At 39.9% G+C, this 72,089-nt stretch overlaps 2 protein-coding genes across 3 annotated transcripts in view; both read left to right on the top strand.

Annotated features, from left to right (window-relative positions):
* actr2b (actin related protein 2b) overlaps window positions 1–12,548 on the top strand; it is a 16,900-nt gene extending 4,352 nt beyond the window's left edge. The window contains exons 3-9 of the mRNA XM_077247022.1: window positions 3,131–3,346; window positions 3,835–3,907; window positions 4,044–4,180; window positions 5,708–5,857; window positions 8,797–8,942; window positions 9,164–9,296; window positions 10,828–12,548. Coding sequence (XP_077103137.1) covers window positions 3,131–3,346; window positions 3,835–3,907; window positions 4,044–4,180; window positions 5,708–5,857; window positions 8,797–8,942; window positions 9,164–9,296; window positions 10,828–10,998 — 1,026 coding nt within the window. The 3' untranslated portion in view covers window positions 10,999–12,548. The remainder of the gene's footprint in view (window positions 1–3,130; window positions 3,347–3,834; window positions 3,908–4,043; window positions 4,181–5,707; window positions 5,858–8,796; window positions 8,943–9,163; window positions 9,297–10,827) is intronic.
* A 7,544-nt stretch (window positions 12,549–20,092) lies between these two features.
* spred2b (sprouty related EVH1 domain containing 2b) lies at window positions 20,093–63,740 on the top strand. 2 transcript variants are annotated; one of them, XM_077247021.1, is made up of 6 exons: window positions 20,093–20,252; window positions 47,003–47,180; window positions 47,417–47,585; window positions 48,743–48,807; window positions 61,065–61,205; window positions 61,808–62,581. In XM_077247021.1, exons 1-6 carry the CDS (start codon window positions 20,227–20,229, stop codon window positions 62,462–62,464), a joined length of 1,236 nt encoding a protein of 411 aa, XP_077103136.1. In that variant the 5' UTR covers window positions 20,093–20,226; the 3' UTR covers window positions 62,465–62,581. The 2 variants fall into 2 exon arrangements, with proteins under 2 accessions (XP_077103136.1, XP_077103135.1); XM_077247020.1 differs by lacking the exon at window positions 20,093–20,252 and adding an exon at window positions 21,959–22,381 and having other exon boundaries at window positions 61,808–63,740.
* Window positions 63,741–72,089: the final 8,349 nt, after the last annotated feature.

Below are 72,089 nucleotides of genomic sequence, written 5' to 3'. Positions count from 1 at the left end.
ATTAATGATATGCTAAAGCTCACCGACACGTTGATGTGATTGATTTCAAGGTAGTTTGTGATGTCAGAAACACCAGCGATTTCAAATGTGTTCTTGATTTTGTGTTTGGTTCACTGGCAGTTTTAAAGAGAAAATACTCAGCAATGGTGTTGACTTATGAGTTACACATGGTTTGTCTTAAAGCATATTAAAAACACCACATAGACATATAAACAATATTAAAAACTTGATTTTCACCACAGGGGGACTTAAATAAAGCCTTCATTCTGTCCTGTTTGACCTTCTTTTAATACTTACACTTTTTCCTTCTTGTTCTTCACATGGTAAAGTAGAATAACAAAAAAATGGTAAGTGCAGCCTGACGTTTGCTCTGTTTAACACTTATCGCCTGCTGAGGAGAGTGTGATGCGCCATGCAGTATTACAGTGGTGTTGCAGATTATTGTTCTTCTATTTACTCTTGATTCATTTTGTACAGTATCTCATTCCTTATAGATAATTGCAGTTTCTTTTACTGAAGTTTATATCATTGCAAAATATATTGTGAGTATTCGATGTATCGCCCAGCCCTTTATTTTTTGTGTTGTATTATCTAAATTTCCACAGTGCAAGTGCTCTTACACTGCAGTTTGTCTTCTGTTTCAAAGCTGCAAATGTCTTTCACAGAACTTGGCAACTATTCATATCCCCATCAGACATTATAGCTTAATTTCCTTCTCCGGTCTGAAATAGATTTAGCAGAAGTCGGCCTCAAGATGGAGGGAAATGTTGATGTCTCTGCACTTTGTGTAGCTGCCCATCATCCTGTCTGTCTGTTCAATGTCCTCTGGCCTCTAGAATAATGTTTGAGGAACTAGGAGAAAACCAAAAAGCTCTAAATAGATTCTGACGTGTCACAAACGATGCATTGGTAGCAGTGTTCACAAGATATTGTACACGCAGAGCTCCTTTTTTCAAAACACTTCCAGACAACCCTGAATATGCCTTTTCAGGTAAACAAAATGTTGCTGAAGGTGTGCTGTACCCAGGAAGTTAGTCAGACAGATGAAATTTAAGGACAGCGGGGCTCCATTGAAAACACATGGCACGACCAGACACATCCTGTGCCGGTGCCAAAGTACACACTGTACCCGTGCACAACGTGATAATCCATACAATTAACATTCAGTGATTCATTCAATACTCAAAGCCTTCCTAGTTATTAGAGATGTTCTCTCAGACAAGCATCTATTACCAAAGTGTATGTATAAAAAAAGTCCCTCTTTGGATTTAAATAGGCAAATGCGTAAGAGTCTATGACTGGATCGTTCTTGCAGTGATTATTATGTTTCTAGCATGTTATGTATTTGACAACAGTTCTTTTAACCCTAACTGATGGAGTGTGTAGCTTTTCAATTCTTAAACAACCATGAATGAAGAAACATCATGGCCATATTGCAGGAGGATAATGTCAAGATTCATCAGGCTCAAATTGTGAAAGAATGGTTGTGAGGAGCAGGAAGAATCATTTTCACACATGAATCGTCTCCTCTGAGTCCAGACATTGAAGTGTTTGGGATGTGCTGGAGGAGACTTTACAGAGTGCTGGACTCTTGCATTGTCAATACAAGATCTTGACCAAAAATTGATGCACCTCTTAATAAATGCTGTGATGTTGTTATTTCCATCAAGACGTGCATCAGTTTTTGCAACAGTCAAGCTCTCTGTAAAGTCTGCTGGAATATGGCCATGGTTGTTTAAGAAATGAAAAGCTACACACTCCATCAATTAGGGTTAAAAGAACAGTCGTTATAGTTATGTTTTGGACTTCCCTAATAATAAAACTTATCTTTGGTGTGAACCGGTATTAAAGGGGTCATGAACTGAGAATTAAAATTTCCTTTTTTTTGGTGTTACAGTTACGAGATCGTTATACTATAAAAATATCATGTACGTTTCAAAACTCAAGACTTCCTTGTTATTCCAAAAACAGCTTTTATTGAAACAAAGGCCAGAAAACGATATGATCTGAAAAGTGTGGAATTATGACATCATAGGGCAGCGAAAGACCATCTTTGCATAAGAATATCAACGTCTACATCACAGCGTCTTTGGTGCCGCCCACTGGAGCGTTAGTGAATGGTGACATGAGAACGAGAAAAGATCGACACAGGATAAATGCCATTACCTTCCAAACGATCCTGATGCTAGGAATGTGTGTTTCACTATGTCAATGTCTCAGCAGGGCATTATTTGTTTGTATTCGGTACATTTCACTGTGGATTATTTGGTAATTCAATCGCAAATTCAGCGCAGACTTTGCAAACAGACTTATGGATCCGTCGGCAACATCACAAACATGATTTCTGATGTGTAATAATTCAAGTTCAGACAGATTTTCTTTCTCAAAATCGCTCAATGCTGTTTATGCATCAGTAAATCAAGCCAATGACTAAACAATCAACTTCACTTTGTTTCGCTTTAGTAGCATGAAAATAATCTGTTTAAATTGTGATTAAATTGTATACAGATAGCGATTTAAAAAAATAACACTCCCCTTTTCACAATTCATTATTCTCGACAGCTGTAATAGTAAAAACGTGCTAAAAGTTTTCGAGAGAGCCAATCACAGCAGTCTCACACAGACACGCCCTTCAAACAGCGTTCAAATCAGAGGCTAGGAAAAATGCCTTTTATTTCTAATTTATGACAATTTTTTTGATTTGATTAACATTAAAAGTGCACCTCAGGAAGCATTATAAAATAGAAAAAAATTCAGTTCATGACGCCTTCAAAGCCAATGCTAAACGTGAGGGTTTATCTGGGGTAAAGGGTGGTCAATGCAAATTACTAACATGTTGTTGTGCATGGAGATCTGCTGTTCAGTGCATGTTGGTTCTAGTGAACGAGTGCAACATCTGTCCGTATGCCCATCTCATCTCAGCGGCCGTGTTTACTGTGCTTGAGGCGTCCTCGTGACCCAAACCCTAACTGCACCAAAGTGGATCCGCTGTGAGACATGAGACTAATGCTGATGCTGTGCTGCCACATTTGAAATGTTTTTGACGGATCCTATATCACTGACCTCTGGTTTCATCATCAGAGCTATGAGCCGAGATGTTTTTTCTAACCTCTGTCTTATGATTACTCAGGATCTGATGGTGGGAGATGAAGCGAGTGAACTGCGCTCAATGCTGGAGGTGAACTATCCAATGGAGAACGGCATCGTCAGGAACTGGGATGATATGAAGCACTTATGGGATTACACCTTCGGCCCGGAGAAGCTCAATGTCGAATCGCGCAACTGCAAGATCCTCCTCACAGAACCTCCCATGAACCCGACCAAGAACCGCGAGAAGATCATAGAGGTGTGTAGTCGGACCATTCGTGTGAAGTCACATTTCACGCCGTAATCCAAAGAAAAAAATTAAGAAATTATTCTTTCCATCAAGACAAATGAAGCCTACCCACACCCCTAATCTGAGTGATTATGTTGCTATAATTATTTATTCGTAATGGTAATTTTCTTATGTTTCTTGTTACTGCTGAATTTCATGAATTACTTTTAGTGTTAAATATATCCTAAAATTTTGTGAGAAAACATGCACAGAAAAATGCCTATCAAAACATCACTAAGATGCTGAAAAGGTCGTTCAAGTATTTGGCCTTGCCTCCCAGTAGTTTGGAGAGTTTTTATGCCCTAAATTATCTATATACACTCCTGTTCAAAAGTTTAAATTTTAAGTCAAGTAAAAGTCAACATTTACATTTCTACTTCAAATAAATGCCGTTAAGATGAATAAATATATCACAGACACGGTGTCATTTTTCTTTGTTTTGTCCCACTGCCCTTCAGGTCATGTTTGAGACGTACCAGTTTGCGGGTGTTTACATCGCCATCCAGGCTGTGCTGACACTTTATGCTCAAGGTGAGTTATCCGATGCACTGTATTAACCTTGTACATAACATTATTGCTCAATGTTGAATTGGTAAACATTTTATTGCAATCGGTGCGTCGCTGATTCAGACTTTGTATCAATATTTATCTGTTGTGCTACACCAAGGCCTTTTGACGGGGGTGGTGGTGGATTCGGGAGATGGAGTAACCCACATTTGCCCCGTGTACGAGGGCTTCTCTCTGCCCCATCTTACCAGGAGACTGGACATTGCGGGACGAGACATTACACGCTATCTCATTAAGGTATTGAATATTTAACTTTACATGCTTCAGCATCTTGGTTAAAATAATGTGAAGTATGTCATTTCACTTCCTCATTTAAAACGAAAGAGCTTAGATGTCCCACGATTCCCTAAATTGCCCTAATAACCTTTTATGTTATTCAGTCAAAGGGGCCGTTCAAACGGTGCATGTTTTTGTGTTTAAAAGTATAGTTTCCATCACTTCTCGAAAAATCCTTTAAATTTACCAGTATTTTGAAGGAATGAGAAATATAAGTATAAAACAAACATAATTTATAGTGGCATTCATTATAAACCCCAATCCTAAATAATTTTTTAAGCAAAACTAAAAGAACAGCGTGTGTGAAATGAATGTAGAAACTAATAAACGTAGGCTACCTCTCTCATTCGGCATTAATCCAAATGTGTGCTCTTTGTGCATGTTTTGCGTGCTTGACGTTAATTAAGGCTTAAACACTGGGGGAAAAATCAATCGGTTCATCAGAGTCAGTATTTGACTCAGTATTTTACAATACATTTTTTACATTACCGTTCTGAAAAGGGTTTGATCAGAAAAAATACCAGTTAATAATGTTTTTTTTTAACTTTTTTCGCCTATACTTTAAACAAGAGCATAGAACTTTATACTACAAAGAGCTTGTGACTAAACCTCGTAACTCCAGCGGATCCTCAAACTGTCAGCAAAACCAGAAGCTCCACCCGCCTCAGTCGTGAATGAAGTCCTGCACACATTTTGGTCTCTGCTTGTTTATGTATATGAAGAGTGGCCATCTAGTCATAGCCAATACAGCCTATGCATAGCACTTCATCTTTATAACACAAGATTTTGGCCAAATGTACAGGAAAAACTGTGCGCCCACATACATAGCTACAATAACCTTTGTAAGCTGATGAAAACAAAATGGGATGCACTTACTGCCTGTTGTAATGACTGACAAAACACACATCTCAGACATTCGCTGGTGAAAAACCTTGTAACTCAATTTAAGCTTGATTTTGGTCAAATGTTAATAATCTAATGACGCATGCAAGTGTCTGACCATACTTAAAGTCACAATACTACCTTTAAAAACATGGTTTGCTTATTTAAAGCAGCGGTTCTACAATAACCTGCAATTTTCGCCGGTTTAAAAAGACACACCAGGCTGGATATTACATGCCATTCATTTTCGCTTAAATGTAATGCTTTAACGGTTAGTGTCATAGATGTATCCTCGGAAAAAAACTCCTGAGATCCAAAAGCTGTGAAATGAGCTTGAACAATGATTAAACTGAAGCAAAATATTTAAACCAAAAGATAAAATAACTTTATTAACCAGTTAAAGGTAATTTCAAATATGCATTTCTGTTCAGAATGATTCAACTTGATTTTGTTTGTTCCTGTTAAGATTTTGTTTGTTTCCATTTTTGTTTTCGTTCCTTGAACATGTTCAGAGCGCCGCTCTGGAAAACGTCGCAAGTCGGGTCAGATTATAAAAAAACGTGACTTGCATTCCGACATGTTTGTTTGTTTTTTGGCATTACACAGTTGCTCTTGCTGCGAGGTTACGCCTTCAACCATTCGGCAGACTTCGAGACGGTGCGCATGATGAAGGAGAATCTCTGCTACGTGGGATACAACATCGAGCAGGAACAGAAGCTCGCCCTGGAGACCACCGTATTGGTGGAGACCTACACGGTCAGTTTTATGCGACTCAGAATTTCATGAACCATTTTAACACAAGGTTGCTTTCTAAAAAGGTGTTAACAGCCTGCAGTGTGAAAGTATCCTTCTTGCTGAGATGTTCGAAAGTTACGGTTTGTGAGGCAGAAGTTTTTCTGGCTGGAGTTTTTAGTATGTGGTTTCACAGATTTCCCACTGGGAGACGCAAGTGTTCTGCGTTTCCATGGTAACATGCTCTTTGGATTGGATTTTCAGCAGGGAAATTCTTCAGTCTATACTTTGACATCCTGTCTGTGAGACGCCACACACTGCTGGATTCTGATTGGCTGCTGGATGTGTAATTAAGCAGAGTGGCCTCAAGGGGGCAACAGTTGGTCAGAGTTTTACTTGTCACATAAACTGGGCTAAGCTCCTTCTTTTCTTTGAGTTTGTAGGTATGGGTGTGTTTTTTTTAATTTTTTAAATTTAATTTCTGAACTTTTTCTTTTAGAGGACATTCAAAAAAGAGAATCAAAAGAACAAGTTTTGAAACAAGCAAGGCTGTTTGGTGTTGAAGTTGCTTAACCAGCATGTAACATCGTTTCCTGCGTGGCCACAATCCTTCCCCAGCTGGGAAGCTCTGCATTTCCGACCTCTGGACAGTCCTCAATGGGCTCTTTATATACTCCCACACACCCTGTCGCCATTTTCTCATTAGTCATCACGGTTGGGCTCGGCTGTGGGTTATCCTTCAGACCTGAGACTTTGCTCAGTCTAACAGGAACATCTTATTATCAAGGCCAATTTGGAGTAGTGGGGCATGTGATAAGAAAGCAGCCAAATGTTGACACGGGGAGTGGTTATATACCACAGTATTTATCAGCCAGGTTACTTATCATAACACATACACTTGCAGTCCTGTTGCCACTGGAGACCGTTTAATAGCGTTTGACTTTTAATAAAGTTAGGGCTCTGTAAGCTTTTTTTCCCCCTACTCTAAGATGCAAAAACAGGAAGGATCACACATTTTGTCTAATTACATCTTTAGGGAAGTAGTCATTATATATCAGCAGCAAAAGCATCACAAATATATTGTGATTTTAATATATATATATATATATATATAAAATATATGTGCTGTATGTATGTATGTATATGTAAATGTTTTATGTTTTTAAAAGAAGTCTCTTCTGCTCACCAAGGCTGCATTTATTTGATTAAAATTATAAAACAAACCAAGTAATATTGTGAAATATTATTTCAATGTAAAACAGGGGGAATTAAATAATAGTATTGGGGGAAATAAATAAGATAAATCAATACTTTTATTCATCAAGGAGGAATTCAATTAATCAAAAGTGAGAGTAAAGACATTTATAATGTTACAAAAGATTCTATTTCAAATAAATGCTGTTGTTTTTAACTTTCTGTTCATCAAAGAATCCTAAAAAAAATGGTACACAACTGTTTTAAACATTGATAATAATAAGAAATGTTTCTTGAGCATCAAATAATCATATTAGAATGATTTCTGAAGGATCATGTGACACTGAAGACTGGAGTAATGATGCTGAAAATTCAGCTTTGATCACAGGAATAAATTACATTTTACTATATATTCACATAGAAAACAGCTGTTTTACATGGAAATAATATTTCACAATATTACTGGGTTTGTTTTGTATTTTTAATCAAATAAATGCAGCTTTGGTGAGCAGTAGAGACTTCTTTTAAAAACATTAAAAATCGTACCGACCCAAAACTTTTGAACGGCAGTGTGTGTGTGTGTGTATTAAAATCACAATATATTTGTGATGCTTTTGCTGCTGATATCCAATGACTACCATCCATCCATCCATCCATCCATCCATCCATCCATCCATCCATCCATCCATCCATCCATCCATCCATCCATCCATCCATCCATCCATCCATCCATCCATCCATCCATCCATCCATCCATCCATCCATCCATCCATCCATCCATCCATCCATCCATCCATCCATCCATCCATCCATCCATCCATCCATCCATCCATCCATCCATCCATCCATCCATCCATCCTGCCATCCATCCTGCCATCCATCCTGCCATCTTGATCCTGATATTCTCCTGTCTTGAGGCAGAATCACACAGACCCATGTTTTCATGTTCAGCACATGGCCATTTGTTTGGGCCATGTGCTTGTGTTGTCTCATTTCTAACCCCGCCCCCTTGTTATCCTCGTTTTGTAATTATTACCATATTAGTTTCACCTGTTAATTTTTAGCCTCCTTTTATAACCCCCTTGTGTTTCTCTGTCGGTTCATTTTTCAAACTCTGTCTATCTTTATAGTACACTTCTGTGAGTACTTTGCTTAGTATCCAGTTTAATGTATTGTGAGTTTTTATTATTAGTTCCTGCCTAGTCAAGTCTTTATTTATCATCTAGTCTTAGTCTTGCTTGTTGCCTCTAGTCTTGTTTTGCCCCCTCGTGGGTTTTGTTTTCTCTGTTTTGTCTTCAATAAATTGTTTGTAGAGCATTCAGTCTGCTTTTGGGTTTGTCTATCTATCTTATCTATCTTATCTATCTATCTTAAAGATATTATACCTTGTTTTTTTGAAGGAGTTTTTGATTAAAACAAGCAAAATTACCTGCTTGTTTCTTACCCCATTGGAAGATAATTTAGCTTGTTTTAAGCAAAAACTCTCTTTATTTTTATTTCAGAAAACAAGATATAATATCTTGTGTCATTTTACCTTCTTGATGAAAAAGCAAACAAGACAAAAATGCTAAGAAAAGCATTTTTTTGCTGTGTAGGTTCAGTATCTTTAGGTTCGGTGTTAAAAATGCCAATGTGAACACGAAGCGGACCAGGACTTTTTTTTTTTCTTTTTTTTTTCGCTTCAAGCAAACCGAACTACAAGTGTGAACCACCTCTTTATATTGACTTATTTAAAACCCTAAACGGTTGCATGTTCTCTGTGCCTGCAGCTCCCGGATGGCCGGGTGATTAAGGTTGGAGGAGAGAGGTTCGAGGCCCCGGAGGCTCTGTTTCAGCCGCATCTCATTAATGTGGAAGGAGTCGGAGTTGCCGAACTGCTCTTCAACACCATTCAAGCGGCAGACATTGACACAAGGTGAGCTCTTATTCCACACCACCAGCACTTCCTATAGTTACTGATCGGATCCTCCCTCCAACATACAATAAGTTATGTCTCATTATGTGACACTAAAATAAACAAACCAAGCAATAACATGATAACCTAAAGATGAACACTTGGTTTTGTCTTCCCGTCATTTTAGTAACATCACCCAATGGAGCTCACTGTATGTTTTTATCATGCTCTCTCTTCCTCAGGGCTGAGTTCTATAAACACATTGTTCTGTCGGGAGGATCCACCATGTACCCTGGTCTGCCCTCTCGACTAGAGAGGGAACTCAAGCAGCTTTATCTAGAGCGGGTACTTAAGGGGGATGTTGACAAGCTCTCGGTAAGTTTGCCCAATCAGTGCATGTGTAAATGTGTCATCCGTCAAACAGGAGTTCAACAGTAGCCCATTTGCATCTGAGTTTTAACAATTTTGACAGTTTTATGTAACGTAACGTTTTATGCTGGACGATATACTGAATGATTTACCAACTTTGTGATCGTGCCACAGAGTCGGTGTTTAAATCAAGTGGAGCTGCACTGTAAAGCCATACTTACAAATAATAGTCAGAAACTACAAACTTTAGACTTTTTTTTGTGTGTGTGTGTGTAGTATTATATTTGATATATCAAGCTTTTATGGCACATAAAGTGTGATATAGTGAGAATACAGAGCTCATAGTTGAGGAGGAAAAAACACCAAAGACTCAAACTGAGCAAAAATATGCAATTATTGGTCCATTTGCTGATATTTTTGTGAATTTCTTAAATTCTGATAGCTTTTAATGTAAATGTGATTTTTATAACAGTATGGCAGACTACTTGCATGTGAATATCAGTTGTCATTCGATATCTCCCGATAATATTTCTTTGTAAGGTTATATTTAAATGTTTAGTTTTATGATAGTTTTTATTGTGGGGCGAAATATAATAATGCAGTGCAATACAATAATGATTGAGAGGTGAACAAATAAATGTTGTTCAAAAGCCTGATGGATGAAAACTGATGTGGATAATCAAGTAAACCTTATTGCTTCTGTAAATGTTCATATTGAAATATTACTAATATCAAAGAAGGTATTCTCATGTTTACTTTATACAAATCAGTACAGAATTCACAGCAAAAACTCAAATGCATCACAACCTGAAAATACATTTTTACAATTATACTAAAAGCCAAGTCAGTCAGACAGCAGAAGCAATGAACTAGATTGTGTACAACAGAATTTTCAGCAGTTTTAATCATGCTGATTATTTAAGATGTTAGAAATGTACGTATCAAATATGATACAGTAGACTTTATAGGGTTAAGCTTGGATAAAATAAAGTATTTGGACTTTAATGCACACAGATGTGTGGTAATGCCTCCTGTGCACCAGCAGGTGGCGCTGTCCCGCTAAACAGACTGAGAACGCCACAGTTACACACACACTGCTGAGCTCCATCACATTTAAATCCTGGCCATTGGCCTGGAAAAGCATTTTGGGGAGCCTCAGACTGGGCCGCATGTCAGGCCACTATATATAGATGATCAATTTCAGATGGCATGCCGATACGCCCGAGCGACGTGTCTGTCTGCTTATCCCGAAACTGTGTTTAAGGCAAATTAAAAAGCAATCGACTTTACATGAAGGCCTCCATGAGACCCTTTCAGCCACCTGTTTATAGCCGGATGAACACAGAACGGCTCCACATACACTGTACACCTCATTATTCTCCCATTTGGGTTGGCCGCTCGATTCCCAACCGGACAGTGTGCTTTTTATATGCATTAAAGAGATCCATTCAAACCGTTTTCTTGTATGTGGGTCAGTGTCCATGCTATTCCACTCCCCTGAAATTCTCGTCACGCTGTCTATTTAATACCCCCATAGAAATTCAAGATCCGGATCGAGGACCCTCCCCGCCGCAAGCACATGGTGTTCCTGGGTGGAGCGGTGCTGGCTGACATCATGAAAGACAAGGACAACTTCTGGCTGACGCGGGAAGAGTATCAGGAAAAGGGCGTGCGCGTTCTGGAGAAGCTCGGCGTCACTGTCAGATAAACACGGATAAACGCCCCTCGACCCCTGCATCTATTTTACATCACCAATCTCCTTTGTTCAGCGAATAATGTCACCAGGTGTGGATTTATGGGTTTGAATTATCAATGGTACTCAGGAGGTTTTGTATTATTTTATTTGGTCTTCTGTCACGGCACTGACGTACGAGCGGCGATCGCTTCATTCCTACTTTGCAGTGCATTTTCTTGTCCCTTTCACATAATATAGAATATATTAATTATATAATAATAATAATCTACTACTGTTCAAAAGTTTGGGGCCGGTAAGATCTTTTTATGTTTTTGAAAGAAGTACTTTATGCACAAGGCGGCATTTATGTGATTTTAAAAATGATTGTTCTTAAAGTTAATATTGTGAAATATTATTACAGTTTAACATAACTGTTTTCTATTTGAATATCTTTTAAAATGTAATTTATTCCTGTGATCAAAGCTGAATTTTCAGCATCATTACTCCAGTCTTCAGTGTCACATGAACATTCAGAAATCATTCTAATATGTGGATTTACTGCTCAAGAAACATTTCTGATTATGATCAATGTTGAAAACGGTTGTGCTGCTTCATATTTTTTTCAGGATTTGTTGATGAACTGAAAGTTCAAACAGCTTTTTTTTTATTGAATTTTCTTCATGTACTGGACTGTGCATCATTGCTTTAAAAAAATGTAAAAAATTAACCATTCATACTGACCCCAAACCTTTGAACGATAGTGTATACTTCAAATTACAAATTATAAATTTGTCTTAATATATTGAATGAAATATGAAACTTTTAAATAATTTCATCACTTTTTAGCTACCTGAGTGCTGCACTTCTAACATGAAAAAGTGGCAATTTATTAAGATTTTTTTTCTGTAACTTGAAATGTTTTGAACCAAACATGATTTTTGGGAATGATTTTTTCTTATTAAATATTTTATAGTTTATTGTTCCTGTATTATCAATATTATTCATTACTGCCACCCTCCTCCAGGAAGTGACGTTATTTTGGGTGGGAAAAACGAGCACAAGCATCTTTAAGTATTAGCAATGAAATCTGTGATGTTTTGTGCTATTCGTTGGTTTGTGTTACTCTAAAACACTTCTGATAAATTTGATAAAATTACAGATATTCTAATATTATCCTTATTATGAAAAAATAACAATTACTCTGAAGCGTCAGTTCCTCGCTGAGTAATGGCCCACTTTAAATTTTAGTTTCCATCCAATTAGGCATCTCCATCAAATGTTTTAATTTTAAATTCATGAAGTCTAAGTGTCTGATCTTAGCTAGAATGTGTTTCTAAAAACTCTTACAGAAACTACAACACAAACATATGAATTTCAGTGACTTACTTCAGTGAGTAAGAGTAGTGTGTGACAGGAATGACCCAATCAGTGATGAGTAATAGCAATATGTAACACCAAAGCTTACAAATGGTGATGACAGGAACAATCATCACTTCTGTATTACTGCAAAGACTAATATAAGCTGTAATGAGCCCCGTTCACGACTGGATGTTGTTCTGTATGTCAGTCCGGTGACAGAGAGACAAAGGCATTATCGTCTGCCTGCCTGTAATGTAAGGCCAGAAATAAAATGAATTTTTTTCCAGGGGAAATTACTTCTTTGCCAGAGTTACGATTAAAGAAACCGAGCAACCAAAACGTATCGCGGTCATTTTAATTCCAGTGTGGTCGTGAAGCTTTAGCCGTGTGGCTGTAGCGAAGCCTTTCTGCTGTTTCTGTCTGTCCATTCTGTGCTGTTTCTCTGTTATTGTGTCGTGCTTGTCCAGAATAATAAGAGGGACTCGAGTTACTGCGAAGTGTGGTGTTTTTTGCGTTTTGAGAAATTGAACTGAGAGTCTGTGGCATTTTTTTGCTAATGTATTTATCAGGCGGGCCAGTCTTCTGCTTTGTCTGCCTTTAAAAATAGTGTAAGCACACTTCAACATCAGTTTGACAGTTGCAACTGAAGTTTTATGTTGCATATATATATATATATATATATATATATATAATATTAAAATAAATATATATATATAAAGAAAAGGTTTTTGTTTTTATTCTCTTGGCTGTCCTTTTGTTTTTTGTTTTCGAGTTTGTTTTTTTCACATGCAGTGCTGTGTATAATAAAAAAAAAAATATTCTGAAATCTCAATCAGACAGTTGCTTCAAGTTATTCCCTGAATTGATAATGCCGGGATGCTATTTTTAAGAAAGGTAACTTAGAGAATAAATCTGACATGGATAATATTGTTTCAGACTGATTGTTTATGGACATTTAAACAGTACATAACAAAAACATTGGTAGTTGTTCTGCCTCATATTGTCTCTTGCAAATATTAGAGACACCACATATTTGTCCAATATTATTTTAAAAATATCCTTGTCCAGTGCCAATCACAATTTATGTAGCTGGATCTTATTTTCCTCTCTTTTTTTTATTTGTATCGTAATGTAACTGCCTAATTCTGATTTAAATAAAGAATATGATTTATATTTGTTCTGTTGCTACTTGTTCTTTTTTACCACTTTATCCTAAAGACAATTTAAAGGTAGGCTATACTATGTGCTTTTTTGTTTAAGATTAATAGTCAATCATAAATCCTTCATTCAATTGTCCTACCCAGATTCACTATGGTACGCAGCATAATATAAGTTTAAATCTTTAAGATCTGTCGGGATGGTTTTCCTGGGAAATTACATGCGTCACTCGCGTGCGTGTGTCGTCATATCCGTAAATAGAGAAAAGTTGCTCCGGCTGCGAGTAATGTTAGCAGAGGTTAGTTCTCTTACGAGAGTATCTCTCGTACTGTGTAATATCTTACGCTACGGGGAAAACCTCTTTTCCACGAGATATTGAAGCCAAAAATTATCCTTAATTTTAAATTAATGTAAAACGCTGGGCAGCAGCATGCAGACATAGGCAAGACGGCTTGCGCGCCTATTGCTGCAACAGCAGCAGCCTATCGAGAGAGGCTCTGCGTGACACATATCCAATGGGGGCATTTCGCGCCCATTTCGTCACGTCCCGCCAGAAAGGGCGTGGTCTCGCCCTATAAACATAGCTCGATTAGGCTGGTACAACTGATTTTCATCTCTTCAGCGAAGCATCACCGCATCGCTGGATCCGGAGTGAGAAGCCACCCCGTCTGAGAAAAAGCACACAGCGGGATGAGCCTTTGAGTCTGAAGTCGCTGGCATCACTGCCTTTAGCAGCCGTACCTGCTACGCTTTCCGGCGTTATATCCTTTTCTACAAGTGTGTGTGTGTGTTCGCCGCTGCGACACACATTTTTTCACTGTCTCTCTCCCTCTCCTAAAAGAGCTGTGTCTTTTTCAAGATGCATTGGTCCTGCGGCTCGTGCCGAGCCACACTCAGTGAAGAGGATCGCCATGTCATCTGCGTTTCCTGCCTGGGTGAGGATCATGCGGCTCTCGCTCTCGTCAACGGCGGATGCCCTCACTGTGAGCTACTGCCGATGATGACTCTGAGGACTTGCCTGGCATCATTCTCAGAGCCTGCACTTCAGCCCGCTGTAGCGCCGCGCCATAAAAGCGCCGTGCCCAGCGCGTCCCCGAGCCTTCTCTTGCCCGCCAAAGCTCGCCGGTTCGCCCGCCAGCTTCACCGGCATCACTCGAGTCCCTCACCGAGGGACAGCGGCCGCAGTCTGCCGCCGCTTCCGCCATTGAGGTTGACGAAACAGCCCCGAGCCTTCTCCAGCCCGTGATAGCTCGCCGGTTCACCCGCCAGCTTCACCAGCTTCACTCGAGTCGCTCGCTGACGGACAACGGCTGCCGTGCGCCGCCGCTTCCGCCGTTAATGACGACGAGATAGCTGCATCTGTAGAGAAGGCCAGCTGCTCTATCCTGGCGTCGGACAGTGAGGACTGGGCGAGCTCTGTGGACCTCCCCCCCCTCTGTCCGCGAGTTGTCAGGGAAATGGGCCAGCATCAAAACCGCTGCGCGGCTAGCTTTCTTTACGTTACAAGAAAGCTACCCCGCCCCCCGTGGACATGCGTCACCGGCGAAATGAGGAAAGAGTGTGTTTCCATTTCTCAAACAATCTCCATTTCTCAAACATTTCTCAGCTCCTCTTAGTTTGAGCGGCTGAAAATGTCAATATTGCAGCAATGAGCCTGTTGTATAACACGCACGCCTGCAAACAAACGCCAACACACACAAACTGTGATGACGCTCTCTTATCTGCTCGAGCTATTTTAAGCTTTTGTCGTTTCCCCCTGTGGCTCAGTGGCGAAACCCAAAGCCTTCGCACGGGAGACCCGTGTTCGATCCCAGGTCTAGCAGCAGATAAATTAGTCTTGCCGCGGCCAGACTTGCACCGAAACTTTTCGCTCGTTCAGTTCCAAGAAAATGCGACTGTTCCAGTGTATTTTGCAGTAAACAAGCCGGTACCATGGCCCGCTTGCTTGCCAAAAAGTGCCGTTTCCACGGCGACACAGAAAAATCATATAAGCAGTGTATTTTCTGGGATTCCGGCCACAGCCGATGGTGTTATGAGTGTAATAAAAATGCCCACAGCCCAGTGTTCATTTCTACACACAAACACAGCCCGCCACAGTGCAGGGCTCGCACAAATGAGATCGACTCATGTCATTGTACATTAAATGTATTGAATGTGCCCACAACCCAGTGCCCACAAACACTACACACTCCATGTGCAGAGCTTTCTGTAAAACGAAACCAAAACACATACAGTCAGCTAAGACCCACGGTGTTTACGTCTCGCCACGGCCAGACTCCACCGAAACTTCTCGCTCGTTCAGTTCCAAACAATGTAACTGTTCCAGTGTATTTCGCAGTAAACAAGCTAGCACCACAGCCTGCTTGACTGCACACAAATGCCATTTTTACGGCGACCCAGATTCATTCCAAAAGAGTGTATTTTCTGGTATTCCAGCCACGGCCGATGGTGTTATGAGTGTTGTAAGAATGCCCATGTCTCAGTGCCCATTCCCACACACAGAAACAGCCCGCCACAGTTCAGGGCTAGCACAAATAAAATCGACTCATGTCGATTGTGCAAAAATGTAGTAAATGTGCCCACGACACAGTACCCACAAACACTACACGATGCGTGTCACTCGTTTTTTGTAAAAACGAAACCGACAAACATTCGGTCAGCACAAGCCGACGGTGTTCTCAGTGCAGTGAATGTGCCCGCCGTCCCGCGCCCACATTCCTTCACAGACACGCTCAACCCCACTGGGTTTGTCCCGCTCGCTCTCTCTCCACAACCTGTCATAGAGAATTCGAGCGCGACCAGGCTGCCCGCCGTGATTGGCGCGCCTCCCGCCTCGCACTTCATAAACACAGTGTTTATGTCTCAGCACACCGAAGCTCTGCAGCCGCCGCTATGCCGCGGCCAGAGTCCGGTTTTCATTCTACCCCTAGCTATTCATGCAGATGCGTGGGCAAAGCTTCCCGGGGTATCAGAATGGGTGTTGAACACTATAAAAAGAGGCTATTCGCTACAGTTCGCTCGACGTCCCTGCCGTTACACGGCGCGAGTCGAAACCACGGTAAACATGAAGTATCTCATCTACTTCGAGCCGAAATAGTGAAACTGCTGAGCAAAGGGGCCATAGAACCTTTATCTCAGGCTCAGAGCGAAGGGCGGCTATACAGCAGATATTTTCTGGTACCGAAAAAAGACGGGGGTCTCAGACCCATTCTAGATCTGCGACAGCTGAACAGAGTCCTTATGAAGCGCCAGTTCAGAATGCTGACAACCAGGAAAATCCTTGCGCAAGTGCGCCAGTGAGACTGGTTTATGTCAATAGATCTGAAAAACGCCTATTTCCAAATACAAATAGCGTCACGTCACAGGCGATTCTTGAGATTCGCCTTCGAGGGCCAGGCATATCAATACACAGTCCTACCGTTCGGCCTATCCCTAGCACCCCGTACATTTACGAAGTGCATGGACACGGCCCTCGCACCCCTGAGACTTCAGGGCATGAGAGTTTTGAACTACTTGGACGATTGGCTGATTCTAGCTCGATCACATTCAGAGCTCATAGAACACAGAACCACATTACTCGAGCATCTCGAGAATCTGGGTCTCACAGTCAATTGGGCGAAGAGTTCGCTGTTTCCCAGCCAGAAAATCTCTTTTCTGGGAACAGTGCGGGACTCGCTGTCTATGACAGCACGTCTGTCGCCAGAGTGAGAACTGGACATTCAGCGCGCCGCAAAATCCTTTCACCGCGGCTCTATAGTCCCGCTCAAAAGGTTTCAGAAAAGGCTGGGCCTCATGGCCTCGGCATCTTCAGTACTCCAGCTGGGCCTGCTTCGCATACGCCCACTGCAGTTGTGGCTGAAAGTGCGAGTTCCACCCCGGGCATGGACCTCTGGTCTGTTTCACCTCAGGGTCGACATGAAATGCGTTTCGGCTCTGGAACCTTGGAAAATAGCCGACTGGTATCAGTCAAGCGTGAGTCTGGGGACTCCCTTGAGTGTGACGGTGGTGTCCACAGACGCCTCCACCTCGGGATGGGGAGCGCTGCTCGAGGGCTGACCGTTCTTCGGCCAGTGGTCAGAACGGGAAAAGCTCCTACGCATAAACTGTCTAGAAATGCTGGCAGTCGACAACGCGCTATGGCGCTTTTGTCCCCAGATAAAAGGCCGCCACGTCTTAGTCCGGTTGGACAACATGTCAGTGGTAGCATACATAAATCACCAGGGTGGCGTCAGGTCCCGAAACCTTTACAGGCTGACGGAACGCCTCCTGGTCTGGGCTCAGCACAACCTGCTTTCACTGACAGCAGCGCATGTGCCTGGTCGCCTGAATCTGGGACCAGACCGTCTGTCCAGAAACAATGTCCCAGCAGGGGAATGGTCGCTGCACCTGCAGACGATCCAACTGCTGTGGGAGACATTCGGCAGAGCGCAGGTGGACCTGTTCACGTCCCAAGAATGCGCTCACTTTCCGAACTTTTTCTTTAAGAGCAGGGATTCGCTGGCCCACGTATGGCCCCGCTGCCCCCTCTATGCTTTCCCCCCCGTCTCGCTCCAGCCTCAAGTGCTGGAACGAATCAGGGAAAACGGATGCCCAGTGCTACTCGTGGCTCCGCTCTGGACAAACCAGAATTAGTTCCCAGTCCTATTGCGGTGGACCAGCACTGCACGTGGCCGATACCGGTGAGGAGAGACCTCCTCTCTCAGGCAAAGGGCTCGATTTGGCATCCTCGCCCCGAATTATGGTCCCTACATGCATGGGCCATCAACGGGTACCCGCTAACCTCCCAGAGGGAGTGTTAAATACAATCACGCAGGCTAGAGCCCCATCTACTAGACGGCTCAATTCCTCAAAGTGGTCAGTGTTATCTGCCTGGTGTCAAGCTCAGGGCTTTTCACCCGCAGACTGCGGGGTTACGGAAGTGCTCTCCTTCCTTCAGGAGCTGCTGGATAAGGGCAGAACCCCATCCACGCTCAAAGTATACGTGGCGGCCATAGCGGCGTTTGCAAAACCGACGTCTGGCCAGTCACTGGGGAAAAACGACATGGTCGTGCGATTCCTCAGGGGAGCTCGGAGGCTGAATCCTCCCAGACCCCCCTCAGTCCCTGTGTGGGACCTTTCTACGGTTTTGGAAGCCATGAAAGGTGCCCCATTCGAGCCAATCCATTTGTCAGACATGAAACATCTGTCTCTCAAAACGGTATTCCTTATGGCTCTCGACTTCAGTGAAGCGCGTAGGGGACTTTCAAGCGCTTTCGGTAAGCGCGTCATGCATGGAGTTTGGGCCTAATGGCTCAAAAGTCATACTCAAACCAAGCCACGTGTACGTGCCCACATCCCTCAACACACCGTTCAGGGGCCAGGTTATTTCCCTGTGCGCCCTCCCGGTTCGTGATGAGGAGAAGGATGCGAGTCTCCTCTGTCCTGTCAGGGCACTGAGAGCTTATGTGTCCCGCTCGTCGGTCTTCATACAGACTGAACAGCTCTTCGTTTTGTTTGGCGGACGCTCCAAGGGACTGGCCGCATCCAAACAGAGCCTATCCAGATGGATAGTCGACGCCATAGCACTGGCTTGCACTTCTAAGGGCCTGCAGTGTCCTTTGGGTGTCAGAGCGCACTCCACGAGAGGCGTGGCCTCATCGTGGGCGTGGTATAGTGGGGTTACCGATATCTGTACGGCCGCGGGCTGGGCCTCGCAGTCTACATTTATAAGGTTTTACAACCTAGAGGTTCCCGCCTTACAAGCCAAGCTTCTGTCGGTATAGAATTCAGTGCTATCTGCCCCGCTGTGCCGGCCCAGATGCTGAGTTTCGCTTGTGCATCGCTCACTGAGCGATAAAACAGCTCCATGGCTGTTGAATAACCCATACTATTACCCAGTTCAGGCTGAACACGTTCACCCTGTCTGCGTGAAACACTGTTAAAATAACTAGCTCCTGTAGGATGCTATTTCATGGGGAATGATGCTTGCAGCCTCTCTTCTCCGACTCTCTGTGAGTCTATGGTGATTATGTACTATATGAGCCCCGGGCTACTGCCCTTGGGACTTTGGTGTCGGATCCCAGTACGCACGGCGTTTTGCATTGTGTTCCCCATAGCGTAAGATATTACGCAGTACGAGAGATACTCTCGTAAGAGAACGTACTCGGTTACTAACGTAACCTCGGTTCTCTCTAGAGAGGGAACGAGTACTGCGTATCTTGCCGTGCATACACAGCTCTGGTTCGCTTCGGCGATGAAAACCAGTTGTACCAGCCTAATCGAGCATTGTTTATAGGGCGAGACCACGCCCTTTCTGGCGGGACGTGACGAAATGGGCGCGAAATGCCCCCATTGGATATGTGTCACGCAGAGCCTCTCTTGATAGGCTGCTGCTGTTGCCACAGGGCAGCCAATAGCCGTCTTGCCTTTGTCTGCATGCTGCCACATAGCGTTTTACATTAATCCAAAATTAAGGATAATTTTTGGCTTCAATACCTCGTGGAAAAGAGGTTTTCCCCGTAGCGTAAGACATTACGCAGTACTCGTTCCCTCTCTAGAGAGAACCGAGGTTACGTTAGTAATCGAGTACGTTGTCACAACGAGCGAGAAAGGTTGAAATGGAGCAGCTAAATCTCCCAACTACGGGAATCACCCGTTTTAAACAAACGCCGAACAGAAAACTAGAATCAACATTGGCCTGGCTTTTCAGAGATATGTAAGTTATATGAACTGAGGGATTTGAAATGTTGTCAAAACGACGTGGGGATGATGGTGGTTTTATTACTCAACAGGTGAGTAAGGTATTTTATTAAACCCATAAATTACCATATATAGTCATATGTCATTGTAAAGCATCAGTCCTACCTATTGTGAAGGATCATATTCCACACCCAAACAATATTTTCTTACGCAAAATGCGTACAGTTTTTTTAAAAACCGCTAGAGGGCCACAAGTTACAAGTTACAGTTTCTGTAAATGTTTTCCCATTTTTCCTATGATCAAACAATTCCCCTAGCAATCACAATGGTGTTCTCATCTTGAAGTAGGTCTAAAATCACTAGTTGTTGATTGTGATAGCCAGGGTAGTTAACTATTGTCAAGTGTTGGAAGCTTTCTTGAGTGTGTATAGCCTGAAAAAGCAGCTTCCTGATTACTTTATGGCATCTGAGATACTATGATGAGATTTGCAAATGGTGGTTATAGACCAACACTGCCAGCTCTCACTAGAACTCATTGTGTAGTAAACAGATTTAATGAGGAATGCTTCTGAGGGCATCCTGATTTGAAGTGATCAATAAGGAATTTGGACTGTCACTGGTGAACGTCCCCCTCAGTTCTCAAAATACCTCTCTGGTCCCTTGATCAAAGCGAGTGTAATCCTCAGCTTTCCCTCCGAGTCAGAAGTTACACAGATAAGGAGTCTGTGCTGTCCACCTTTGACCCTGATTACACTTTTTGGAGGAAGTGGTTCTCTAAAGTAGCACTTAAAAAGCCTTTGTTGTTGTGTAATGTTATACATCACCACTCACATAAGAAAAAAAAAACATGAAGAAAGATAGGTTTTTCCACAGGCGAATTCATAAACCCTTCAAAACATGCAATCAGCTCGAAGTCATAAATAACCTGTTTTTGTAAGTTTTGTTATAACTTCCTACATGGCTTATTTGAAGATAAGTTTCAACAGTTAAGTGATATTTATATGAGTTCACTAAGAGAAACACCAAAATACATGTTTTTTTTTTAATTTTATTTTGTGTTATCTGATTTTTTTATTAATTTTACTGAAGATCAGGGCATCCATATCAAATGACAATTTATTGGAGTTCCAATTCCAGTTAAATAATAATAAAAAAGACTGAAATTAGTATTTTCGAATTCATAACATGAATTTTTAGATTTGCCAAATATCACAGCATGGACGTAACAAATATATTCAAAAGATCTAAAAGCATGAATGCATGAAAGATACATACAGTACATTTAAAAAATATATCAGGAGGAGTAGGGCAATATTGTTTTGTTTTTTCAGAGAAGGTTAGAGATTAAATAAAGCCATAAGCATAACATTTCTTTAAAGGGATAGTTCGCCAAAAAAATGAAAAATCTGTAATTTACTCACCTTCGATTTTGTCCAACCCTGTATGAGTTTCATTCTTCTGTTGAACACAAACGAAGATATTTTGAAGAATGTTGATGGTAGCCATTGAAAATATCTTTGAAATATCTTATTTTGTGTTCGACAGAAGAATGAAACTCATACAGGCTTGGAACAAATATAAGGTGAGTAAATGATGACAGGATTTTTTTTTTTTTTTGTGGTAACTATCCCTTTAAGTTATTTGCTATCGTGATCCCGACTCCAGCCAGACGTTCTTCGATCCGTAAAACGAATCCCACTGATTTGAAAGGCGCTCGGCCTGCAATGTGACGTCATCGCTTCCGGTCTCTCCCCCCTCCCCCTCGCGCTGCTGCTGGTGCTCGCGCTGGGCTCGCGCTGTTGCTGCACAATAATCCAACATGGAGTAATCAGAGATGGGGCTCGTCGGGGCCACCCTCAGCAACATCAACGCATTTTCATCTAAGGGATTTTCGGGAATACACTCAAGCACTCAAAACTCTGGGAAATTATTCGGGGAGATCTGATTTAGGTCTCTTTAGCCCAAGATCCTGCAAGGTTTTCATCAGCAACTGGTTAGATCCAGTGAAAAGAGCGAGAGAGAAAGAAAAAAAGAAAAAACCAATCAAGACGGAGACGAGGAGAGGAGAGAGAGCAAATAGAAGACACTTTAGACGAACGAAATGTGAGGGATTATTTGGAAAAGAGTGGGATAAAAAATGACGAACGAACAGAGTGCACCCATTGTGGGATTTTTTTGTAGGTGAAACAAGAAAAATGATTGAAGAAACACACCCAAACGAGTAAGTACCTGGAAAGAAATGTCTTTTTTGGGGGGTAGGGTTTGTCTTTGTTCTGGACGTTTGTTCTCATGTCACATATTTAATGGTTAAAGTAAGTCAGCGAGCATCTGAGGATGGTGCTGGAAAAGTTTGGTTAACTATTTTACGTTGAAATGTTGAGTGGTATTGTCAGTGGAAAGGGGGATCGGGCCCTCTCCCACTGATAGTCTGAAGGAGGGAGGGGGAGATGGAGTACGTTAGGGGTGGATCGGAAATATTTGGTAAAGGGATTTGATGTTTTAAAGGCCCTTCCTTAAACATTCCTATGTGTATTTGCACGCCACACGTTGCTTAGCGCAGCAGAGCCATTTTGTTTGTTTGTTTTTTAAACAATTGAGCACGTTTAAATATTGACTATAGTCATAAATACCGAAGTGGTTTTATGTTCTGGAAAGTCAGTTGCAGTGGTCGGATAACTTATATCCGCCATTTGTTTTCTTCTTAGGCGCTTTGCATCGTTCTCATTTGCATACAGTGCTTCATTCATAAAAACACCATTTGACTTTGTTGGCTCGGTGACAATGCGTTATGTGTGAGGCAGGATTGCTGCTCGGGCTGTTTAATTAAATCTCTTAAATCTCAATAATGTTAATTTACCTCGTTTAACCCCTTAATGATATGACAGGCCGGAGCTTTTTAATGTAATGGTTGGCCGACTTATTTCTTCGCCTGCACACGCTATTTGTTTGTTTTTCACCGACTCGACGGTTGGCTCTAATAGGCCTTGTATTATATGTCATATATTCAGCTGTATTTCTTAATATTCTGCCCTTCCGTGACAGAATTGCTGTCACACGTTAACAATAGTGGCCTCACGGATGAATTGGAGTCAGTCTGCCAGCGCTTGTCAAACGGAAGGGCGAAGGGCAGAGGAGTTGTTGTTTGCACTCATTCATAAAAGCTGTAACCTTCAGCCGCTCCATTCATGACTGCAGAGATCGCTCCAGCGATAAGCGCGATCGGCGTGCGTCGAAAACACACGATCAAGGCAACACACCCCAGCCAGGAGGATAGAATAGGGTTAAAAAAATACTAATAGATAAAAAGAACACTTCTCAGGTGATTGCTTACATTAAGAATTGCACACAAAAAAAAACAAGTATCAAGTTTTCTGAAATGTTTGAATATGCAAATGAGGCATTGTCTAATTAAATATGCACTCATTTGCTTACATTTCTAGAAAACAAATCTGAACATTGGAGGAAGTCAAGTTCAGAATTCTTATTTTTCTGACATATTAGAGTCGGGTTTTTACAGAGGGGATTTAATTTGGATAAATCAGTCCATAAATCAGTAAACATTGTCAACAGCCAGAACAAACAAAAAAATCACCAATTTCAGAACCTTCAGAATATAGATAGGAATAAAACTGTAAAGTTTGGAGAATGTTAGTGCTGCTGAAGTGAGAAAAAATACAGTAAAAAAATCTGATACTGTAAATGAAATCTACAGACGCAAATAAATAAAGATACATTTAAAAGTGGGGTTTTTTTTCAGACTAGTGAAAAGAATACATCCAAAATACACTTTGGGCCAAAAAGCCAAAAAAAAAAAAAATCTCCAAATTGACTGATGCATGAAAAAACTGTATTTTTGCCTGTAGTGTCTCGCCTTAAAATGACTTTGTGCAAATAGTGTACATAATACATAAACGGGCAGGTGCAGCTAAAAGGTGAGTTACCAAATGAAAACTAAGCTTACTTACTCATTAATTACTGTCCATGAAGTTATGACACATTACGCTGGACATTAATGAGAGGTTACAACAGTAACCATAGTTCCTCCAAAATACCATAGTTATTTCAGGGCTTGTTACTATGATAAATGTTTATTAACATTCATCAATATTAAGTATGCAGGTGGTTTAAACTAACTGAGGTTGCTACATTGGTAGTTAAGGTCGGGTTATATAAGTATACCCTTACCAAAGTTACTGTGGTAATCATAGTGGAATCACTTTAAATGTCTTATAAAGTATACTTTAAAAGTAGTTTGTTCTAACTTGTAAACCAATAAAGTGATACAATGCACTTATTGTGTACATGTTTTAGGTTGTACTTATCTATTACTAAACCCCATAACTTAACCAATTAACCAGACCTCAAAACCCGTCCCTGACCTCACTCGCATCCCACCTTAATAGCAGCAAAAGATTTCTGCAATACACTGTGCACACAATAAGTTTCATTAGACCAAACCATTTTTCGTTACACTTTATTTGGTAACACTTTATAGTGTCCTTGTTACATGTAGCTACTTACCTTAGTAATAACAGTAAGTTATGCGTAGTTAATTACATGCAACTAACCCTAAACCAAACCCTAGCCTAACCCTAAGCACATGTTGTTAATTCATATCACTCAGTACTTAAATATATAATTACACCGTAACTATGACACCTCAAAATAAAGTGTAACCCTTGTCACAGTATAATTATATATTTATGGTCATATTAATTAAAATGATTTGGTTTAAGGTAAGTTGCATGCGGTTATATGCATCATTTATGGTTATTATTGCAGTAATTACATGTAACATATGTAACACGGAAACTGTAAAATAAAGTGTTACGCGATTATTTTTAAAATTTGATTGTAAGTTTGCACATTATATACTCATCTACCATGTTATTTAGGGACTAGCTGGTTGAGGAGCTTTTTACCCAATAGGATGAATGTGACCCAGCACTCAAACACAGGCAGACCAGTCATACCAATCGTATTGATCTCTGTAAAAATGTTCCCAAACTAACATTTGACTCTGCCTGTAAATAGTATAGAAGACAACAGTGCAAAATGACTTTGGAAAGGTCACCCGGTCCCCAACCATTCCCAATCCCCTGCCCTGTGCAGGAAAAATCGATTTCAGATCCTCATTTTCACTCTGACTCATACGAACAGCCTCGGCACAGACTGTGTGTGCCGTAAACAAAAGTATTACTTTGTGTATGTCAGTGTATGATTATCCTCAACGCCACGCTTCAATGCATATTCTTTCTTACATGGTCTAGATTACAATATTGTTCGATAAAAATCGTTACGACAGCACTTAGCTGCTCCTTCTTTTCCCAACCTGTCTGATATTTTTGACATGCTCGCTTGATCTGCAGCAATAATTAACCGTAATAATGTCTTAAAATGATGAGAGTTCAATGTTACACTATAGCAAGCTCAGCGGTTTTAGAGCCTTGTGTCTCTCTTTCTTTTAATTTGATTCAATATTGGTTATGTTAGCCATTTAATTCCCTTTAAGAGGATGTTGGACTGTATTGCTTTCCCTGGATTTGTCTGGGAAAAAAGAGCTTTACTTAAATCTGCTTATATTCTGATCGGGTTGAGTTTATTGAAGTGTAATAAACCGAGGATTGACTGTTATGCCACTATGACCTCAAGTGTATTTATATATTTATTTATCGTAAACGGGATGCTTATGTACTTGGGGTGAGTTTTTGCATTCATATTCTGTGAGTAAATAGGCAAACATGTTTTGTTTGAATGCAACAAAAGCCCTTGTATGTTTGAAACCTGCGATGATCTCATTCACACTCACATGTTTCACATCTTGCACTACATTACAAGATAATAATAATAATAATAAAGAGACAAGTTAACACAAGTCAAGGTCCACGAAATGCACTATACTTTAGTTTTGGTCCTTCCTTAGGAGTCATGCTCAGGTTATGTAACCAATAAATGAATATTGAAGCTGGCAAGGATGTGCTTCACATATCTGCATAAGTTAAGTGAGTTTTTGTCCTCTTTAAGACTCTAAATATATGATTGAGCAACAATACAGTAATAATAATGGTTCTTTTAGTAAATATTAGGGCTGCGAGATATCGAAATTATCGGAATATTGCAAAAGAACTGCAATTAATTATTTTAATACTTCAAAAACTTCTGAAAAGTCAATGTTTTTAGGTCGATACAGATAGCAGCGTTTGTCCGATGGCATATGTGAGACAATCAACAAGCCCAACACAAGAATGTGAAACATATGTATATTAAAATATATTTAAATTGTTTTTACACTCAAAGCATATTGTATTGCATATCACATTATTTAAAAAGTTATTAAATATCACGTTTTTTCTTCAATAATATGCAGCCTTATGCTTGTTTAAATACAATTGTCAAAATATCATGGAAAAGTGGTGAATTAGAGATTTACAGTTGGCGTTTATCTCCATTTTAGATTTCAAGAAGTGCTTTTCTTATTTCCCATTATTAGACGTACTGCGCTCCTTATGAATGCGTTTTAAATCCTGTGGAAAAGACGCGAGGGCCAAATGCTCCTGCCCAATCTTCCAGGCTGTTAATTTTTTATTTGATTGTTTCCTTAAAGGTTTTCTTGGTCAAGCCAAGTAGTAAAATGTGATGGTTTATTTGTGAAGGCCACTCTGCTGTTGTCCAAACATAGCTCCCAGTCCTTCGGAGAACGAAAGCGGTGTCAACTTCTCACCCCTCTGTGGTCCTGCTGAGAAGAGAACACAGAAAGCTCTTCTGTCACGGCCCAGACAGGAAGCCATTATCTGCGCTTTATTGAACCTGTTGTTCTTTTTCATTCAATCAGCCCATCCCTTCCCCCTCCCGAAAAGCATCGCAGAGCCAAATGAGGTCTTGTGAAATTCAGTGGCTCTCATATGGAAATGCGCATGTGTCCACTGGAAGTCCAGTCGACTGCACAAGTTCATTTATTCAGTGTGCTTCCACAGCCCAGTGACTGGTCATTCAATAGTAAAGCATGATAACGCGGAGACTTTTGCCAACACGTTCCCGAGCCAGCAGAAGCGGCCAAACGTCCGAGCCCCGATCTTAGCCCCACCACTCCAAGTTTGTTAACTCGAAATCAGGATTCAGACTGAATTGAATATAGTGCTGGGCGGTTTGACCAAAAATATATATCACGTTTTTTTTTCAAGATTATGCCGGTTTTCCGGTTTATGGCATTTTTTTTTTTCATGCATAATCATGTGTTCAAAGCATTTTCTACTGGTTGAGAGAGGAATTACTGCAGTAAATTGACTTAGGATGGTCTATTTTACTGTCATTAGTGAATATTGTAGAATAGAATAGCGCCCAGAATAACCTAAAATTGTTATTTCTTAACGTTCTAATAACGTTCTTATAACCAGGAAATAACGTTAATACAACGTTTATATAACGGGAGAATTGAACGTTCTAATGACGTTTGAATGATGGTCTTATAACCAAGCAAGAACATTAATTCAACATTTATATAACGGGAGAGTTGAACGTTCATATAACGTTTTGAATAAAGTTCTTATTTATAACCAATAATAATAAAATAGACCAGCGTGTATCTGAGAGCGCGGCACATTATGTTCCCCGCGTGAGCAGAGAGATTCGTGCTTGCTCATTATATTAATGTACTTTCGCGCTACAATAATGCGCTCTCGACATTTGACAGGAAAATGACGCCACAGTTCTGCAGCATCCATCTTCCCTGTAACGTAACACCAGAGCACTGCTGTTTACCATAGACAGTAAAAGTAAACTGCTGTTTATCCTAGCCTCGCAGTCGCTGCTTAGAAGTGCAACATTATAAAGGGTCCGTCTGAAACAGTGTCGCGCGCGCAGCGTAACGTTCGTTCCGAACTTTGTGTAATTAAATACATCGGTATGGCGGTATATTAAAAATTTATATCATAACAAAAATATACACCGGTTTTCGGTATGAACCGGTATACCGCCCAGCACTAATTGAATATCAAATGCAACGGGACACCTGGACTTGAACAATAGCTTTGGTATTACTTGCCAGCATTATTTAGCTCTCTTTGTGTCCTTTCTGGCCTTAAGGGTTGGTTTTCCCCCTTCTCAGGTTAAGGATGTAGTTGATATATGACACAGGTCTATGGTTGAATAGCACTTTATTCTGCTTGTAACCATATGTTTTTGGTGTCAAGTTTAGATATTTGTCAAGCAGTTTTTACTTGAACATTATGATATAAACAATTCAAATGTGCACACTCATTAAATGTGTAGGGGTAAGATAATCCTATTTTACTTGGTTTATACCACATACTTGACATTTATACCACTTGGCATTGATAATCAAAACCTTTGTCCAAAATTAAATGGTGCAAAGGTGTTTCAAATGAAGGTTTAAAAGATTTTTCCTTTTTATCTTCTCCTCGCCACATTAACACAGACACTACCGTTGGAAAGTTTGGACTCTGACTGTAAATCAGTAAATGTAATGTATTCCTGTGATCATTACTCCAGTCTTCAGTGTCACATGATCCTTCAGAAATCATTCTAATATGTTAATCTGCTGCTCAAGAAACAATTTTTTTTTTTTTTTTTTTTTTACATGTACAATGTACATTTCTACATTTCTTATCAATGTGGACAACAGTTAGGCCTGATACGTTTGTGGAAACATCATGATTTTTTTTATTTCAGGATTTAAAAGACAAGCATTTATTGGAAATGTCTTTACTGTTACTTTTGATAGATTTAATATGTCCTTGCTGAATAAAAGTATTAACTTAATAAGAAAATGTACTGACCCCAAATCTTTACAGTATAGTATAAATATGTGTCACATGGCCATCTTTGGCTACGGTTTGATGTCTGTCTTGCTCCATGAGCTTTGTGTTTTTTGTCAAATTGATAATAGTTCTGCTTTTGACACATGGATCGATATCAGTGCATGACAATGGAGCAGTCATGAATCTAATGGTGGGATAACCATTTTGAGCTTATTAGAAATTTAAATTACTAATAATATACTTGAGCCTGTAGTGTCTGTGCCCCGAGCACAGAACTTACACATAACTGTGTCATTTAATATAATGCCTTTTCAACATTACAGTTCATTCATTGTAATGCATGATAAAATAGACTTGCTTTTAAAAGGAGAGTCTTGTGTTTCCTCTTTTCTGTCTCTTGTAGAGTAGGGCCGGGCAGGGTTACACAGACCTTATCTAAGGAAGTAACACTCTCTGCCCTTATCAGGTTTGGTGCAACTGTTTAACCCACATGCCAAAAGGGGCAGAAACCACTCTGCCCCACATTTATATATTGGTTTTTCATTACTTGCTCAGGTTTTTTTTATTTTTTATATGTGTGCCCTGTGCCAGATTTCTCTTTCGGGGTGGGGGCGGTTAAACGCAATCATTCTGAGCTCTTTGTGTGAGGAACGCACTTAAATTTAAAGGGGCCATATGATAGTATTTTAAAAGGTCAATATTTTGTTTATTGGCTGTACTATAATAGATTAACATGCTTTAATGTTTAAAAAACGTATTATTTTCACACACTGCACATTATTGCAGCACCTGTTTTCCCAGTCTGTCTGAAACGCTCTGATGAGCTCAGGTTTCTACAAAGCCCCTCGTTCTGATTGGCCAGCTGGTTCAGTGCATTGTGATTGGCCAAACACCTCAAGTGTGTGTCACAAACGGTTAATAATATTGTTGGTTTTATCGTATTGTTTGGGGGGGGGGGGGGGTGTAAAAAAATTCTTGCGTCACAATAAGTGTATTTGGATTGTAAAAACATTTTAGTAACTAAACAGAATTTTATTAGGTTTAGTGACGGACAACATGTTACAATGTGTGCAATTTCTGGTAAGCTACTGTTTATTTATTATTGCCTGAGACAAATTTCACAAATTCAATTCAATTATTGTGATTTGATTCAACATTGACTGATCCGGATAAATATTAGGTACACAAGATAGGCGTTAATTTTTCTCAAGAAAAAAAATCTTACCTAATGCTGTAAACATACAGACCAGCTGGTAGTATTATTTAAGGTTAAAAAATAACTCTGTTTAAATATAATGTGTTTTTTATTATAATAACAACTTTATTTAATGTTATAAGTAAAAATATAATAAATATGTAATATACTACACATATTTAGCAAAATACTCCCTATGGCTCTTTTTTCTAGCCAACTAACGTGCTATATATTATGGTCATTAAATTGCTTTCCTGAGGTAAATGTTATGATTTTTAAGCTACACATAACACATAAGCTGTTTTATTGACCTCTTTTCTGTGTTTTTTTCTGACATGGCGACAACACTACAATTCACTCCAGCCTCACCATCTTTCTGTGCGTACATGCCTTTGGTGGGCATCATGCTAACGATATTCACTATATTTCACTTTGTGATGTGGATGGCAGGTCTGGATCAGTGTTCTCTGTTAGACAGAATAAATCCCTCTCGTGGGAGACTATGAGCTTTGTAACTTTCTGATCTTATACATGCACAGATACATTACACACTTAAGGAAATGGAAAACATTAATGACTCAAAGGGGCCATGATGCTTTTTAATCACCGAAAAGCTTTCCCTCTTTTTAAAAAAAATCTCATTCACGCTCACACATATTCAATGTCAAATCAGACGCCTCTTTTTCAATAAAGTGTCATATCCTGTCAGAGATGTGAAAAGTCCTATCTTTAGAGTTTTGCTTTGGAAAAATAAGCTCGCAAACATGTATTTATCTAGTAACTAGGGTCAATTTTAATTTCATGGTCTCTAAAAAAAAATGAAACTAATGTCTTTTATCACAATTTTATAAAAGCAATAAGCATCCCTCACACCTGATTAAAATCACTTTAATGCATAGAGAGAGAGAGAGAGAGAGAGAGAGAGAGAGAGAGAGAGAGAGAGACTCCTGACTGAGCTTGAAACTCTCGTGTGTTAAATGTCATGTGTTCACATGTCTACTGAATGTCCGCTGCACCACTGGACTCAATAGCGGGGGTGTCCTGTATTCCTGTCCAAATTCTGCTCTTGTAAAGAACTATGATGCAATTTGGTGCCTGCAAGGTTTTGTTTTTCCTCTGTACATCAGCAAAGATGCAAAGGGGAAAAATCAGACAAATAGACAAAGTCTATGACTCTTAAAGGGTTAGTTCACCCAAAATTCAAATTACTGTCATCATTTACTCTCCCTCATGTTGTTCCAAACCCGTAAGACTTTTGTTCAGCTTCGGAACATAAATGAAGATCTTTTTGATGAAATCTGAGAGCTTTCTTTCCCTCCATTGACAGCTACGCAACTACCACTTTGATGCTTCAAAAAGTTCATAAAGAGATCGTAAAACTTGTCCATATGAATTGAGCGGTTTAGTCCAGATTTTCTGAAGAGACTCAATCGCTTTATATGATGAACAGATTGAATTTATGCTTTTATTCACATATAAATATTAATCAGTGAACATAAAACGAATCTAAACTGTACCTAACAAAGCTCATTGGTTCTTGCAGAAGCTCAAATGTGCTGCGTATGCCTTTAAAAAAATATAAATGTTGATAAAATAGCAACAGTACCTGGCCAAACTGGTTGGTGTGCATTTCATATGTGAGATTCCACATGTATCTATTATCATATTTTCATTAAATTACTTGTATTCATAATCATTTCAGCAAAAAATATTGCTTTATAGAAAGATGTGGTGACTGGTATCCGGCCTTTGTTTTCCTCCACTGTATCTATGCTTTCATAGATATTTTCCATAATAAAAAAATAAAAAAACACCTCTTTACAACTTAAATTAACTTTACAACTTGTGCTTCATGTATACCAACAGTTTGGGGTCAGTAATATACAGTATATGTGTATGTATATGTGTATACAATTATTATTATTTTTTTTGCTGTTTCCACAGAAGTATTGATTAGCACAACTGATTTCAACTATGATAATAATAATAATAATGTTTCTTGAGCAGCAAATCAGCATATTGTAATGATTTCTGAAAGATCATGTGACAATGAAGACTGGAGTAATGATGATGAAAATTCAGCTTTGTGTCACAAGAATAAATTACATTTGAACCTACATTTCAAAAAGTAAAGTTATTTTAAAATGTAATAATATGTCATACTATTACGTTTTTTGCTGTATTTTATATAAATCCAGCCATGGAGAGATGTTAGTGTGGAACTAAAATAGCATAATGCAATGCCTAAAGGGACCGTTCATTCAAAACAAAACATATTCTGTCATTATTTACTTACCCTCATGTCTTTGGCATTTCTGAAGAATATTGGTAACCAAACAGTTTTGGTGACCATTGGTGATTAAATGATGACAGAACTTTCGTTTTTTGGTGAAACATCCCATTTATTTAAATAGTAGGTGCTATTGGAAGTAAAAGACATATTTTCGGTGTACAAGTTGCTTGCAAAAACATTTTTAGTCATAAAACATTGCTACTTCTGAAAGCCCTCCAATGGATAAACCAATGGGTCAAGGTTTAGCCTTTGCTAGGTGATGCCAAAACTACACCATCTGCCTTCAGAAAGCATCTTTCTCTATTAACAGCCATCATCGTACTCGCTCTTTTCTTAAACGCTCAAACGACCAGGACCAGCTCTCCTGTTCGCACCAGTGATTGATGGTTAAGATGTAGGTGTTTACACAGCGTATGGGCTCCGAGTCAGCTCTCGTGTGCATTGCGTTGCGTGCGTGTGGTGTTTGATGTAGAGGGGCACAGTAACTAACTGCACTGGTTCATGTTCGGTTGAGCCCACACCCTGTGCATGTGTGGGTGTTGTTGGTCGTAGCTTTAGCTGGAGGTGTAGGCGAGTTGGAGCTTACGCTGCTTGGAGATTATATTCTCTGCACGTTAGACTGCGAGAGAGAGAAAGCTGTGCTGTAGGCCGCCGGCTCAAGGCAGAAATGGCTGCTTGTGGATGACTCATACTCCAGCTCTCCGAGTGCTTGTCAAGGAGACTGAATCATACAGTGTGTGTGAAGAGGAGGCTGGAGCTTTCCGGACGCAGACATGCTCGGTCCCCGTCCTTCTGAGCGCTCGCCCCGCCGATGCCGTGAGCGCTGCCGCTAGATACACAGAGATGACGGAGAACAGCGGGTAAGCCCGGTCCAGGCAGGTTTTTCCAGATCGTTCTGCTGTCAAGTGCCGTTCTGCTCTGCGTTTGTCTGTCAGTGCTGCCGTATCTTTGCAGGTTTAAAACGCAAGGCGCTGCTTTGGATTGCAAAGGTGGCGGTTGTGGGGTCCATGTGGCGTCCACACGATTTTGATCACAATCTGATTCTCAGTGCATCTCGGTTTTTCAGCAACAGTGCAGGGATGCAAATTTGTGGTGAGCTGATAATTGTGTATGAAGATTAGATGTAAACGCCATACTGAAACATGTCTGCGCTGACTGGCCAATAGGAATAGGATCAGCGGCTATAATAAACCAGAGGCAGCTCATTCTGTGTAGATGAAATGCCGCATCAGAACCGCCTTAAGCTTGGTCGTTGATGTGGATTGTTTATGGATGTGCATGAGCATGATCAACTTTTAAAGTGATGTTTTTTTTGTGATGAACTATGTCTTGCGATTGTGGTTCATGTGTAATGAGTTCATTGGTTGGTTTCTTTATGATGATGCTGTAACGATTTTGCAGCGTTGTACTTATGTATGCCAATTATTAATGTTTTATCCTAAGCTTTCCAATACCCAGAAATATAAAAAGAATCATTTAACATTTCAGTTATAATTGTTTGTAGATCGATGTAGAATAATTTGAAAGAGAATGGTTATGCATTTGTGAATAAATTTTTGTCCCCCACCTCTAGTGTCAGTCACAGGTTGAAGAATGTTTGATATTATGAGTCAGATTAACACAAGAGATTTTGGCTATTGAATAATAAACCATCAAGCCTTGCGTATGTGAATGTTTAACATGGGTAAGGGGGTAAATGCTGGTAAAATCACCATTATACACAGACTTGACTGCCTTATTGTTTTTATACATAATATAATAAGAGACACCAATGATTAATTAGTAGTTTAAATATATTAATACAATATTTAATGAATAATAAAAAACTATTCTTCCACCAAGTAATGTTTTTATTGTATGCTGCTTAGTATCACATTAATATAGAATTCGAACGCAATGTTGTCCGTTTATCGACTGTTCGTGTTCGACGATATTAACTGATATTATCTGAGAAATAGAAATGGTTGATAAAAGCTCTGTGTTTATGGTGTTCAGTCTTGAAATGGCAAATATCCAGCAGGCCTTTGTGGCAGCCAAAAACAAACACACAAATTGTGTAGTTGTATGCACAGTGTTTTTGGATCCACTTTTGTTTGATTTGCTTGAATTAAACAAATGGTTAAAGGAGCTTAAATTTGTTTAAGCAAAGGAAGAAGTTGTCTAGTAATAAACATTCTCGGAAGCACAAGCTTTATGGATGGGTAGTACTCTTCATCAGTCTCTGTAATTTTGGAAATGTTTCCGGCACCTCACGCGGATACGACCACCCTATATTTGGCCTCACGAGAGAAGATTGCGGTTTGAATTAATTTGTGGCCAATGGCCATGCTGTCATAATTCCCTGAGACGTCCATTGTTGATCTCGTTTAGACTCTGGGAAGAGGTGGCGACATATCATTTAAAGTCTAGAGAACGTGGACAATTCCGCATTGTACGGAAACCATCGTGCCCTATTGTAACGCCGGTGCCCCTGATTGTAATCAAATAGACTAAACTATGGTGAGACATCCGTCTATCTGTCACTCTCTCCTGACTTCACCACAGTTCCTCTCTGGCCTGACAACCTGCACGTAGACTAAAATACCCAGCCACAGCAATTCTGCAAGTTTTGTCATTGTTACTTCTGTAAACTGGAACTTGTAGACCTTTTATCTTCGAGGAACCCCTGAGTGGGTATTTTTGCTGGCCCTTCGGAAGGCACCTAAAGAATCCCAGTGGCTTTCTATGACCTTTTAATATGGGTAGTGTTGAAATATATTTGTACTTTGTGTTGTTTTGTGTCAAGGTCATTTAGGTTTGTCCTTTTCTCACCTCCATCTTAAGGGGAAATATGTCATTTCTGTGGAACTAGATGTTTGAAGTGTCTGACTGGACTTACCATAAAACAAGTGAGTTTGAGGCAAGTCTACCTGCAATGGAAGACTGTTCATTGTGTGGAAAACCTGGGGAATCTTGTCAATCCTTTGTGAGGTTAAATTAAATCCATGCAGACCATTTATTTTGTTAAAGGATCATTTATAATTTTAGTTTACTTTAAAATTAAAGTTCTGTCATCATTTTATCACCCATATGTTGTTCCAAACCTGTATGAGTTTCTTTCTTTTACTCTTTTCCATACTATGAAAGTGAACAGTGAGAACAAGCTCTAAAAGACCAAACACACCATGAAAGTATCATACAAATTAAGTTTCAGAAGTCATATGATATGACAGTTTTGTTTGAGGAAAACTGAAATTTAAAGGGTTAGTTCTCTCAAAAAAAATTAAAAAATTGTCACCATTTACTCATTTTTTTACCCCATGTCATTCCAAAGCTATGAGACTTATTCTTCGAAACACAACTTAAGATATTTTAAGAGAGACATTTCTGAAACTCAGTGTCAAAACAATCAAAATTGGCATGCTTCAAAAAGTTGTAATGTATATGAATTAATTAATCCATATGAATCAAGCTGTTTAATCCAAGTCTTCTGAGAGACATAGGCTAATCGCTTTTCATGATGAACCGATTTAATTTAGGCTTTTATTCACATATAAACATTCACATTGATCAACATAGAGCACAAGAACCAATGAGGTTTGTTCTTGCATGTCACACAAGCATGTTTGAGTTTCCTCTACAACAAAATAAGTTTGTTCTTATATGCGTCAAGCATGAATGGTAGAGTTTGTTTACCATTTGTCTTTATGAAATGTTTGAAGCTTTCAAAGATTTGGTTGAAAAAATCTCTTCATTTGTGTTGTGAAGATGAACAAAAGTCTTATGGGTTTGGAAAAACATGAGTGAGAAAATGTTGACAGAATATACATTTTTGGGTGAACTATCCCTTTAAGATATTATTCACGAAAATCTTTGAAAACAGGATGGTTTGAAACCCACTAAATAGACTCTAGCTATGCAAATGATATATGTCAGTGTTGATGTACCAGTATTTATGTAGCCATGCTACCCTGTGAGTTGGCCATAATTGAACTGCACACATTATCTTTTTTTGTTGTTAGTCAATACAAGTCGGACACTTGCGGACAAAAAGCGGATGGAGGTTGTTGCTTTTCTTATTTACTTTTTGGTTATACTATTTTTTGGTTATACTATACTAAGTGTCCTTGTTACAGTGTAATTACACATTTTAGTACTGAGTATTAATACATGTACTCACTACAGGGTTAGGATTAGTTTTAGGGTTAGTTGCATGCATATGCGTTACTGTAACTAGTACATGTAACATGTGGAACAATGACACTAAAATAAAGTGTTACCATTTTTTTTTTCCATTATGACTCCTCCTAAAGGCCATAACAATGGAATGAGCGTGTGAGACACGTTTGAATGGAGCTGGAATGAGACGGATGGTTGATGGAGTGTCACCTGTGTGGCGCTCAGAGAGTTGTGTGTTGGCTGGTTACGGTGGGGTGTGACGCTGGCCTGACGCCCACTGTCGCACAGATGGGAGAGAGGCCGAACTGAAACACCTTCCAGCCTGGGACGGCAGCGAGCAGAGGGAGTCGTGGCTTTCGCCGCCTTCGTACATTCTGTTGTGTGTGTGTGTGTGTGTGTGTGTGTGTGTGTGTGTGTGTGTAGGCGCACGCTTCACATTATGTCTGGTAAATGCCTGTAATTCTATGACCCTATTCCCCCCCGAGAAGCCAGATGGTAGATGTCCCAGCATGCTAAAGAGACATGCTAAATATTCTCAGTTATTTACTTGGAAAAGATGACCAGCTGACTATCGCTGGTAAAACAACAGCATTGGATGACTGGAGTGGAAATTGTGGAATTATTTGAATCATGCAGGATATATTTTGGGTTTCCAGGGTCATAGAAATTTTGTCGTGACTAAACTTGTGTAGTTTCGGTTCCTGTTTTGTTTTGTTTCAATGACTAGTTATTGCTCTTAGAAAAAAATAGTCTGATAACTACGGAGCCCCTGAAGGGACCTTTGCAAAAAAAAAAAAAAAAAAAAAAAATATATATATATATATATATATATATATATATAAAGACTTTCGCGTGCGCACGGAAAACTATCCTGTGCTCACGCATTACAATTTCCGGTTTGTGTTATAGTGTCTTTACTACAAATATGGGAAAAGGGATGAGATGAGTGTATGGATACAGTTGGATGCATAAAACCCCACTAGAAGACAAGCCTGCAACCTTCACCCAAAAAAAGGAAAGGAGATCAGAGTCTGTTTTTATATCAATGGAGAAGAGGCTTCAATGAACTGTTTTTGTGAGGAAATAGCTTATTTAATGAATCGACTGCCTGTCCACTAATCTTCCACATGTTTTGCGCTAAACAATACTTTTGTTGGGAATGATAGGCTATGTAGATTTTACTATGATAAAAAGGTTATTTTATGAGAGAATGCAAATAAGGGGATGTCGCGAGCCGCGACGGGTAGGATCCATTTGCGACTTTACCATAGTATTAAAATAGTAATATTGAATGATATTGTATGTGGTCTAAAGAAAGTATAAAATACAGATGTATTCTCTCTTTGACTTTCAGGTTTTACCAGTTATGATAAGACTTGAATTGTAACTGCATGTATGCATATGATGCTGATATGATGCGTTTTATTATAAATATTTGTATTTTGTTTAATTAAAATAAAACATGAAGTGTTGTCAACTGTTTAATGATGATAATAGAACGCTTCCTCATGAATGATGGTATAATTTTTTTAAATTAATTAAATATGTATTTAATTACAATTAAGTTTTTAGTGTAATCTTAAATGTATTTTTTGCGGCCTGCAATGACTAGTGCTTTGCAGCTAATAGAGATATTCATGTTTTTTTTCCTCACAGTAAAGCACAGTCCACAAACAATGCAGTCCTATTGTAGCTTTACTAGCGATATAGCACCACATATAGGACATTTATTCACAAGAGCAACGCGCTAATATTCCACAAGAAACTGACTGTCATAAAACTTTGAACTGCGGGCACTGACGTCACTGCCATTACATATAGAGTGCCGAAGTTATGACGTCACTTTGTAGACCAAAACGCACTTCCGGTTCCCTCGTCCTAAAGTCTATGGGTTTTTTGAACGGATTTTTGCTAAATCGCCTGAAATAAGGTCTGTGGTTAACAAAGCCTCTAAATATTTCCACGTTTTGATCTATGACATAAAACACACCAGTTAAAACCTGCTTGTGTTTTTTTTAAAAACTTTATTGTGTCTGCTTGTGGTTTTTTAAACTTTATATAGGCTTCAAAATGTATACATTTTGGGATTAACTTGTAAAGATTATCTTGATAGACAAAACGTGTAAGGGTCACAACTCTTTGTTGAACACAGATCTTATTTTTTGCGATTTTCCAAAAGTCTATGGGGAAAATGCATAGATTTTCGATCGAGGGAACCCATGCGTCGCTAACTTCCGAGTTCTCCTACAAAGTGACGTCATAACTTCAGCACTATAGGCTGAGGTGCCTCGTGTGATTTAAGTAAGCAGTTACACTTTCTCCGATGGAAAGAGACACCGATCCTCTCATAATAAGACAACTCTCCGGAGGCATGCTCCAAGCACACTCTCATCTCAGCCCTATTCCCACATTTGTAGTAATGGCGCTATAACGCAAACCGGAAATTGTAACGCGTGAGCACGCGATAGTTTTCTTGTGCGCACGCGGAATTCTGTATTTTATTTTTGATTTTTGCAAAGGTCTCTTCAGGGGCTCCGTAGATAACACTAACACCCTTCATCTGAAATGAAAAATTGTCATTAACACACCCTCATGTTGTTTCAAGCCCAACCCAGGTTCATTGGGAAAACGTGTCTTGTGGCAACATTTCTGCCAATTTATATTACATTGATTCTTTTTGTGATGTATTTTACAGGGCTCGAATTTCATTGCGGGTATTGCGCACCATTTTAATCATTCCCGCAGGTCTTGTGTTTATAATGCGGGAAATTCCCGCAAACATTCATGTAGGCCTATGAGTGAATTTAACCTAACAGATTATAAGATCAAATCAGTCATTTTAAAACTTTCTGCGAGACGCAATTTCACAAACAGCGTGAGTGATTCTGCCAATGCCGCATCTTCTCTGTCTCTCAATGTGTTGCACAAGGCAAGTCAATCGCGCTGCACTGCAGGCGGCGACTCTAGACTCTCGCGTTTCGGGAGTCGGGACATATGATGGAAATGTCACTTGCATAATCGGGCCATTGCATCGGCACTAATGTTTATAATTTGTGCGTCTTTTTAAGTCTTACCTATTTAAACATTCAAGCGATTTTAACCCGCATAACAAACAGCTCGTGAGTAACAAAACTGAGTTATTTTTCTTGAATTATATCGCTTTAACGGTCAAAAGCACACAACATTGTCTAAATTCCAGTCTTGGGGAGTATCCTCTCAAACACAATCGGTTATGTCTTAAAAAAATAATACAAAAAGAAAATGCATGTGACACTATAATGAAAACAGTATGGGTCGTTCACGTTACGTCTTTTGCGCGCTCATCCTTTGCTGAAACGTCTTCGTCTTCATGGAGAACGTGGCTCATGATTGCTAAGCAACAGGGAGCCCTTTTTAAAAGAAGAGAAAGTGGCGCGGACTGGCTTTACACGCAACATGTGAACGTGGATCCGTGCACTAGCTCTTAAAGTGAGAGTAGCCTAAAATGTGTCTGTCATTATTGTATATAAAACAACAAAAGATCGCATTAATTGTAAGGAATCAGGATTAATAGCCTATGTATTCAAATTATACAAGACTAAAATATTATTCCGTGTTATTTTACATTTGATTACTTTTTTCCGTTTCTGTAGTAATACTAGTGTTATTAGACCTAAACTTTTCTCTTTATTTCATGTATTTATTTGTGCTACTTTTTTCAATTTAATTCAAAGATTGAAATCAAGCTTTCTTTTGTTGTGTAAACTAAAAAAAATGACCCCATTGTAAAAACAAAAATACAATGAGTGAGCAAACATTTAGCTGAACGTATTTTTAAAAATTGTCTAAAAAAAACTCCCCCCTCAAATTAAAAAATCCCCCCCGTAAGAATGACAAATTTAGGCCCTGATTTTACATTACTTCATTTTGAGGTCATATTGTGGAACAGCACAAAAAGAAGTCTTTAGTAATTGACAGTCTGCCCTTAAAATCATAATTTTTGTGAAATGGAATAAGTGTTGTTGTAGGGGTGTGCTATTTTATAATGTGATCGATCTTAAAAGACATCCACGATCTACTTTTCAAAGTGATTCGTAGAGATTGTGTTCTTTTATGTCCTCGTAATGATGTTAAATACAGCAGTGACTGCCTACTAGATGGCTGTGTATTTGGAGTTTTGCTAAGATGCCCAGGTTGAATAAAAGTGCTGTTATTAGCACAGTGCTGTGAAGTTTTAAATCCTCACACAAATCTTTTCGATTCAAGAAAGATCTAACACACTCCAAGCTTTTTTGCTTATGATTTATGCTTTAAATGATTTTCCTAAGTTAATTCGCATAGAAAGGGAAATCCTCCTCTGTAAAAAGGGTCTTAAAGAAAAATCCTCATACAGTGATCATGAACAACTGGATAGGTCATGGAAATCCATAGCTCAAACAGTACAGGAATATTTTACGTTTCCGAGACTGTTCAATATACAGTTTTTTTCAGTAGACAGTATAACGTGATTGTGATGTCTTTGTTCGTCTGTATCAAGTAAAGAAAGACTATGTAATGCAAGGAATTCTAAAATATGTTGGTGACTTAAAATGCCAAAGATTTGAGTAAAAAAAAACAAGTCTTCTGTTATAAATGTCTAGTGTCCTTGAAAGGAAAAAGGAGATAAACAACAGGAAGCAACCATGACATCACATAAAGGAAACGTCAGTCTCTAATTTGAATCAGACGTTACATTCAGTGACTAATAAGAGTTTGAAATGTAAGAGAGAATTTCAGTGTAAGACGAGGTAATGCTTTAGCATAAAAATGAGTGGACGTGTTCAGATTAACAATCAGTCCATTTCAGTTCTTCCGTTTGCAATGTATATCTCACCCCTTTATCCTCGTGTGCCCTCCTGCACTCACCGGAGAGTAAAGGGCTGCGATCTTTCAAACTGTACCAGGGGAAAGTGAGGAAAAAGGAGTGTTTTTTTTGTAAATTTCCACATCACAGATGGATAGAATGACTCACTCTCTCACACACGCAGACATAAACACTCACACATACTTCAGTGACATTTTCACTCGCCTTTCTGCATTTAACATCCAGGTTTTATCATGCGTCCTCTTTTAGATCCATTGTGAGAGAGCTTATCAGTAATATTAGCATTGCTTTTAATCAAAGATATCCACCAGTAAACTAAATGACTGACATTGACTATAGGATCATTTGTCTGGCATTTTGGCATAACAGACATGGACAATGTTTGCTTCAAAACCGACTGCCTTGATAATAAACTTTTGCGAAATATGTAATTTGTTCAATTAAATTAGTACATTTCGATACATTTCTTTGTCTCATTTCATTGGCAAAATTATAAATTGTCTTTTGCTTAAACAAAAAAACTAAAAATTAAGCACCAATATCGTCATTATTTACATGTCAATTAAGCCCCCTATAAAAAAAAACTTTAATATAATAATTTTTACATTTACATGTGATTTTTGTGTGTGTTTACATTACAATAATAAGGGAGAATGTGCTTATTTGTCATACAAAAGCTTAATTAATATATAGCTAAAATAAAATACAAATATAAGATGGAAAAACTCAAACTTAAAGGGCACCTATTATGCAAAATTCACTTTTACATGGTGTTTGAACATAAATGTGTGTTGGCAGTATGTGAGCAAAACCACCCTAGAATGAGAAATTTTTTTTTTTACAATCTCAATAAATCATAAGCACTGTCTCAGAACGAGCTGTTGTAAGATTCGGCTCAGTGTGACGTAGAATTGAGCAAGCCCCACCGACGTGGTTTGATTGACACTGTGGTTTTGGCATAGACCCCGCCCTCGGTGATCTGTACGCCATCCTGCATTGTTTCAATGACAGCCGGTGTTCTGACGATTTGTGCTGCCGTGTCAAAAATGTCTCCTAAGAAACATAGCTGTTCTGTTGTGGGATGTAATAATGTTCATAGTAGTTTTCACTTACTTCCGACATCAGAGCCACTGAAAATGCAGTGGATGGTTTTTATTTAGGAAGGAAAGGCGCCACTTAAACTTCCAAAATACATTTATGTTTGCGCGAATCATTTTCTGACTGACTGTTTTGTGAACGAGGGTCAATTCAAAGCAGGTCTTGCTTCAAAGTTAATCCTCAAGTGTGGATCGTTGCCTACTGTTCGCGATCCAACGTCACCTCCAGTAGAAGTGAGTGTATTTTATGATTTTTGAGCAAATAGTCATTTCAGTCGATGTCAGCCAATTCAAGATTTGCCACATAAGCTCCTGTACGACAAGTAATGTAAACATGACGCAACAGGTCCCTTGCATTAATGAGATTTCGTTTGTACGTAGCAAACGTTATCACAGTATTTGTGTTTGTAGTTTCAAAAAATTGCACCAATGTTATCACAGTTTGTGTGTGTCTGTGTGTGTGTGTTGCACATCCATAATTGCAAAGGGGACGCGATTACAACTCTATAAGTACATACATAAATGTATCAAATAATCATTCCGAGACGTCCTGGTCCATTCTCATTTGTGTTTCTTCTGCCGGAGTCTCTTCATCATCTGGGTCTGATTCCGGTCCAAACATGTACGGCTGAATGCCATACAAAACAGCGCGTCTCTCACTCAGCCATTCTGCTTCTACCGACTGTTTATTGCCACAGGTTTGCAAGTTACGCCCTCATCCAAAGGCTGGGCGGGGATATGCAGCTCATTTACATTTAAGGTGGTACATACCAAAACAGCTCTTTTTAAAACAGGCCCCAAAAATGACATTTTCAAATGGTTATAATAAATTAATTGTGGGGTATTTTGAGCTGAAACTTCACAAATACATTCTGGGGACACCCGAGACCAATATTACATCTTGTAAAAAGGGGCATAATAGGTGCCCTTTAAGAAACTAAAATGGAGAAATAAACAAGTTTAGTATTACCTTAAATTACTAAAACTGAAACAAATTAATAAAAACATTAAATAGATTTAAATCTAAAAAAATCGAAATAGATTTTTTTTAAACTGATAAAAATTGCAAAAGCACATAGGCCTAACAAACGTACTAAAACTTAAGGTGAACTTAAAATTTAACTGAAAATTAAAAAATAGAGCCGCTAATTCAAACTATTAATGAATAATATAATAGTATATAAATAATACTAACATCTAAAAACAAAAAAATACACGCACACACCCTTTGGACCCAGTACCCCAGACGCCCAGCGACACATGAAGGACGTGTGGTGTGAATCGCAACGACAGCTGCAGCTTAGAGAGGAATCACCAGCCCTCCGCTCGTTCAATTATGAAAAACACCTAGTTTTATGAGGAGTTACATTTGATTTGATTTTAATTAGCTGCTGATATTGAATGACTCTGGCATAGAGACAATCCCCTGGCCTGGCTCTCTAAATGTAAGTACATTAGACGCTGCTGCTCCCACAGGACTTCCTCCCTCATTAATTCTAATCCCGCAGACAGCGTTTCTCTGTTTCTTTCCACTAGAGGAGCCACATCTATGTAGTCACTGTGGATAATAATTACAAATGGATGATCGTAATACCCGCTCATATATGGTCTGTGGTCTGCGTACCACGACATGTTTTGTAGATCCTGTCGTATTCTCTTTCATTAGACTAGATTGTTCTAGATACTCTTCAAAAGGACTTCACATCCCAGATGAACATTTTATTGTTTCAGTATATTTAATTTAAGCGTAAGCCTCGTCTCAGAAGTTTCTCCTAAAAGTCATAAAAATGAATCCATTCAAATGAGTTGGTCTCATGCAGTTATCATATTCCCTTTCAAAAAATTATAGTTCAGGTTCATTTTATTAAAGGTACACTATGTAACTTTTTGCCCTCTAGTGATAAAAAAACAAAACTGCATGCATTTTGCGGAAGAACATTGTTTTGGTTTTGGCTCTGTCATTGTGCAGATGAATATGGTTATCATACTGCTCATAAAACATTGTCTTCTAGGCTTAAGAGAGATCACCAGTTTAGATGGAAAGGATCTCAAGCTGACTAGCTGAAGACGTTACAGCGCTACAAAAATAATGAAATGACACTTCACAATAGAACATGCTTCACAGTGAACTCTGTTAGAGAGATACATTGGACAATTCATCTGTTCAATAAAATCCCTTACTCACCTGTTGTGTAATAAAAACGCCATCATCTCCACATCGCCTTTACAAAAGGTCAAATCCCTCAGTTCTCTACATCTCTGAGAGCCAAGCTAATGCTGATTCTTGTTTTATTATGAGCTCTGTCACGTTCTCTTTTGCTTGCAAATCCTAAAAAGAAATATATTTTGATTTAAATAAATACAAACTAAGGATTTTTGAAAATTATAGAGAAGAAGAAATGATTTGTCATTAAGGGTATTTCTACCATGATCAGATGTCGTTTTGTTGCTTTTACACAATGTTCTCTTGTACTATTGTGAAATGAGAATTTTTTATGTATTAAATTTTGGGGGTGGGCGCTTATAAGCTCTTTTGCTTCAACCCACTCCTTTTGAGCAGAATGGTTACTGCTCAAAAAAAAAAAAATTTGATTTCCACAAAAAACAACAACATGGATAATCAACATTGATGATAATAAGAACTATTACAAATAATAGATCGCTGAATCAGCATATAAGAATGATTTCTGAAGTATCATGTGACACTGAAGACTCGAGTAATGATGCTGAAAATTCAGCTTTGCATCACAGGAATAAATTACATTTTAAAACATATCATAATAGAAAATTGTTATTTTAAATTGTAATAATATTTCACAATATTACTGTTTGTTTTTACAGTATTTTCATCAAATAAATGGAGCCTTTGTGCTCTGTTATTTCAAGCTTTTGTCTCATCCTTTGTTTCAAAAACATGGCAAATCACCAATATCATCTGATAAAAATGGTATCATACATTTAGCTTCTTTCGATGACATATTTTTCAGGTCCTTCTAAAGCGCATGCTGCCTTTACCAAAAAGCAACCGGCTCTCTTATCTGATAGGCGGGCCTGGCTTTACTATATTGAGTGTTGTGGTTTCTCCCAGTCATTTCCTCCTGCTTATAATATACAGTATCTGTCTGAGCACAGTTTGAAACATTGTTGAGATCTCTCCTGACGCGTGAGATTACTAGAGTTTTTTTCCTACGTGAAGAACCTGAGAAGTCTTCATTTGCTCTCAGTCGGGAACCACCGAGATATTAAGAAGTTTCTTGTCTTTCCTCCTGGTTATTTGAGTCAGAGGTTGGAGGTCTTGATGTAGATTGTGAGCGTTCACACGTACACGAGGCCGTTTCCTTCCTCTGGCTCAGTCTGTTGATTTAGTTGCGCTCTGGTCTTGAGACGTACCCTCACCTCCTCACCCGTCCGCTCTCCTTCTCTGGTTAATTATTGAACACGCCAGCTCAGGTTACCATATAAGGCTGACTGCTGGCTTTCACGGCATTACAGGGGAAGAACGGTTGAGTTAGTTTGAAAGGATACCTGGCTCGGGCTCTGGACCACTGTGAGTGCAGGTGACTTTTTAAATTTGGTTTTAATTTTTCAGCCTTGTCCTCTGGCTGTGTGTAACACTGTGAATATTGTGGATTTCATACTGACAGGCCGCCTTGGTCTGCCCTAAGGTGTTGATGCTTGATTTCCCCATTGCTATGTCTGACATCATTGTGTAAAGCCGCAAATGAATGGAAAACACACAGCTGGATTTAGAGTATTACTGGGGTAGGATACTAGGATATGGCTAAAATGTTTTATTTACTGAATTTTATTAATTATGGATGCACAAAATTTGGCCGATATATAAAAGCCGATAAACAATGGATTATTTCCTTCAGCTGAGACACTTCAGATGCGCACTGTTCGTCATGATGAATTGCTTGAAATATGATTGAAATCACTTCAAAAAAGGAAAATAGAGTTTAGTGCAACATGTGCAGCACAAGTCTGTTTTATAGGCTACATAACATTATAATGAGAACATTATAATTGTGTGCTTGGGACATGGCTTTTAAAAGTGAGATGGCTCTCAAAATGTGTATAAAAATTTGGATTTAGATTTGTCAACCAATATATCGGTTATCAGCTCACAACCATTTTCGAAATTGAAAATAATCAGAAATGTTTCTTGAGCAATCAGCATATTAAAATGATTTCTGAAGGATCATGTGGCACTGAAGATTGCATCACAGAAATAAATTACATTTTAAAATATATGTACATAGAAAACTGCCACATTTTTGATATTGAGTAGACTACATTTTTGAGTTTTGAATCGATGTTTGGAAAGACAATTTGAAATTATTCACTTTAATGTTACTTTACCATTTATGCTACTGAAATTTAAATCAAAGAGACAAACATAAATGCCAAAATATTAGCTAATCCCTCATTTGGCTTATGTCCCATTCATGTGTCTTTCTCTTTCTCTCTCTTTCTCAGTGACAGTTACATTGTGCGCGTGAAAGCGGTGGTCATGACCCGAGATGACTCGAGTGGGGGATGGCTGGCACAGGAGGGGGGGGGGCTCAGCAGGGTGGGCGTCTGTAAGGTGATGCCCGCTGAGCTGACCGGACACAGCGACTTCCTCATCCATGGCGAGCGCCTCAAAGACAAGCAGGTGTGGCACAAATATTCATAGTCTTCCTCCCCGGGAGCTTCTAGGAAATCAAGCTGATTTACAACCTTTACAAGCTTTGCATGCTAGGTTCTCTTCCAAAACAAATCTGGTGACAAATCCATTTGTTATGTGATTTGCAAAGACTTTTCTCACTCAGCCAATGACCTCTAGCAGAGCAGAGCAGCAGAAGGCTGTGGGCTCAGTCTCAGATATGTCTCACTTGTTTTGGCTGGCAGGTAATTTTGGAATGTTTCGTGAAGAAGGATCTGATCTACACGAAGGCCACGCCCACATTTCACCACTGGAAGGTCGAAAACAAAAAATGCGGCTTGACGTTCCAGAGCCCCGCCGAAGCCCGTGCCTTCGACAGAGGTGTGCGGAAAGCCTTGGAGGACATAACAGAGGGTGAGAACTGAAAGTAGAAAAACACTTGAAAAAATTCACTAAATAATTTTTTCGGCTCCACATAAAAAGTTGCATGCGTAAAAAAATGTGAAGTACTGCTATGCACTCACAAATGAGGAAGACTCTAGGCACATAAGAGTGGTGGTGGCAGCCATGTTGAGATCACATGATCTGCTGACTACTCACTTTATCTTAGTTTCACCCTTATTATTAGACGCTTTTGGTTGTGGTGCTAATCTTGGGTGACAAATATGTCAATGAATAGCGTAGATCTGCAATTGCATCAATTAAAAAAAGTGTGTGTGATGCTGCATCCACACCAATAGGTGTCAGTAGGAAGTCTAAGACCACTGTTGTATTAGCTAGAAAAAACAACAAAAAAGCATAGCTTATTCAAAACAACAAAGCATTTAAAGTCCCCCTTTAATCAACAATTATATCCCTTAAAACTCATCTTTGATTAACAAAATGATATTTAAATGTTTTTCCTTTATATGTTTTGAAAAAAAATATTCATGCCTTAAAATAGCTAGAATGTAACTCTACACACTTGCCTCATTAAGTATGCATGGTTCTATGAATATGCAAATTAGCCCCACCTCCACTGACTCACTCACAGCTGCTCAGAGATCCACTCGTCGACGTGATTGGTTACGAAGTAGTTTTATTAGTTCTGTGTTAAGGATAAAGAGGCTATACATTAGCAGCGGGATGCCTAAAGGCCAATTTATACTACTGCGTCGAACTCGCGCCATAGGCTGTGTGTAGCGCGCGTACCCTGACGTGCACCTCTCCAAAAATGTAACAATACGGCAATTCTACGCGGAAGCAAGCGCTGTGATTGGTCCGCTAGAACCCCTCCCTCGGGTTTCACATGCTCCCTCTGCATGTGTAATTGCTCGTCAACGCGGACAACAATGCAAAAGTATAAATGAAAACCAACGCACAGTCTATAGCGTACAGCTTTTTAAATCTGCCTTAAGACGTCAGTGATACACTCTAAGACTTCTGGCTGGAGTTGCGTTTCATCCATCAATCAATCTTTCACTGTCGTCTCGTCAGTTTCTTTCACTCTCCAACTTCAAACACCACCATTAACCGACAGGATATGTGAAGGTCTGTCGGCTCATGTCTCCTGTTTGTGTGTTTTATTTTAGGTTCCACAACTTCCTCTTCCACACTCCAAAACGAGGCTGAACTTGGAGATGATGATGTGTTCACAGTAAGAGCCTTTGTTGTATAATGATTATTTAAAAGGTCATGAAACCCTAAGACATTTTTTGTGATGTTAACAGATATATACATGTTGCACATCAATGAAAACAACAATAGCACTCATTATGTTAATTATTAAGGGAAAGGTGGTTATTTTGTCATTTATTGGAGCCATTTCGTTCATCCGGTTTGAAAAGCAAAGTGGAACCAACATCATGAAAAGTGGAGTGGTGATTGGCTGCAAGTGCGCGTCTATGTCTTGAGTTTCTGAGCCTTTTAACGCATTATTCATGAGAAGGAACTCTTTTAATCCAATCCCTGCGCTGAATTATGCTTGAGATTGCATTACAGCGCAGAATTCAAACTTCATAGAAGACCGTTTGAGGTCGAACACATCTCATGAGTGTATGTTCCCTCAGTACAGTAACACAAAAGTGTGGAGCTGGAGTTTGACTACCAACACGGGAAAAATATGAGTGTGCATGAGAGCAGTTTCTGAGAGCGGTTTCTTTAGCAACACTCGCAAAGTGGATCACAATTCATATCCAGACCACAGCAAGCATGTATCGGACATAATTCATATACTCTCCTGCTCCAAACATGAACCAGCACCGTGGATGCACACATTTATCATCCTGTCTTCTTCAAATCAAATATATTTGTGCAAATAAGGACACTGATACAGCGGAACATCTGATCATGAACACGATGACACTGAATTATTCTGATACACAGAAGACAATGATGTAGACTAAAACTTAGAAGAATGGGCAAAAAGCGTCTATGCCTTTATTATTTCTGTTGAACTGATGCCAGTCGTTTGTTCTAAGATTGTGCCCGTATTCGTAATGAAAATATTATTAGACCTATTAAATGTTCTTCCTTATTTTTCATAATAATAGCTCTGCACAGTTATAATGCTGATTTGTTGATATTTCTTTAAAAAAAAATGAGCAAAGCGCATTTGATTTGTTGATGATAGTAGTAGTCTCTAATGATAAGATTTGTGTGAGTTTATTGTAATAGGGTTTTCATGGCAATTATTACTTAATCATATTCCTATTATCATAATGTGTCGAGACATTTTTAATAAATGTTTAATAAATTACAATGTTGGATGATTCCCATTATTCTAGTTAGATTCTCATTTCAGTAATAGTTTTTTTTTAATACTACAAAACAATAAAGAGAGTATACTACATAAAATAAAGAGAGTAACAAATAGTAATGTTATGGTTAAATCAATAATATACACAATTTTAATCATATATAATTTAAATGTATTTAGATACAATATAAAACAATTTAAATATGTTATAATAACAAATAGATGTTTTCTGCATTACAGTAATTCGATTGAGATTTATTGCATTACTGTAATAAGGTTTTGGGGCAAACCTGTTAAATGTGAAAAATCTAATGATTTTCAGGCTTCCTCTTTCAGCTAAATAAAATGTAGTATTTCTTTTAATTTTGGTGTGAAATATTACAAAGCCCCCATATAAATCTATTTATTAATATATGGCAAAAAATATATACATATTTATTCAAATTTTTTCATTTATTTAGTTAAATTGTGGACAGATTGTATTAATTTGTTCCCTTGCTTTAATTTAGCTGCATTTACGATTGAACAAAATTGAGCGAGCGAATTAATACAGCTAAAACGAGGGAACCAATGAATGTGTGGGAATGAACTCTAAGCTCCTGGTGTTTGAACTCCTCTGTATGACCCAGACATGTTCCCTGTTTCCTCACCCAAACACTAAGGACATATACGTTTTTAAAAAGTAATAATTAGTAGCTTCCTCTTCCCTTCAGGTTGTGTGTGTGTGTGTGTGTGTGTGTGAGTGTGTGTACTTGTACAACTATCTTTGTGAGGACCAGTTTGAGTTTTAGACCATTGTGAGGACAAAGAGAGTAAAGTGAGGACATTTTGGCTGGTCCTCACTTTCTGAGACCCCTTTAAAGGCCTGTTTGAGGGTCAAGACTTGGTTTTAGGGATAAGGTTATAATTAGGTTAAGGGTAGGTTTAGGGTAAGGGTTCGGGTTAAGCACTTAGTTGTGATGAGTAAGGTTAGGGTAAGCGGCTAGAGATTGCATTGTGTCAATGAATGTCCTCATAAAGATAGATGTACAAGACTGTGTGTGTGTTTGTGTGTGTTTGTGTGTGTTTGTGTGTGTGTGTGTGTGTGTGTGTGTGTGTGTGTGTGTGTGTGTGTGTGTGTGTGTGTGTGTGTGTGTGTGTGTGTGTGTGTGTGTGTGTGTGTGTTTGAAGCGTCTCAGAAAAGGCCTTGTGATATTTTTTTTCCCAGTGTGGAAGAGACGGCCCTTTGTTTTGTGAAGATGGTGAACGTGATAGCGGCGCAGGCTGGTTTCCTGTGGCGATTTCTGTTCCGACGCTTGCCTTTTGCCCACTTACTGTCACAGTCACAGGAGACCAGGAGCAGCAGGAGAAGACTTCCTGCTCTCCCCAGTAAAACTATCATTAGCAGCTGCTTCCTAGCTAACTGCCATCCTGATTTACTGTCGCCCTGGGTGGAAGGAGGGGAGGGTGGGGGGGCACACACAGGGGAAGCCTCATGGCTCCTCTTTCACTCGCTGTCTGTCTCGCTTTCAGGCCAAAAGGGTAGACTGCTAAGCCAAGGACCCCGAGCTTGAAAGGAAACTTAATCCAACGCTTCTTTCCGTCCTGGAATTTATGCTCTTCTTGTGCGCGTCGGAAAACAGAACCAGATTTACTGCCGCGCGCCAGTTCTTTTTTAAAAACCTACCTGTTTTGCAGGACACACACATTCTGCGGCTGACGGAAGCGAGTGGACACACACTTCCACGTGAGGTGGTTGGCGCAGTTGTTGGGTTGGGGGGCTGGTGTTGATGACCTTTCCATATATTGCCGTGCGCGGCAAGTGGCCGCAGACAGCAGAAATGCGGGTCTGGATTTACAGCTCAGGGCGATTATGTAGAGGGGAGTTGTTCCTCTGCCGGGGTGCACATTCCTCCTGACGGTTCCTCGTGAGCTAACCTATACTTAACCTCAGCTCGTTTTAGCTCATTCAGATCAGGGAATGGACTCGCGTCTCTGAATGCTGGGCATTTAGCAGGGTGTGTCTTCTGTGTGCTCTGAGACGCATGGTTTTGAGATGCTTGTGCTCACAGCACCTCAGTCTAGAGCTGATCAGAAATTATATTTTCACCTAATGCATATTTGCTCTGAAATGGAGTCAATTCAACCAAACTGCCAATGTAACAAAGCAGATTCAAAACTAAAATAAGTAAAACAAAATGTTTAAATACGTTTTTTCAATACATGAACTAAAGAAAGAATATGTAATTATAATTTTTGCTAATATGTAAATGTATTATTATTATTTATTTATGCACCAATTTAACAATACATACAAATATTATACACAGTATTACATATGTAATACAGCAGAAAAAAGATCGCAATATTGATTCATTTTATTTCACCAGAAAAATAACAGTATATTTTGAATATTTGATATATTAAGCAAAATTAGACGGAAAACTTTTCAGAAGTTGCAACCTTTTTTTAGTTACACTATCATGGTGAATGGCTCCAAATAAAACAGTTTAAACATTCTTTTCTATTTTTTTTATTTCACTAACCATGCTTGACAAAGGTAACAAATACATATATTAGTATTTTCTTCTAAAATTTTCTGAATAATTTTAGACAAATCTCAGCAGTAAAAATTGTTATATTGAGTACATATAAAACCAAACCAACACATTTTCACCTGTGAAAGTTTATCCCAATGTTGTGGCATCATTGATTCTTACCGTGAGTTTATGACACGCTGACCGTTCCAAGATGGCGGCGCGCCGACATGTCTGGAGCGGTCGAATGTGGCATTTACGTAAGCTCAAAGACTCTTCTACTCCCTGTCAAACATTTTACATTTAAACATTCACTAGATTGGGCTTGGCATCATGCTAGTAACCTGCCAAAACATACTAGCAACACTTTGTTACATGCTAATAATGCGACATGCAAAAAAGTAAATTACATTTTAAACACTTTTGAATTAAAATACTATTTGAATGAGAAAAAAAAAAATGACTTGCCTTTCCAGGTCACCACATACATTGAACTGATTTGCAGAGCAGAGAGCACCAAGTGCTCCAAAGGTTATAATGTTATAATCTCCCTACATCATGACAAAAGCAACGCTCAATGATGATGCTTAAATTGTCATAATGTCTATAATGAGTCCTCAGTTATGAAGGGAAATTGGTATTTTTGATTGACAGCTGCGCAACTACCACTTTGACACTTCAAAATATTCATAGAGATTGTAAAACTGATCCATATGAAACTAATCCATAAATTCAATCTGTTCATCATATAAAGTGATTGTGTCTCTTCAGAAAATTTGGACTAAACCACTCAGTTTATATGGATTAGTTTTACGATAGGGTCAACGGAGGGGCAGAAAGCTCTCAGATTTCATCAAAAAAGATCTTCATTTGTTTTGTTAAGATGAACAAAAGTCTTACAAATTTTAAATGACATGAGGGTGAGTGTATATATTGACAGAATTTCATTTTTGGGTGAACTATCCGTTTAATACAATTGCATTAATTTAAGAAGCGAACCGTACTAGAGTTGAACCATACCCCAGACCACCGTTTTTAGGTGGAAGCACACCCCGAGCTCGAAGAACAGCGTTCACATCATCCAAACAAACTAAACTAATGTCAGTCGAACATGGGTGCGTGCCAAAACTTTATAGACATATTTAAAAACAAAGCTAATAAAAATGTTAAGAAACACCACGAAATTGTTGAAATTTTAACTAAACTTAAAATGAAACCAGACAATATTAATTCAAAATATTAACAAAAACTACAGTAGTATATAAATGATACTAAATTAACACTGGTATGACTGACTTTGTAGAGCGCAAAGGAGGTATTTTTTTTTATAACAATGTTCTTTGTCAAGACATGAGTTCAGTGAATACGTTGTGCTCATATGATCAAGATGTAGTATAATAACTATATATATATATATATATATATATATATATATATATATATATATATATATATATAGTGTAGTCACATGCACTATTAATTAACTAATTAAAAAAACTAACTAATTTTTAGTTGAACAATCCACTTTATTTGAGCTTTTCCTTGTTTCAGGTGTGTATTTGATTTACATATTGCATGAATACACTCTTTACTTTATACTTTAATAGAGTATGGTAGAGTTTCTGTCAATTTGGGCTGTGTAGTGTGTGTGTGTGTTGGGAGGAAATATATAAATGACAAAAAACAACTTCCTGTGCAGCAGTCAGGCAGGATAAGGCTTTGCTGTATAGAGCGCTCACAGCCAGGGCCCTGGAGGATGCTCAGAGGAAGTGGGATGTGGAAGACTAACATTTCTGGGAAGAGGGGAAAAAAATGAGGTGGAAAGAATCAATGCTTCTTTATGCAAGAGGTAGAGAACCTTTATTCGGTTATCCTCTCCGGTCCTTAGCAGGATTAGGCATCTGCATGTGGAGTATGTGTAGGTAAAGGCTCTCAGCACTAATCACGGCAGTGGAAAAGGTACCGGTACCCTTCCAAGACTCAAGGTGGCTGATTACAGCCAATTTGACTTGAAACTCAATTAGTTCCAGCACATTTTTCACTCTCTGGATTGTCTGTATTGATGAATTATAGCTGAAAACCTAGTTGTCCGTGGTTTGGAGTTCTAAACAGAATATAAAACTCTTTCCAGATAGCATCAGTCATGCACGTTGAGCACATGCTGACCGCACACACGTTTAGCCTGATGGCGGGCATTCATTGCGATCAAATCTGATTGCTTGCGGTTGACCTGAGCAGCGGGGAAGCTTTTGAGGCACAGCAAATCCAACTATGCTCAGCCTCAGATTGACAATGTTAACTGCTAACCTGTAAAGTATGCAGCTCCTCAAAACATGTTCCTCTGGCCAGGTCAACCGCTATTAGAAGAGTCTGACACTAAAGCCCAAGTCCTCTTCAGTTTCGATGCAAATGTTAGCATGCACATGGTCAAATCATTAGCTTTTCAAAGTATACTCCATGTGAAGGCATGGTCGAAAACAAGCGCTTGATACATGGCTCGAGTCATCCTTGTCCAGTATTGCGATATTTCTCTGCAGAAGTTATGACCGTTCAAAATGTCTTTGTACTCGTTTCCATCACAAGCGTTCATCAGCTCAGACATCTTTTGCTACTTTGGTAGTAGTTCAAAGTATTTTATTGTTTTTGCTCTGTCCCATCTGTTTTCATTTTGACTGTTAAACAACGCCCCAAACCAGTGTTGCTACCTTCTGGACAAACACATTGGTGCGAAAAAAATCAAGGCACATGGTTAGAAAAGTCTGGTTAGAAAAGTGCACATGGTTAGAGAAGTCTGGCTGCACGCAATCAGGCTGCACGTATTTTGATGATAAATGTATGTCGGCCCCACTCTCACTTTGCGTAAGGAGACAGATGTATATGTTGGACTTAAAAGTCAAGCAAGAACCGAATAAATCCCTTTGACGTACCTGAGCCATCTAGAGACCAACAAAAAAACAGCGAATTAATATCTTCAGGAGCACTTGATGATGACAGACAGGTTTGATGGATCAGGGATTGATGTGAACTATGCAAGTAGGTAGATCGAACAGGAACAGGATTGGGCCCCACTGTCCTAGACACTTGGGAGTAGGCTCGCAACAACCCAGAAACCCCTAGTACACTAATAGTAACATGCTAAGAACCCTCAGAAAACATAAGCAACCATCTTGCAACACCCAGGTAATCTGCCACAAAATACTAGCATCATTAGTGCAAATTGACAAGAAACTTTTTTTTCTTTTTTCTTTTTCTCCTACATACAAATTCCACTTTTGTTGTTGGATATGTAGTAATTGGTCCTTCTCACATGTTTTTAAAGGCTTACATTATTGTTTCTGACCCCTGTACTCAGTTGTGGTCCATGTTTGGGCCTGGTTTTGACCTCTGCTTCTATTTTCTTGTGCTCTTTATGCTGGTTCTTTCTCAGTAGGTACTATGGGGCCACATTAAGCTATGTCCGGTTATGGCCAGTTTATTGCTCAGACAGTTTGGATTGGTCTGGTGTGGTTTCGTGCCACAGGGTGGCCAGCCTCAGACTTAATGAAGGAGGGCCCATTTGTGAAATTACCCAAAAGACTTCAGTTTTGCTCCCCCCTCATTATTTTTCCACTCTCCCCCACTGCGCCACTGATTGCGCGTCATTAATGGGCCGGCTTCGGCTCTGGTGCTGGGAAGGTATGCCTTTGAATCAGAGTAGGGCCACATGTGCCTTTGAACTCTCTTGTTATCTGCGCTACGCCACACACTTAAGAGCTTTTCGATAAGACGGTTGATTTTTGTGGTGGGGGTTAGCGATTTAGTTTAGTGCGCCATTTTTTGTTCTCTGTTTTGTTCTTCGTTTCTGTTCAAAAATCTAGTAAGCTTCCTATGTAGGCAACATTTTAGGCATATTTTTGTCATGAAAACTGTTCAAAAAATTAGGCTGCATGATTATATTGCCAATTAAGGCTAAATTTTAATGCTGCATTTCACAGGCAAAAAGTGAAGTCAAGAGAAAGTCCAAGATGACAGACGAAGCAAACAAAATGTCTTGCGTAATATTTCGTTGTATTTTATGCTTATAGGAGTGTCGTAATATTATCTTAGCCACATGCTGACATCCAACTATTGGAATAAATTAACTAAAGCCTACAATATACTTCATGTGAAATCGAAGAACAAACTGGTATAACGATAAACAACAAACTGGTATAATCTTAAATAGAAACCAGCCAAAATGAAGTTTGTCTGGAGTTTGTTTCAGGAGTTTGAAACAGTAATGTTTGTCTTAAAAGATCGTTTTAGCGGGTAAATGCCTTTGAAATACTATTGGTCCAATGGTCCATGGTGACAAGCTGGTGTGACTTTGATTCTCCATATTCATCTAAACGCCGCTCTCGGCATCCGGAGTTTCACTAACAGTATACTGTAGCTCAGGGATTTTCAACTTCTTTTTGCACATAAGCATGGAGAGTGTTCTAAATCAGTCACTTCTTAAGCTGAAAGTATACTTCGCCTGCTCCGATGCTGCTTGCGGGTAGTCCATATGACTTTTTTGTACACACCATCCACGTGTAGCTCGATTTTTGTGGCCACACGGACTCAAGTGCAAAACAACAGTGCATGTGCAACTGATTGAGAGCTCAAAACAAAGGTACACTACGTCAGTGGTTCTCAACTCTAGTCCTCGGGACCCACTGCTCTGCACATTTTTTATGTCTCCTTATTTAACACACCTGATCCAGATCATCAGCTCGTTAGGAGAGACTCTATGATCTGAACTGAGTGTGTCAGATAAGAGAGACATACAAAATGTGCAGAGCAGTGGGTCCCGAGGACTGGAGTTGAGAACCACTGCACTACGTAGTCCGCTCTCTGGGTCAGTTGTGTTTTTTGAAAGATTGCACTTAATTGTGAGCGAGACATAGCGTAGTCGGATCTTTGGGATGCTGCCTTAAGCCCCGTTCACAACGCCAGCGACTTTGCACGTCTGGCCATATCTATAGAAAGTACAATCACAAGTCGTATATAAAACTAAGATATCATTCTAATTTGACTTGGAATTAGGCTTAAAAGAGATAATGTAATATGATGTTGGATAATATAGTGTTTTTATATTAACCACAGCAGTGCTCAATGCATTAAATCATTAACTAGATGAACGATCGGTCAATCAACAAATTAAACTCACTCATACTGTCAACAGTTACTAAAACGTCTTTCGAATTTGACAAAATACATTTTCTTGTCCCTAATAATCAACATAATGCTGGGGAAACTGTAAATTGAACTGTAGCCGTGCTAAACTTGCATCATACAATAACAGCACACGATCAATGTATGAATCAAGTTTGACTGTCGACAGTTTGTTTTCCATGCATAATTTTTTTATGTCCATGTATGTGGCCACACTACAGTCAAATCATAAAAAACAGTGAATCAAATCACTCCGGAACTCTGTTCTGCCTGTAGTCGAGGCGGTGACGTGAGCTCCACTGAAAGTCCCTCCTATTGGTTGTTGCTCACGAAATTTGCATATAGTTGAAATTTCGCTGGCGGCGTGAACGGGGCTTTAGAAGACAGGAGACAGCAAGGCGGCTCAATAGTTTTTATATCTATGTCAGCCTGATACTGCTTGAGTGCTTTGGAGCAGTGTTTTTTAGAACGGCAGTGTAGACCTCTGAAAGGGTCTGTGTTTTTAATTATCTCCAGCAGTCCGGCCCCAGCTATCCTCCTAAACGTATTTTTAAATCATGTCGGCTCAGGCTCTCTTGGCAGTGATTTGAGGGACGCCTGTATTATTTTTGGCCAGCAGTTCTGAGGTCTTTGTATGAACACGAAGGGGAAACCAAGGCCCGGCCTGGCTGGACTAAGACAGACAGAGAGTTTTGACCAGGGTGCAAGGGCACGGCCAGCCACCGGAGACTCCTTGTTCCTCTCGCTCAGCTGGAGTTTAGTCTCAAACAGAAAAATTTGGACCTACAGACCCCATGAATGGCTTGATGAACACAGTTTTCTTTCTTGCGTTGGCATATTTCCTAAAATTGAGAGAGTTTCGGCGAGACATATCGAAGAGTGCATTCCTTTTTTTTGATGACCTGTAGAGTTTAGTTACGTTACAGCCCTGAAATTATGCTATTGTTGCTAGTCAAAACCAGGAGATTACATGTTTTTTATTGTTTATTATTTCTTCAAAAACCTAAACATAGACCATTAAAAAGACATTAAAATAAAAGCACATTGATGGACTTACCATCTGTCCAGGATGTTGGGATAGGCTCCAGAATCTCTGCACCTCTACATAGCGGTTTGGAAAATGGATGAATGCAAAATAAAATAAAACCTCTCTCACTTTCAGCTGCTTCTGTTAGGGGTTGCATACTTGTTTGCTTATTTGCTTATCGTTCTCATAATTATTTAATTATTATATATATATATATATATATATATATATATATATATATATATATATTTTGCTTTCAGCTACTCCCGTTATGGGTTGCCACAGTGGATATTCTTCATTTTATTTGGCATATTTATTTATGAAATAAATATAATTCAAAATTACACACAGGATTTGTTTTTTACATAATTATAATTGTTTAACCAATCATATATTGAGATTTTGCAGGCTATTTATAATTTCCAATGCAGTAGGTTTTGCTTTCTCATTCTTATTCTTGAGGTATTCTGGAGTCTGCATACATCCACGATATATAGTTCTTCTAACCACATATATCTTTTTAAGTGTGTGTGTGCCTGTGTGTGCTCGCACTCCACCTGGCAGGTGGTTGTTGAAGGCATCCGGTTCAGCCAAAGGAAGGATCACGTCCAGACTCTCAGCCACTAATCACTTCCCATCCGCCCTACATGTCTGTCTGTCTGTCTGTCTGTCTGTCTGTCTTTCTGTCTGTCTGCCTGTTTGTGTGTGTGTCTCTGTGTCTGTCTGTCTGTCTGTCTGCCTGTGTGTGTGTCTGTGTGTCTGTCTGTCTGTCTGTCTGTCTGCCTGTGTGTGTGTCTGTCTGTCTGCCTGACTGTCTGTCTGTCTGTCTGCCTGTGTGTGTGTCTGTGTGTCTGTGTGTCTGTCTGTCTGTCTGTCTGTCTGCCTGTGTGTGTGTGTGTCTGTCTGTCTGCCTGACTGTCTGTCTGTCTGTCTGCCTGTGTATGTGTGTGTGTCTGTGTGTGTGTGTGTGTGTGTGTGTGTGTGTGTGTGTGTGTGTGTGTGTGTGTGTGTGTGTGTGTGTGTGTGTGTGTGTGTGTGTGTGTGTGTGTGTGTCTGTCTGTCTGTCGGTCTGTCTGCCTGTGCCTGTCTGTCTTGTCTGTCTTGCCTGTCTGCCTGTCTGTCTTGTCTGTCTGCGTGTGTGTGTCTGTTTGTTTGTCTGTCTGTCTGTCTGTCTGTCTGTCTGTCTGTCTGCCTGCCTGTGTCTGTCTGTCTGTGTGTCTGTCTTGTCTGTCTGCGTGTGTGTGTGTGTGTGTGTGTGTGTGTGTGTGTGTGTGTGTGTGTGTGTGTGTGTGTGTGTGTGTGTGTGTGTGTGTGTGTGTGTGTGTGTGTGTGTGTGTCTGCCTGTGCCGGTCTGCCTGCCTGTGTCTGTCTGCCTGTCTGTCTGCCTGCCTGTCTGTCTGCCTGTCTGTCTGCCTGTGTCTGTCTGCCTGTCTGTCTGCCTGTGTCTGTCTGCCTGCCTGTCTGTCTGCCTGTGCCTGTCTGCCTGCCTGTGTCTGTCTGCTTGTCTGTCTGCCTGTGTCTGTGTTGTCAGTCTGCCTGCTTGTCTGTCTGCTTGTCTGTCTGTCTCTATTCAGCCCACCTCCACAGGCAGCTGTCTGTCTGCACCATTCTAATGTTTTGGGTTTAACGACCAGGCTGTAAACTTTTCACTGAAGCTCATCCAGACTGAGAGCTCCAGTCCTGCATTTCTGTTCATACATTCGAAGTAGACGTGTGGCCGTTTCCATTGACCTCTACTGACAGACTCTTTCAGAGTTTCAGTTCACTCCAATGGTAGAGCAGCTCTACACCCCTTTTCCTTCTGGCTCAACCACTCATTTTGCAAAGCTAGATGTTCATAGCTTCCTTTTCATTTGATAAAATGTTATCATTCATTACATGTTAATACGTTGTACATTTTTACCTCAGCAAAAAGAGAATAGCTTGATTTTGGTACATAGAACAAGCACTGAGGTGTTCTGTAGGCCAGAGCTGATGGTTTTGTGTGTGATGGCCTATATCCCAGCATGCTGGAATAATTTTGAGTTCCTCTAATAACAGGGAGACTTCAGAGGTTTTTACAGATCCTGCGGCCTGAGGCCTGATTTTTTGGTTTAATTGCACACTGAAGTTGAGCCACGTCACGTCGGATTGACTGCACTGACGTGTGCATGTGTGTTTATGTGCAGTATATGACCGTGTGTGTGGTGTATTAATGTTTAGCTGTGAATCAATGCCACTTGCCCATGATGTCATGGAAAACTGCATTTACTCTGCAAAACACCTGTCTATGATCAGGATTGTTTTCTTGTCTTTTTGACGAGACTGACCGCAGTTTCCTGGACTGTACGTGTACTGTGTTCAGCTCTTGTTTCTCAGGAGATGATGTTTTTTCATTTTAAAATGTCTCTAGGTCGTTTGAGACTGACTTGTCTTTTTTTGTTGTTGTTGTTGTTCAGACTGCCACCGACAGCTCCTCAAACTCATCTCAGAAGAAGGAGCACGTTACACAACTAGTGGCCACCTCCACCTTCTACGAGCCTCACCCGCATCGCTGCATTCTGCAGTACCGACCGCCTGAGCGCTACAGCCTGGATCAGGTGCGTCACGTGGAATCATATCTAGAAACTGGAGCCTAGTAAATATTTGCATGAAAGAATGAATATTAATAATACATCACTACTAAAATACACAGCCATTCAAAAGTTTGGTGCCTGTAAATTGTTGATTCAGCAAGGATGCATTAACCACCAAAAGTGACAGTATTGTTACAAAAGATTTCTATTTCAAATAAATCCTGTTCTTTTTAACTTTCTAGTCATCAAAGAATCCTGAACAAAAATATAAGGGTTTCCACAAAAATGTTAAGCATCACAACTGTTTTCAACATCGATAATAATCAGAAATGTTTGACTTCCATCAAACACATAAACAATCTTACACTCGATAGTGTGTATGTACATATTATTGTAATTTTGTTATGTAATCATAAAATGTGAGATCTTTTTTTTCCATACAAATTCAGCTAATTCAAAAAGATGACTCGCATTCAAAACTCATTAATATTTATTGAATAAAACTTAACTATGAAGCATCATGTGAAGTCAGGGTTACCATACTTGGCTTTCACGTCACTAAATCAAAGAGATAGAATTGCACTGTATGATCTATTTTATGCGTTTGTATTCTTCTTGCCTTTTAGAAGTTGTCCAGGAACCCCTTCCCCTTTGAGGATGAGGAGATCGTCCGAATCAACCCCCGGGAGCGCTGGCTGATCACGGGCTACGAGGACTACAGATACGCCTCTGTGCCGGACAAGTTCATCCAGCCTGAGGACTCGGACTCATACGTTGAGATCGCTAAGAGCGAACCCTTAAAGCACGACTACAACTACCCGTACGTGCCCAGCTCCGACTTCAGCCAGTGTGACCTCAAGAGCCACTGCGACGGAGAAGTGGTGGCCACCCAGCCTCGGGTGTTCAAGCTCAAGGGCAAGCGAAGGAAAGAGGACGGAGAGCGATCGCGCTGCGTCTACTGCCGGGACATGTTCAACCACGAGGAGAACCGGCGCGGACAGTGCCACGACGCGCCAGACCCCATCCGGACCTGCATCCACCGGGTGAGCTTCATGTGGTGTGCCGACAGCATGCTCTACCACTGCATGTCCGACCCGGAAGGAGACTACTCGGACCCGTGCTCGTGCGACACCAGCGAGGAACGTTTCTGCCTTCGCTGGACGGCCCTGCTGGGTTTGTCGATGCTGGCGCCCTGTTTGTGCTGCTACCCGCCGCTCCACATGTGCCACCGCTGCGGCGTGGCATGCGGGTGCTGCGGAGGAAAGCACAAGGCTGTCGGATGAACCCCCTGTCCGTCCCGAACAATCCCTAAACACACGCCCCTCGGAACGCTAGCACTGAGGAGGGCAGGAGCGGACAAAACCGACACGGCCCGGTTGGAGCTTTTACTGCTTTTACTTCATAGTTTGGTGCAACAACTGGTGCATTTAACTGGCTTGAAAAACATTCTCTTCTCTTTTGGTTTGATTTTATAAATATGAATATATATATATATATATATATATATATATATATATATATATATATATGTATGTTTGTTCTTTTCTTTCCCTTTTGTTGTGGATGTTTCTCTCAGTTCCTTGTGAAAGAAATGGGTCTTTTGTCAGGTGGCTCCTGGAGCCTTCAATTTCAAATGCATTACTTATGCAGGTACTTTATATTTTTTACACTGATTTGACTTTTCAAGAACTTGAATAGCTTGTTTCGGTTTTTGCGTTCGTGGCCAGAAAAGGGAGGAATAAGCTGTTTACTCTTCCTGAACAGGTCCTTACATAAACTGGCATTTGTATCCCAAGCCCTTTAACCCATTCAGAACAATAACAATGAGATTAGCTCGAGACACTAAACCTGTAGTTGGAAGCGTCCATTTGTAGTGCGTCTGTGGGAGAGCGTGTGTCGATGCCTGCCTGCGTGCGTGTTGTAAAGGAATGATAACATTGTATCACAGCATAGTATTGTTGTTATTATATTTAAGCCAAATTTACATAAGCTGCATCCAGAGTATATGTAAATACTGTATACTCTTATGTATATGTTTCAAATCAAATTATTGTAATCACCTTCGACAGCCACAGATGTGCTTCAGATAACAGACATTTTCCTTATAGAGTTGACTTATTTTGGATGCCAGGGTGGCTTTTGAGTTTATGCATATTTGATATCCAAAGATTATTTTTGTCATATTTATTTTTCGCGGTCAATTGAATCACCAGCAGGGAGAAAAAAATAAATAGAGAGAAATTATGGTCCATGGGCAAAAAAGCACAGCCATGATGGGAAAGAGGAGTTTCTAGCGAGCCCATAAACGGCAAAAAATCATTATTTTAATACAAATGTTTGTCTTGCAAAACAATCTAAATATCCTCACAACAAATAACTTGATTTACTTGAGGAGCAAAATTGTGAAAAATAAGTCTTTTTTGGACAAAAAATCAGAATTTTACCTTTTTTTATCAATATATTATAATTTTCTATTGATTTAAAAAATAAACCTCACAGTTTTTTTAGATTTATGCTTTTAACAAGAAAAAAAAAAACTTTGCCAAAGGGATAAGAAAAGTAATGGAAAACAAGTTAATACGAAGTAAGCCCAAAGTATACTTCCGTTCCTGTTGCACGTACAACATGCATGTTTCAGGACTTGAGCGCTTGAAAACAAAGTCCACTAGATCTTTCCGTGCTCATGGCCAAAGGAGTATACTCTGAAACACAGAAGACGGAGCAAACCGTGGAAAATAAAATATACTCAGGCCTTTATGCAATTTTGCTTCTCATGTCATTTTTTGTTTTAGGACTGTTTTGATATTTTACTGGAATACAAGATAAACACATCAATTAATAAAATGATTTTTGCTGCCTATTTGATTTGAGATATTCTAGGAAAAACACGATGGTTTATAATTTGTCTCTGGTCTCTAGATAAAAAGAAGGAATTGTTGTCTCAAAGATGTTTCCAGCTCCAGTCCTTTTCTCTAAGAAAAACTAAAGGAAACAGAAAAATAAGCTTGATTTTTAGGGTGCTTTATAGAGGGACATTTGCCAAACCGTTCTCGTTTCTTCATGACAATAACTTAACGCCTTAATTTTGTCTCAAAGAACTTTTGAGAGGACATGAATCAATTCAGTTCCTCAAAGAAGAGAAAATAGTGAATAGATATTTTTCTATTATATTAACAAAAAAAATTAACTAACACCCCAATAGATAGGCCTTTCTGTTGAATAGAAAATGTGCTCCAGTTATTACGGGAGTCAAATGGCATGGTACAATCCGTGAGGCGGCTCGTATGTGTCGAGCCTCACCCACCCCTGTGAAGGACTATGTGGTTAACCAGTCACCTTCCCGTTTATGCTTTGTCTGAATAAATCATTGACTGACAGAGCATTGCTCTCATAGATATTCAAACTGTGTGTGAGCAGTCAAAGAATGTACAGTATATGTGCGTCAAATGCTTCATGTTATATAAAGGTTTAGCCTCAAAACCATGTTCTCAATGGTGGCGTGTTCTCAAATGACAATGTGCTCTTAAAAATAAAGGTTCTTTAATGGTTCGTTGCAGAACCTCTTCTCAACAAGAACCAATTTCTTTTTCGTTATAAAGGTTCAAAGAAGTTCTTGATGTAACATAATTTGCTCAAAGATTGGTTCGGAATAGCGTACTACATTACTATTGCTGCAGTACTTTTATTTATTTATTAAAAAACATTTCTTTTGTATGCTGTGAATACATTTCCCAGAATGTGTAGTATACATCTGCAAAGACTACTGTATCCTACAATGCAATGTGGTTGATATTACCTTCCATTTTCACTGTGATGGATGAAATTGGAATAAGACCTGTTCACAACCAGAACGATAACTATAATATAAAATCTATATTAGTGTCCACACATCAACTTCAAATTTGGGTGTATTCTGATTGGCTGGCATAATATTGTTGCTCTGTGTCAGCATTGAAGTGTTGGTGTGAACGTCACTATAGTTGTGTCACGGGTTGGTAGTGGAAAACTGACGAAGATGGAGAATAGTAATAATGTAATAAAACTCTGGAAGTCATACAGAAAAACATACACTCATAACCAAATCAAACGCACAGGAAAACTAGGTCACATGGGAAACACAATAGGCTTGTTCGACTTGAACCGGCGCTGCACTGAGCGATCGGTGAATGACATAGAGTAAATGCTCCTTATGCTTTTCGCTCTCGCGGTACTTTGATGTCATTAACCGATCAGTCTGTGCAGCGGCGGATCAAGTCAAACAAGCCTTTAGAAACATAACCATAACAGTACGCCCCCTCCCAAAAAAGGCGTCTCCTCATGCTGTAAAGAGTTCAGAGGAGGGAAGAAGCTCTGGAGGAGGACGAGGGACTGGAGCGGGGTGAAACAAAACGGAGTCTGGCAGCATTGGAGTCTGGCAACACTGCCGGCATTGGAGACCGAGGTGTAGCCGAAGAGCCCACACGACACTGCCGGCACTGGAGACCGAGGTGGAGCCGAAGAGCCCACAGGACACTGCCGGCATTGGAGACCGAGGTGTAGCCGAAGAGCCCACACGACACTGCCGGCACTGGAGACCGAGGTGGAGCCGAAGAGCCCGCACGACACTGCCCGCACTGGAGACCGAGGTGGAGCCGAAGAGCCCGCACGACACTGCCGGCACTGGAGACCGAGGTGTAGCCGAAGAGCCCACACGACACTGCCGGCATTGGAGACCGAGGTGGAGCCGAAGAGCCCGCACGACACTGCCGGCACTGGAGACCGAGGTGGAGCCGAAGAGCCCGCACGACACTGCCGGCACTGGAGACCGAGGTGTAGCCGAAGAGCCCACACGACACTGCCGGCACTGGAGACCGAGGTGGAGCCGAAGAGCCCACACGACACTGCCGGCACTGGAGACCGAGGTGGAGCCGAAGAGCCCACACGACACTGCCGGCACTGGAGACCGAGGTGGAGCCGCGGCGACAAGCATCCGAGGTGGATCACGGGAACCTGGAGACTGAGGCTGAGCCGGTGGGACAAGGGAGCCCGGTGGAGTCGTAAGGCTGAAGGGTTTCCAGAAGAGCCAAGGGAGGGAGGAGCCACGGCTTGGTGGAGTGGTTTAGGTTGTTAGGCGGAGCTAGTGGCCTGAAGCACCGAAGCGGATCCACACACTTCAGTGCAGGAGATGAACAGGGGCAGAAGGGTACCAGAGGAGACGGGGGTGAGGAGCTGTTAGAGGAGGCCGGAGAGGGGGACTGAGAGTGATCACAGGAGATACAGAACCAGCGGGGAAACAAGCAGTACAGGGTTGGGCAGAACCAGCGGGGACTGGGAAAACCGGGGAAATTATGTCACCAAATACCCCCCTTAATCCCAAAAATGTTCCAGTGACCACCGTGAATACGTTCACTACAGGGAGGCGGGGCTTTCCTCCCAGCCCTCATACTCCACAAACCCTCCCTCGTCGATGCACAAGGTTGCGGGCTCACAGACCTCGCCAGACACACCTTGTGGTTCAAGCTCCGGGGCGATAACCATGAGTCACTACTTTTCAGCTGCACTGTTGTTTTTTTCCAGTCATTTCTCATATAGGGGTTTCGAAAAAGTCTCTGTTAAAGCATTTTAAGCCATGAACCAAACCAATCAGATACAAGCTTTTTTCAACTCTCTGATTGGTGGGATTTTCTGTACAGCATTATGGGTAATGTAGTTTTTCACCAGGAATTCCGCTATTAAACACGATAATTTTACAAATAAGTTTAAATAATGCAGGCTAACGGCTTTAGCAAAAGCAAATACCATCGATGAACAACCTCGTAGCTCACAGGAGGTCTCTATTATAAGCTATAGTTCAAAATGAACTATGAATGAATGCAGCTTTTTACTTTCAGAAACCAAAGCTCTCAATTCTCATATTATTAAAACTTTAGTTATTGTCCTTGGTGTGAACGGGCCTAGAAAATCAGCCACAATTTTTTTTAACAATCTCTTGTTTGATTGGATTGCCAAAAGTAAATGTATTTTTACACGAAATTGGATTAACTTTCATTTAAATGTAGTATTTGCTGACTAAACCGTGATGTAATCATGTGGCAAATTGTGGAGTAATACATGCTGTTTCACTCGCTATTTTTAAAAATGACATTGTACAGCACAGTGTTCAAGTAGTAGTATACTAGTATTCCATTCCGAACATAGTCTTTGTATCCTGTGGTTAAAATGAAGCAGTTTTGTGTTCTTACGATGCATACAGTGGGGTCCAAAAGCTAACATGGTTAAATTTAGCATTTTTTTCATGGAGAATACATTTCATTACAAATCAAATTAAGAATAAGTGGAAAGTTTACGAGTTGGTCCCCCTTTTACTTGCCCTGTTGTTTCTTTGTGTTTACTTTTCCAAAATAACTAAATTTCCAGGTTTAAATGAAAAACAAACAAACATTCAATGTGGTCACAAACTTGTAAACCTTTACTAAAGGAAGGTTCGGGTTGTAAAAGGCTTTATTTTTAAGAGTGGGGGTCGTGCTGTGTGGTTTGGTCTAACTTTCGGGGGAACGAGGAGAAGCCCCCTGTCGGTTCACTGGAGTCCTCACGCTAACCTCCGCAGAGAGGTGTCAGCTGTCACTGTGTCCTTCATTCACCACGTGTCCTTTCTGTATCTCAATATGTCAGCTTCTGCAATACCGATGTCATCCAAGCTTAGAGAAGAGCTGCGTTTTATTTTTCTATCTGTGGTAAAGCATTCTGTATGAACGTGTGTCCTGGTGCAACGTCTTGCTACTACACACATTTACCTGTTAAAAAGTGCCTGAAGCATCATGTTAATCTATCTCCTTGTATACTAAAAAAAGAGAAAAGAAAATGAAATAAAACCTATTGTATTGATTAGTTTTGTTTTTTACAATCCCCATTTTTACCTCTGTAAAAAGCAAAAAAAAATCTATATCAAGTGTATGATGTACATTTTTATTTCTATTTTTTTTAATCGTTTCTAACATGTATGATCAATGTAGCTCCTGCTTTTAGGAAAAGATGGAGAAAAAAAAAAGAAAGTACTTTGTAAATACCAGTTGATCATATCAGAACTACATGGCGTCCTGGCCGGTGTCAGTTCTACATGTTTGTCATAGGTCCCAATAAAAATTCAAAGAAACCAGTGATCGGCCTACATTTGTGCTGTTTGCCAAGGAATTGACCGTTCGCAAAGACCCGCCCCCTTAAGTTACTGTTGCTATGTCCGACAAGCCATGCCGCTCTCACGCCACACATCATGTTCTCACGCAATGACAAATACAGAGCGAAGCAAAGAGGACACTGACAACGTGCTGACAGACCAGCTTACTTTTGATATGAAACAGTCTCAACTTTCAAATTTGGTCCATTTTGGTCCTTCACTCAGGAATGTTGTTTCAACCGGGAAAAGACGTCAGTACACACCGCTTTTCAAGTTCAATTCCACTGACGTTAATCTACTAACTCTCCTGACTGCTTTGTCAGACAAAATGGCGGATGACGGATTCCGATTGGTCAGATTGGCTGTCAATCAAACTCCCTGCCAAGGGTGAGTTGTTCAAATTTGGTCAAAAATTGTTAGAATTTATGCTCAGAACACATTGTACGATTTTGGGCTGTCCCAGACAAAAGATGACCAATCGTGGTGATTGATTTCTGTGGTCGTGGCTCCAAAGTCGTACAGTTAGAGATGTTGTCACGGTCTTGTGACTAAAGATAGCCTTTCTGACAGTGTTATAAATTTACCATGATCATCTCACAGTGTGTTTGCTTCTACGACCTACTGTACGCTTTCATCCTTTCTTTCAGCGCACACTAAAACCACAATTGCCAAACTGCAGTTCATCTTGCTCTATTTGTGCACCACTAGCGCATGCTGATGACGTTTTATTCTTCTCTACCATCTTGCGTTGTAGCCTATATTAAGTAGGCATCAGCATCGTACAGTCGTACACAAGTTTATTAGATCCATGTCGTGATCCAAGTGTGATTTTTAATGATCCTATTATTATAGTATTGCCGAAATCGCACAGTCTGTAGCAGGCATTAGACTTCCTGTGACCTCCTGTGTATTTTGCTGACCTCCATGCGTGGTGGGAATGGGCCTTTATCCGTTAGTTCAGCCATATGAATCGGTCATTGCCCCCCAAACACATCCCCCCGCCTCCTGCCTCCGAAAGCGCTTCGAACCAGACGTGACTGCAGTGCTTGCATCTGGACCCAGAAGTCTTTGAGCAGCCCAAACATGTGAAAGCCATACAGAACATTAAGCTGTTTCACTCAGGATGTTTCTGAAAAAGCATATGGACGATTATCAGGCAAGAAAAGAGGGGGAGAGAAATGTCCCCAAAGGCTTGGCCTGCTGCTGCTTGGTGACTGCAAATAGCATCAGCCTCCACATGTGCAAACATTTAAGACGTATTTTCTCGTAACGAGGTCACTTTTCTTTTTCTTTTTTTTTTTTTTTTTTGCTTTAAAAGAAAGCAAGCGATTCCTTACTTCTGTTAAGGGCCCTTTTGCCTGCAGCTTTTGGAATTCTGATTAGGAGACGAGGCCCACTAAAAGTTCCTAGGTAGTTTACATGCACTCATTTTCATCATTCTGAATTAAATGGATGGACACAGACGGATCTCTACCTGTCGCGATAATATAAAACTCTCCTGATATTAGAGTATCAATTACAGAAGAATAAAATAAAGCATATTTTCTTAAGGGTTCAATTTGATATTTGCAATCTCAAACATATTTTAAAAACTAACAGTTTCAACATCTTTAAAATCAATATTTTTATTACTGACAGGGTTAGTAATAGGGTTAAAGGGTTAATGCGTAGCTATTTTGACGTGCCATATTTATGTGCTTTGTCAATTTTCAAAGCCTAGATGTAACTTCCAAAACATTGCAGCATATAATTGACCGTTGGTCCTTTTAGCAGAATGAAAAACAAAAGTTTTATTCAATGGATTATATAGCCTCAAAAGCATGAGTGCTCCCATTATGATCACTAAAAAGCTATCACTCATCTCAGCTCATCACGATCTCACAAAGTTCCATTTATAATCAATGAAGCTGTCTACACCGCATAAATCATCTCTTATTTACATTGCATCTACACTTTGTTAATAAAGGATTCGTGAGCGTGCAGAACTCAGCACTGAATTAAAACTCTGACGTTTTGAGAAGTGAGTGGATTGTGACTAAATCCAGGCTTCCTCTGATTGGCTACTGCGTACGAGAGATCAACACATATGTCTGTGATTGGCTACATTGCTTCCTACTGCAGAAACACGTTGTAAATAGAAACATTAGGTGTAGGCTACACTGCACACACTCATACTCTGTCTTATTTATCACCTCTTTAAAAACGTATGTTTAAAAAAAAAAAAAAAAAGAACAAAAATTTGTTTTCCCTATGGGTGTGTGTAATTTACGTTGTAGAACAAAAGATCAAAGTTTAGTCAAGTTCTGACGTCATACCTGTATACAAGTGTTTTGCAATACGTGAACAATAAGTAGCCTACATTGTAGGCTAACAAACAATTATTATTAATCTAAGTAGGCTACATAGTAGTTAAAGATACCTAATATAAAGTGTGACCCTATTTTAAGGTGTCTGTGTTACAGTGTAATTATACATTTAGGTAGGAGTAATAGTAATTAACTACATGTACTTTGTATAGGGTTGGGATTAGGATATGGGTTTGGGTTAGGGCTAGCTGCATGTAATTATGCATAATTTAAAGTTATTAATATCATAATTAGTCTACATGTAACATGTGGAATAAAGACACTGTAAAATAAAGTGTTACCCCCAAAAAGTCATTGTTACGGAATCAGACTCAAAAAAGATTAGTCAATCAAGAATTTTATTTGGAGAGCAACTGAGCAGGTGAACTGGAAGCAGGTGAGTGGGAAGTGATGAGCTGAAAGAGTGTGGTGCTGGCAGTAAATGGAATGCATCTTCTTACAGGAATGTGGATGGATAGATGAAGGCGTGGAAGGATGGAATGCAGGATCGCTGGAGAGTTTGGAGACACGGAGGAGAATGGAGATGGAGTGGAGGCTGGAGAAGCCAGGTAAGGTGAGTAGTCCTCTTCATACGAACGAGACCGGACGGTGAACTGTGGTGAAGTGTGTGTTTTATGTAGTGGTAGTGATGATGCGGTGCAGGTGTATGTTGTAGGGTATGGACCACTCAGACACACACTAATTATTCATTATATACAAAGGTTTATGAAACTCCAAAACTAACAGCCCAAATGAACGAACACAAGGGCAGAAACAGTGTCATGTTACAGGGCATGATAAGGAGATTTTACGACCTCCGAGGAATGTGGCCACAGGCACGAGAGAGATACAATGGGAACACAGAAACCCTCTTTAAAACAGACTTTGCTGCATTAATCATAGACTAACTGATCTATAAATGACATGCATAAAACTGTGATGACTATTGTGGGACTGTGTGACTATTATGCATGGTATGTACCCTGATATACCACCAACTAACGATCAATGTAACCTCACCTGTATCATGCCTCCTACCTAATTAATCCTCATTTAATGACTCACACTTTGATCTACATCACCTTCTTCTAGAATGCAGTGTGGATGTGTTATAGCTATCTGACCATTAATGAAGGTATAACCACGCTTCGGACAAAGACTCGTAAATCAACTAAGAGCCATTTTCCCTCTCAGACATGTCACCGTTCTTATTGGTCGAGTTCAACCCTTGGGGGTGGATCCTTTCCAGCCTTTATTAGAGACAGTCCACATGTGACCTCCCGCTCTTAGTTCTTTCATCCAGCCGCAACACTGTTCTGGTGATACTTGGGAACCCCCTCCCCCTCCACGGGGGCCCCAGGGCCCAGCAGGCCTCAATCCAACCAGATATGGGCTTAGGCAGGAGAGAGA

Source organism: Siphateles boraxobius, unplaced genomic scaffold (assembly GCF_051911475.1).
Source record: "Siphateles boraxobius isolate OS27281-9 unplaced genomic scaffold, OSU_SipBor_1 104, whole genome shotgun sequence".
Lineage (NCBI taxonomy): Eukaryota > Metazoa > Chordata > Actinopteri > Cypriniformes > Leuciscidae > Siphateles > Siphateles boraxobius.
The sequence above is the reverse complement of the archived record's forward strand: the minus strand, read 5'-3'. Positions and strand labels throughout refer to the sequence as shown.

Coding starts and splice junctions, on each gene's coding strand:
- spred2b (XM_077247020.1), top strand. CDS start 22,356: ATGATTGAAGAAACACACCCAAACGA. Junction 22,382..47,002: donor GAAGAAACACACCCAAACGA/GTAAGTACCTGG, acceptor TCTCTTTCTCAG/TGACAGTTACATTGTGCGCG. Junction 48,808..61,064: donor GAGATGATGATGTGTTCACA/GTAAGAGCCTTT, acceptor GTTGTTGTTCAG/ACTGCCACCGACAGCTCCTC.